The following is a 69,904-nucleotide window of genomic DNA, read 5'->3' as shown; positions in this document are numbered from 1 at the left end:
TTCTTTTCATTTTCCACTTCACATTGGCAAAGAAAAAAGAAATTAAAGCAGGGCAACTAAGTATTCAAACTTTGCCATTTTAGCAAACAACTTGAACGCTAAGCTGAATAAGGAAAACTGCAAATGAGACATCAAAACCATTAGAGCAAGAGAGAGTCGAGTAAATGAAATATAAGAAACCCATCAGAGGAAACAGTTCAACATGAGGGTCCACAAAAAGGTTCATGTTCTAGCGGACACCGAATCAAAATGGAGCAGAGCGTCATATTACCTGAGGATTGGTGATGCGAGACAGACCGTCTGATTGGAAAACTGGGTAAACGTCGAACGATTTTAACAGCAGCAACAATCTCCTCCTCGTCATATCTCTCTCTCTCTCTCTCTCTCTCTCTCTCTCTCTGTGTGTGAAGGCCGAAGGGTATGAGTATGACGGTGGTCCAGCCAGAGGTCGAGCTAGAGTCGCATACACTGGAACACGCCTCACGTAAATTTATGTTTATTATTTCTTGAGTGAGTCAGCAGACTCGAACTTAAACCAAGGTCCAACCCGAGATGCCCATAACCTAAACCAAAACGGACCCAAATTTGGGTTGGTTCGATAGGGTCCATGTACTTTTCTTCAATTGGTTTCGGTTCAATTTAATAACATTTCTAAAGCGTTGACCCATAAACCAATATGGGTATAGTCTTATCGGATCCAACCCATAAACCCATAATCTTTCAGGAGCCACATCGGGTTCAGACTCTTCAGGGTCGCTGACAATCCAACCCCAATTTGCCGGACCACCGATCGGATTCTTTGAACTTCTTTGAAGAAACCCAGTCATTACAACAATTGCTGTAAGACCCATTTCGATTTTAGTCCGAATTTTACTTGTTTTACCCTCTCATAGTGTTTTGGGTTCAGATTTTAATTGGGGTTTCTGAAATGGGGATTGGTGGATTTTGATGTGACTGTTTAGTAACTTTTGGGGAGCTGAAATATTGGAATTCTGTTGTTGAAATTTGAGATTCTGCTGTCATTTCCTTTAGAATTTTAGATTTTGTACATGCGTTTTTGGGTGTTGATGAATTTCGAAACTCATGCGGTTGAGGTTATCTCGTGATTTTGTATGATCAAGAGGAGCAAAGATTTGACATTGGTTTTATCACTTAAATTGTGATATGTGTCAATGGTACCCAACAAAGGACCAAATGTTCACTCTTAAATTGAGTTTATTGTTTTAAAGGAACTTCATCATTGTTGTTTTCCTCATGGGTAATTATGCTGGAAGATAATATTGGACTCAGTCTTCAAGTGGTGAGGTTTAATCGTTTGATTGACATTTAATATCTGCTTCTCAGATTTAATGTACTTTTCTGCTTTATCTGCGGGTTTCAATGTTGTCTTTTTGGTCACATTGTGGGTTGTGTTCTGGATATGCTTTCAGGTTTGCTTTGAGAAATCTTTGTGGCTCAAAATTGATTCAGTTTTTTGTCTTGTGCTGAAGTAGAAATGCTCACTTGTGTTTCAAGATCCCTATAGTGAAATCAGAGTACACATGCCTCTTGAATCTTTTGATGTGTGTCTTCTGTTTGATAAATTTCTCCGTGATTTTAAAATGCAAAATAATGTGGTGTTTGCTGCTTCCTGCTGTGGTTTGGTGTGCACGTGTATGTGTTATAATCTATTTTTAATTCACCGGTTTTTTGAGGATGTAACCAAAGTTTTGGCCCAAGAAAACATTCCCTTCTTGCAAGGTTGTATCAGAGTACACTTTCATATGTTAAAATTTTGATTGATGATTGTTTTTATATTTGTAGCTATAAACTGGATGGTGGTTTGATTTTCCCTTGCCCGTGGCAAGAAGCCAACCTGGGTTTTCCAGCTGGATTACAAAATGATGGGTTTTGGGCAGACTTATTTTGTGCTTAGAAAAGGTTTCCATTCACTTTTTATTGTTGTTGTGTACCATGAAATAGGACCCTAATATGTTCAAGTCTGGGATATGCATGCTCAGTAGTGCTGTAATGATGCGATCATGGTTATATTTTTTGGACTAATTTGTCGTTGTTTTTGTGACTTTATAAATTCTAATTTATTGATGTTTGAGGCTCTGCAAATTCTTCTTGTAGATTTATTTGATTTTGTTATATTGATGTTTGTTGTTCTATCTCTTATGATCTGCAGACTTTGGTTGATTTCATGCCTATGTGATGGAAATACAGAATGAGTCAGCTATCAAGAAACCAAAGAGGTTGACATCTGTTGTATGGAATCATTTTGAAAGGGTTAGAAAAGCTGACATATGTTATGCTGTTTGTGTACACTGTAACAAGAAACTCAGTGGATCAAGTAATAGTGGGACCACACATCTGAGAAATCATTTAATGCGATGTCTGAAAAGATCTAACTTTGATGTGTCTCAACTACTTGCAGCAAAGAGAAGGAAAAAAGATAATCCCGTTGGCCTAACAAATATCAATTGTGATGAAGCACATAGAAAAGATGAATATATTAAGCCAACAATCATAAAGTTCGAGCAGGATCAGAAAAAGGATGAAATTGTTACCATTGCAAGTGGAAAGTTTGATCAGGACCGTAGTAGGTTTGATCAGGACCGCAGTAGGTTTGATCTTGCTCGTATGATTATATTACATGGTTACCCATTGGCCATGGCTGATCATGTTGGATTCCAAGTTTTTGTTAAGAACCTTCAGCCATTGTTTGAGGTTGTGCCAAATAATGATGTTGAGCATTTCTGTATGGAAATTTATACGAAAGAAAAACATAAAGTGTATGAGATGATAAATAGTTTGCATGGCAGAATTAACCTTTCTGTTGAAATTTGGTCTTCTCCAGAAGATGTTGAGTACCTGTGTTTGACTGCACACTATATTGATGAGGACTGGAAGCTACAGAAGAAGATTATGAATTTCGTCACACTTGAGTCGTCTCATACTGAAGACTTGCTTTCAGAAGTAATTATCAAGTGTCTGATGGACTGGGATATTGACAGTAAGTTGTTTGCCTTGACATTTGATGATTGCTCCACTGATGATGACATTGTTATAAGAATTAAAGACCGGATCTCCCAAAGCAGGCCTCTTTTGGTTCATGGTCAGTTATTTGATGTTCGCTCTGCTGCACATGTTCTAAATTCAATCGTGCAGGATGCATTGGAAGCACTGAGAGAGGTGATCCAAAAGATTCGAGGAAGTGTCAAACATGTAAGAAGCTCACAAGTGGCACAAGGGAAGTTCAATGAAATTGCCCAGCAAGTTGGAATAAATAGTCAGAGGAGATTAATTCTTGATTGCCCAGTTCGATGGAATTCAACATACCTTATGCTTGAAACAGCCTTAGAATACAGGGGTGCATTTTCTCTCCTGCAAGAGCATGACCCTTCCTATACATCAGCTCTAACCGACACAGAATGGGAATGGACTAGTTTTGTTACTGGTTATTTGAAACTTCTTGTTGAAATCACTAATATCTTTTCAGGCAACAAATGTCCAACTGCAAGTATTTATTTTCCTGAGGTTTGTGATGTTCACATCCAGTTAATTGAATGGTGCAAGAGCCCAGACGAGTTTCTTAGTTCTATGGCGTTGAAGATGAAAGCTAAGTTCGATAAGTATTGGAGCAAGTGCAGTTTGGCTTTGGCCGTAGCAGCAATTTTGGATCCCCGATTCAAGATGAAGTTGGTGGAGTATTACTACTCTCAAATTTATGGTAGTACTGCTCTGGATAGGATCAAGGAAGTTTCTGATGGCATCAAGGAGCTTTTTGATGCATATTCAATTTGCTCCACGATGGTTGATCAAGGTTCAGCTTTGCCTGGCAGCAGCTTACCTAGTACCAGCGGTGATACTAGGGATAGATTGAAGGGCTTTGACAAATTTCTCTATGAGACTTCTCAGAGCCAAAACGTGATATCAGACTTGGACAAATATTTGGAGGAACCAGTCTTTCCTCGTAATTGTGATTTCAACATATTAAATTGGTGGAAGGTCCACACGCCAAGGTACCCTATTCTGTCCATGATGGCACGCGATGTTCTGGGAACTCCTATGTCAACTGTTGCACCAGAATCAGCATTCAGCGTTGGTGGTAGAGTGCTTGATCAAAGTCAGAGCTCACTGAATCCTGATACTCGACAGGCTTTGATATGCACACAAGATTGGTTGCGGATAGAATTAAAAGGTATGTGCATTACAGTTGAATTTTCCTTTGTTTGCAATATGACCTGTATTTAGCAGTGATCTTCTAATTACCATTTTCTTTTATGTATCAGATGTCATCAATCCATTTTCAATCCATTCTGCTAGACCACTGGCACTTATTGAATCAAGTTAATTTTCCAATGGTATATTTCTGTTACATTTGATCTGTTTCTCCATATTTATTTCGCTAATTATGTGTGTATCAAATTACTAACTTATGGTGTGATCTTGTCATGCAAGGCTGATGGATCCGCCATTGGCTTTATCCATGGTGTGCAATTGCTGTTGACACACTGGCTATATTCTTGAAGCTGGTTTGGGCAATGAACCTCCACTCTTTCTCCATGTCCAGCGGCGGAACATAGAAGGGACTAAGAGGGGCCAATGGGTTGAGCATTTGTGTCACTTGTAAAATATGTTATCTTCTATTCTATTTTCTCATGAACATTACATAGATTCTCTATATTGGAATTCTCGCTATATTAAATCAAATACCATAATTCAAACCTCACAACATCATTTGGATACTTAAATCTTTATAATTATGGGTAATATGTACAAAAAAAAATTACATAAAAGAAGTTGGATCAAAAATCAAGATACAAAATAATTGGATCCAAATAACTCCACTCTTTTGTTAATTTATTTTCTACAGAAAATTAGGCTTAAGTCCTTTTAGACAACAATTTTTACGCACAGGCCGGGGGTGTTTTAAAATTCATAAGTAAATCCTTTTCATATAGATTAAGGTCCTTTTTCTGACTCCCACATCAGAAAATTTAATACACGTCAACATTTGTAATTTAAATGATATATACACGTCAGCATTTTTAATTTAAATTATATTTTTCAGAAACCAAACAGATATTTGATATTTATCTTTACTTAATTTTGAATTAAGAAACCAAATATATATCTTTTGGAGTTTGAATTTACAAACCACATTATTGTAGGAGTTCAAGCCCACGTGTGTTCTCAAGCCCAGATTTCCTGTTTCAAGCGTTGTCCTCATCTTGGACGTCTGTTGTTTTTCTATTTCACGCGTTGTCCTCATCTTGGACTGGTTACTTCATTCGATAATTCAAGACGGCCAGCTTGTCTGTATTCCTCTGCAATTTTGTTCCACGGTAGCACAGTTTCTATTGCAGATTCTTAATTCTTTGTTATTCTTTAATCCAAGTTGGTGGTTCTTCTCATTCTTTCTCTTTTTGTTCAATTGTCACTTGCATTTGTTGTTATATATACCGATTATATATGTTTTAGGGATGAAATTTATGTGAAAACGAATATGAACTAGTTTATGGAAATTTACGTACTTTAATTAGGCTAGAAGTAGTTCCTCTATTCTATCTGACCATCAACTGCTTGTTTGGTACAACCCTGGTACAACCCTGGTACATGGTATAATTTACACATAACTATATATGGATGGTGTTTATGTTCTTGTTCACACATAAGCAGTTTCTGTTTTTCATTTCTTTCACCATGAACTGTTTTTTGTGTTTATATTGTTTTTACAGGTAACTATGGATGGTGTTGTAATTGGGAAATTCGCATATAATGGCAAATCATTGTTACACCCTATAACTGCCCATACATCCTTTATGGAACTATGTTCAGCAGTCGTCTCTCGATTTGATGAGCTAGTGATTGGGTCGTATCATCTCCAATATTCTATTAATAACCACCCACAATGTATGTTGCAGACAGACATGGATTTGAATATGCTACACATGGATGTTTTGAGCGAAAGTAAACACTCCGTCGATATACAAATAATTGAGCAACATTGTCATCGAGTTTGTGGCAATAATGGCAATAGTATAGATACGCAGTCATTTGCTGCTGAAGGCCAAGTGCACAATGATGGGGATAATTTTTTAGCTAAGTACGCAACTCCTATCACAAAAATGTACCTATCAGACCCTTGGAAAAGCTACATAGAACATGTTGACCAGAAATTCGAAGGTGGGGTCGTAGAATTCAGACAAAAATTAGTGAAGTATGCCATCGAAAAAGGGTTTGTATTCAAATACATTAAGAATGACGGCGAAAGGGTCACTGCGGAATGCAGTAAGAAGACTTCAGAAGGATGCCAATGGCGTGTGCATGCATCTGTATGTCTTACGAATAAGTACTTTTATATTAGAACGTTGGATAACGAGCACACTTGCCAAGGTCGGGTGCGTGCCCAGAAGAGTACCATGATGACTTCAAAGATCATCTCTTCCATTTTGGTTGACCAGGTAAGAACCAAACCATTACTAAAACCCATTGAAATTGTTAAGGACTTTAAAAGAAATTATGGTATGGATATTGCGTACCACCAAGCATGGTATGGTAACGAGTTGGCTAAGAATGTAGTGCTTGGTGATGATAGTTTACAATACCAGCAGCTGATATGGTATGTTGATTGTTTGAACAACACCAATCTTGGTTCTCATTGTATTCTAGAGTGTGATCAACGTACATCCCGCTTTAAGCGGTTGTTCATTGCATATGGTGCTTGTATTGATGGCTTTCGATATTGTCGGCCACTATTGTTTTTGGATGGTACATTTGTCAAGAATAAATACAAAGGCACTTTGCTTGCTGCCACCGGGAAAAATGCAAACCAAGGTTAGTGCTCACTTGTTTCCATTTCAGGATCAAATTTATGCGTCACTCAAATTACTTATAGTTATTATTCTATTTTAACATGTAGGTTTTTACCCCCTAGCATTTGCCATGGTAGATATTGAGAATGAGGCTAATTGGACATGGTTTTTGGAGAATTTGTACCACTGTTTATCCCCACAAGAACGCACTATAACTTTTATTTCGGACCGTAATAAGGGGCTATTGGAATCTGTTGGCAAGGTTTTTAAAGGCCACCATCATGCCTTTTGCTTACAACACTTGAAAGAAAATCTAAAGCTGAAGCTACCCGGTCATGCTACTAAATTCCGAGATTATATGCTTCATTTGCTCAACAATTGTGCGTATGCGTCAACCCCAGAGATATTCGAGTCTAATTATGCACTTTTGTGGAATAATGGTGGTGATAAAACAAAAGAATTTTTAAATGCTTTACCAAAAGAAAATTGGTCCAATGCCTTTTTCAAGGGATCCAGGTATGCATTAATTATGTCAATTCGTAGTATTTTGCTTGGGGTGTTAACTAATCACTTTTGTTATATGAAAGGCATTGGTCATTGGACATTTGTTATTTAATTGATTTGTTTCATTCTGTATGGTATGGATATTGCGTACAAAAATTGAAGTTTTATACACCCTGTGATGGTTAATTTCCATTAGTATTGATTTGTTTCATTCTGTGAATTTTTAATAATCTTCAGTCAATCCACAAACTTTTGATCAAATGTCTCAAACTATCTTAGCATTTTTTTTCACTACCTTCTTTGCTGTCATGCCATTGGGTCCACTATTGGTACATGAAAATATATATAATACAATAATCAACAACTTATTGTGTCAGTGTGTGATAATTATTGATATTTTCCTAACTTGCTTAGCCTACATAAATGGTGAAATTTCATTCATATTTTGACCATGATTTTTCTAGATATGAAGAAATGTGGTCCAACGTCGCCGAGTCGTTCAACAACTGGATTAACTATGAAAGAATGTTACCAATATACCAATTGGTTGATGGTATAAGAGTGAAGATGATGAAAATGATTGCAGACCGACATCACACATCTAAAAAATGGAATGGTTTATTGTGTCCTGATATTGAGGATAGGGTGGACAAGCTGATACAAGCTGGGAGGCATTGGGACATAAGCCGCTCTGAAGAAAGTGTCTTTGAAGTGCACAGTGATGCTACTGTGATGGTTAATTTACAAACCAAAGAATGTTCATGTCACAAGTGGCAGATCAATAATTTCCCTTGCGCCCATGCATTTGCTGCAGCCATAAAGAACAATGACAACCCATATGAGTATGTTGATGACTACTTCAGTGTGAAGAATTACGTCCTTACGTATTCATTTCCCATTTCACCCATCCCAGATATAGACAAACCATGTACCATCACCCCTGAAGAACCATTGCTCCTACCTCCTTCCACACGAAAGCAAGCCGGTAGGCCAAGGAACAAGAGGAAAAAATCACCAGTGGAGGAAGATAAGCGGCCGATCAAGTGTAGCCGTTGTGGAAAATTAGGCCACCATAATAGGAAAACATGCCCATCTGTACTCTAAATGCTTATGTTGTTCCTTCAATTATTTTCCATTTCCTTGCACATTTATAAATTGCATTTGTCCATTTGCCTTCAAATTGTAGTAATTTTCATAAACCTTATGCTTTATACAAGCATATTTCTTCCACCAATTTGCGAATATGCAAAGTGTTATGGTTTCTTTTCGGGGTTTAGTATTTATGATTAAGCTTTTAAATGTAGAAATAAAACACATTACCTAACGTGGAATTAATGCTTTTATTACAATTGAAGAAGCACTCCTATAACTCTATATGGTTGGGTACATTTACAATCACAATTGGTACCCTTATTAAATGAGTTGGTACATTGTCGGTACAATTAACAGTGGTAAAGGTATATAGTGGGGGGGGGGGGGGAAACAGTGTTAAGGGTACATGATTTACGGTGAAAAAGTTCGCGGTTTCAGGGTTTAGGGTCTATGGTTTGCATGGAATTAAACACATGCATGTACATTACGAGTTTATGTGTCTCGGTACATTTAAAATCACATTTGGTACATGTGGAATATAACGGTTTAAGAATAAAGGAAATTTACATGGTTTTAGAACAATGAATAGGGTAAAGGATTAAGGGTTTAGGGTTTCGTCTCGGGGTTTATTATTTAGGGTTTAGAGTTTTAAAATCGGTATATTTGGTACATGTGGAATATAACGGTTTATGAATAAAGGAAACACTGATGGTTTTAGAACAATGTATAGGGTAAAGGGTTTTGGGTATAGGGTATAGGGTTTAGGGTTCAGGGTTTCGTCTCAGGGTTTAGTATTAAGGGTATACGGTTTAGGGTTTGGGGTTTAGAGTTTTAAAATTGGTACATCTGGTACATGTGGAATATAACGGTTTATAAATAAAGGAAACACTGATGGTTTTAGAACAATGTATAAGGTAAAGGGTTTTGGTACATGTGGAATATAAAGGTTTTAATAATAAAGGAAACACTGATGGTTTTAGAATAACGTATACGGTAAAGGGTTTAGGGTTTAGGGTATAGGGTTTAGGGTATAGGATTTTTAGGGTTTAGGGTTTAGGGTTTACATGGGGTTTGGGGTTTAGGGTTTAGGGTATAGGGTTTAGGGTTTACATGGGGTTTAGGGTTTCGTCTCGGGGTTTAGGGTTTAGGGTTTAGGGTTTAGGGTTTAGGGATTTGGGTATAGGGTTTAGGGTTTAGGGTTTAGGGTTTTAGGGTTTCGGGTTTAGGATTTCGTCTCGGGGTTTAGTATTTAGGGTTTAGGGGTTTAGGGTTTAGGGTTTAGGGTTTAGGGTTTAGGGTTTAGGGTTTAGGGTTTAGGGTTTCGTCTCAGGGTTTAGGGTTTAGGGTTTAGGGTTTAGGGTTTAGGGTTTAGGGATTTAGGTATAGGGTTTAGGGTTTAGGGTTTATGGTTTTAGGGTTTCGGGTTTAGGATTTCGTCTCGGGGTTTAGTATTTAGGGTTTAGGGGTATAGGGTTTAGGTTAAAGAGTTTAGGTTTTTTTGGTTTAGGGTTTAGGGTTTTAGGGTTTATGGTTTAGGGTTTAGTGTTTTAGGGATTTGGGTATAGGGTTTAGGGTTTAGGGTTTAGGGTTTAGGGTTTTAGGGTTTCGGGTTTAGGATTTCGTCTCGGGGTTTAGTATTTAGGGTTTAGGGGTTTAGGGTTTAGGTTAAAGAGTTTAGGTTTTTTTGGTTTAGGGTTTAGGGTTTTAGGGTTTATGGTTTAGGGTTTAGGGTTTAGGGATTTGGGTATAGGGTTTAGGGTTTAGGGTTTAGGGTTTAGGGTTTTAGGGTTTCGGGTTTAGGATTTCGTCTCGGGGTTTAGTATTTAGGGTTTAGGGGTTTAGGGTTTAGGGTTTAGGGTTTAGGGTTTAGGGTTTAGGGTTTAGGGTTTAGGGTTTCGTCTCGGGGTTTAGGGTTTAGGGTTTAGGGTTTAGGGTTTAGGGTTTAGGGATTTGGGTATAGGGTTTAGGGTTTAGGGTTTATGGTTTTAGGGTTTCGGGTTTAGGATTTCGTCTCGGGGTTTAGTATTTAGGGTTTAGGGGTATAGGGTTTAGGTTAAAGAGTTTAGGTTTTTTTGGTTTAGGGTTTAGGGTTTTAGGGTTTATGGTTTAGGGTTTAGTGTTTTAGGGTTTAGGGTTTAGGGTTTATGGTATAAGGATTACAGTTTAGAGTTTATGGTCTATAACTCTACTTGGTCGAGTACATTTACAATCACAATTAGTACCCTAACTAAATGGGTTGGTACATTTTCGGTCATACAACTCTACATGGTCACATTTACAATCACAATTGGTACCCTAATTAAATGAGTTGGTACATTTTCGGTCATACAACTTTACATGGTCACATTTACAATCACAATTGGTACCCTAATTAAATGAGTTGGTACATTTTCGGTCATACAACTTTACATGGTCACATTTACAATCACAATTGGTACCCTAATTAAATGAGTTGGTACATTTTAGATACAATTAATAGTGTTGAGGATATATAGCAGCCAAAAAAAAAACAGTGTTAAGGGTATATGGTTTACGGTTAAGAAGTTCGCAGTTTATGGTTTGCATGAAATTAAACACATTCGTGTACATTACGGGTTTATATGTCCTGATACATTTATAACCACAATTGGTACATTTTGGGTTTAGGGTTTACATGGAGTTTAGGGTTTAAGGTTTAGGGTTTATGTAAAATCATTTATTACCATTGAAGAAGCACAGTTTAGAAAAAACTGTACATGGATTGGTACATTTGCAAACACAATTGGTACAATCAGATAACAAATCCTAAAACAACCTGGTATTTCCCTTCAGGTTTACACGGCTAAATATTTTAACTACAAACCTCCCTCATCATGCACATGTTCATACAATGTCCTCATCTCTGTACACAAAATATTTAAGTGCAGAATAGCACAAAGTACCATACACATTCCTTCACCTATTCACATAAGCACATATTTACAAACCACACACATTCTAGAAAATCCAAACTGAAATATCCATTTATAAATTAACTGTAATAAATTCACAAAGTCCCTAAACCCATGTTAGACCAAAATGAACTTCTCTTGCATCTTTGTACCAAAATGAATGATCTACCAAACCTACACACCATGGTTGTTTCAAAAGTATAGCAATATCTAGCCTAAATGAACCAACCAACCTAGCAATAAAAAAACACAAAATACCAACGACATGTATATCTTAAAGTCACAAGTCACTGCTGCTGCTACTCATCATTTTTGGACTGCATTTGTTTCTAAATCACCTAACATCATTGACAGACACCTCACCCTCATTTCCACCATGTCACGTGGTCGAAAGATCTGTCGTATTTCCATCTGGCGCGCATAATGCTCCATATACCACATCACAGCTACCCCACAATCCAGACTGGAAAAAAATTTAGAACCAATTTAGTGTGAACTAAATTAATAATACAAGTATTTAAAATGAGTATTCAACTTACGAATCTGCCTTTTGTTGGGGCGCCTTATCACAGTTAAGAAGCAGCCAATTAATTTCAGTTTGCTCTATTGCAGCTAAAGTCAATTTTTCAGATTCAGACAGTACATAATCCCCATGTTTGCTCCTCACAAAACCTACATCATCAACAATGTGGTTTGGCACAACTCTACTTTGGATCCCTCTTTTGGAATAGGGTTTGCACCAACACAAAAAAGAATTTACCAAATCACGCTGCATGAAACAAAATATGAATTAGTTAACTACTTAATTGTACATATACGTTACCCTCGTATTCTCAAGTTCTTACCAGCACATTTGCATCCCCGTAACATGTGCCTGGACGGTTAACAACTCGTCTAGGCTTTAATGAGTCATAATGGAACCATTTTTTCTCACTCCTATCCAGAATGAGAAGGGTAAAATGGTTTGGAGAAACATGCATCATTGGAAAGAAAATTATCTCAAACGACCCAAAGACTCTGAATAGTGTGTAATAAAGTAAACCCTGCAATTGCTTAGTCAACCCTCTTCTATGACATTCCTGCAACATATGCGGACAGTATATTGCATTAAACAATGTACCAAAACCTTAGGCTATTTTGCAGGAAATTAGCATTACGACCTTCATCAATGCAACACAGAATCACCCATGTTCATTTTGACACCTTAATTGATTTTGTAAACACATCAACTAGAAAGAAAAACAATAAAATCACACTTTGAACACAAATGGTGATTCTAAGAAACTAATCACCCGCTAATTGTGCAATTGGTACAACACAGAAATTACAAATAAATGAAATACAAACCAGAAACCCAACCTCACATTATATACTATCCCATGGTACATGAAATTCTGGAATTAAAAAAAAAAAAAAAAAAAAAGAACAAGAAACCTAATTCAGCCTTAATCCCTATCCCATGGTACATGAAATACAGAAATTTAAGTGAAATTAAATAAGAACAAGAAACCCCAATCCAACATTAAACCCAAACTCATGGTACATTAAATTCAGAAATAACAAAGAGATTAAAAAGAACCCTAACCCAAAACCACCCTCAAACTCAACCCATGGTACATGAAATACAGCAATTACAAAGTGATTACAAAAACAAGAAACCCAATCCGACATTAACCCCTTTCCCATGGTACATGACATACAGAAATTGTGCAATTGGTACAACACAGAAATTACAAATAAATGAAATACAACCCAAAAACCCAACCTGACATTATACACTATCCCATGGTACATGAAATTCTGGAATTAAAAAAAAAAAAAAAAAAACAGAACAAGAAACCTAATTCAACCTTAATCCCTATCCCATGGTACATGAAATACAGAAATTTAACTAAAATTAAATAAGAACAAGAAACCCCTATCCAACATTAAACCCAAACTCATGGTACATTAAATTCAGAAATAACAAGGAGATTAAAAAGAACCCTAACCCAAAACCACCCTCAAACTCAACCCATGGTACATGAAATACAGCAATTACAAAGTGATTACAAAAACAAGAAACCCAATCCGACATTAACCCCTTTCCCATGGTACATGACATACAGAAATTAACAAGAAATTAAATAAGAACAAGAAACCCCAATCCGACATTAAACCCAAACCCATGGTACATTAAATTCAGAAATAACCAAGAGATTAAGTAAGAACCCTAACCCCAAACCACCCTGAAACCCAAACCCATGGTACACGAAATACAGCAATTACAAAGTTATTAAACAAAAACAAGAAACTCAATCCGACTATAAACCCCTTTCCCATGGTACATGATAAACACCAATTACAGAAAACCAAAACAAACCCAAATGAAATCCGAACTTGAGAAGGAAACGTACGTACCATGGGTGGTTGAATCAGTCCGTTCGAATGTCTAGTGTCAACCATGGTCCATCAGGTAGAAGAAGGAACGATATAATTCAAGAACCACAAAACCCAAATAACCCCAGCAATATTCTCCCCTATCCAACCTGGTACAATCGAAACTAAACTAAACTAGATAAGAGATAAGATCAAATTTTCAATAGAGAGGGAGTTTCGGATGATAAGAAACCAGGCTTGAGAAAAAAAAGGAGGAAACTAGACTGGAGAAAAAAAAGGGACTTATCAGAACGTTGTTTCTAAATTAAAGGGGAAAAAAAAAAAGGTGACATGGCTGCTGAGTAATTGATGACTATGATTAAAAGGACTTCTATCTATATTCTAAATCTCTCCTGGTGTTACTCTAAGAAAAGTGTTAACATTGGACCTATCTCTAAGTTTCCCTAATATTTTTTTGCACATAAGTTAATGGATAGCCTCCTAGCTAGTCCCTACCAAATTAACAAAAAAAAACATGGTCAGATGATCATATCTAAAAGACCCCATATGTTTAGGAGATTCTGAACCAGTGAACCGGATTCCAAAACAATTAATCGTGCCTTTCTTTTCTCCAAAGTCGAATCTAATGCACCACCATGTGGTCATTTTTCCCTACAATTACAAGGTAGGCCCACTTTTGTCTCCAAATAGGCTACCCCACGTCCCATCTTCTTGTGAATTTGTATTTATTTATGATAGCGAAATAGATTGATCCCCTTTTCATATTTCATGCATGGGTAAGTCCTACACTCCTACCAATGGTAAGTCGTATATATTTCAACCTAATCTTGTATCAGTTTTTTTTCCTTTCTTCTGCATCAAATTTGTCAAGAGCTGTTGTGGATATTGAATCTTCAAAATGGTGATAATGCTATGCACATCACCAAAGGATTATGGAGGATTGTGGATTAATGGATTGAGACATTAATATTGCAGTCTCTATCAGCAGTACCCCAACTACCAAACATTGGTTGGTGGTACGTACGTTGCTGCAGCTTTTACTTTAGTTTACTGGATTACTCGGAAAAAAATTACTCTACCTACCTTATAAAGTAGCTTAGGCTTGCTTAATTAGCATATATATATATATAATTACTAAACAAGAAAACCAAAATTAATTAACAAGAGCATGAAGATGATATTGATGATCACGACGACGGAGAAGAGAAGAGAAGAAATGAATTATTAGCGTTGGCTAATGGTGGAATCGGTTCGGTAACCAACCTGAAACACTAAAGCTGACTACCGAACCAATCGAGACGGAATGCAAAAAAAAAAAAAGACCCGCCGCCAAATCGATTGTCGGTTACCGACTTTTCAGGATTGGTCGGGGTGATTTGGTGTTTCGAGAGTGGTGGTTTCCATACCGCTTCCGACCCCCCAACATAGGCAGTGCGGTTCGGTTGTGCTATCGAAACCGACGGAGAAGGAACAACCACCAAACCAATCAGTTTGGATCGAGTCGATCGGTAAAAATTGGTCAGTCGAGAAAAAATGCCAGCCCTTGCCATTGGTAGTTCTATACTTCTATGTAATGGAAACGAGAAGTAAAGTGTTCGATGTAATGCTTCAAAAATATTGAGATAGGCAACTTTGTATTTATGAAAAAAAAAAATTCTTTATAATTAATTTTTTTAAGCTATGTTTTTATATGTTTTCATATGGTCGATCGAAAAATATGTTTCCCATAATTGAGTATATAATGAGAAATATTGTCATATCCAACAATCTTTTTACATATCAATAGGATAAGATTGCGATTTTTCTTTGCATCATAGGAAAAGACACTTTGAATGATGATGTTAATACGGCCATATTATGTATATAAGTATATACGGTAAATGTCTGCATCAATTGCATGCATGCTTTCTAATTTGATACGACAAGGGAATCCAGAAAAGCTGAAGCCATCGCACCAATTCTGTCTTGCCCTGCTCTCTTAAATATTGACCGTTGATGTGAATATTTAATATTTTATGTACATTACTTTCGCTTACTATAATTTATAAATATAAAATTTAGAATCTTTGATAATTTAAGGCCCGAGACGATCGCCTTATTCACAGACTTATTATAGCACTACTAGCTTTACTGTCTCAAAATGGGTTTGATAACGTTCTGTTTTCTGTTTATTTTAGTTAATTTTTCATCTCTCTCATCACTCTTTTATTTCTCTGTTTTTGCTCATCTCTCTTATTTTTATTTCTTTTGACTATAAAATTCAATAAAAAGACAACCTTATCAAGCAGAGATGCTATTCCTAATAGACCAAAAGGAATGAGTGTGTAGGCCTCACCAAAAGTCCTAGGGCCTGAAGCCCGAAATTTGGGCTGGCCCGGTCTGGCCCGAAAATCTCTTGGATTGGGCTTGGGTCATTCCCTTGAAGCTCATGAGCCATCCGAAGTCCGGCCCGTTTAGGCCCGCCCAAAGCCCAATTTGAGAATCATAACATATTTAATAGGTTTTTCGTTTGTTTACTCTAATAAATTATTGATATACTTATTAAGTTATTATATAATACTATAATGTTAGTAAATAGTAACAGTGTAAACTATGTAATACCATAAATAATAAAGTAATTAACTTTAAAAATTATATACAACATTACAACTATAATAAAACATAAATGTATATGTGTATATACAACTTTTATAATACAATTATAATTAAAATTATTAAACCATGATCGTCAATTCATTAATTCAACGATCTGAACCGTTCATTTTCTATTTTTATAGTCAAAGATCATACTTACAAAAAATCGACAAAATCGGAATTCATCTATCCATTTGATTATCATTAGAAAAACCATGATCGTTCATTAATTCGACCACCGTTACGTCACTTTTACATCTCCGATTAAGCTAATTTTTTACAAGAATTCTCTTTGAGTGGGGAACTAAAACTTGAATGGTTCGAATCGTTGAAAACACGATCGATATGTGAGCTTCTACATATAAATACACTTGAAGAGTATAATTCTAATAACTTTCCCGTTGAAACCTTGTTGTTTTCATAATTATGAAGACCACAACGTCATTTCAACAATCTAACCCGTTCATTTTCTATGTTCATAGTCAAAGATCATCCGTACAAAAACTCGGCTAAATCAAAATTCATCTACCCATTCGATCATCATTAGAAAAATCATGATCATTCATTAATTCGACCACCATTATATCACTTTTACATCTCCGATTGAGCTAATTTTTTTCACGAATTATCTTTGAGTGAGGAACTAAAATTTGAACGGTTCGGATCGTTGACAACACAATTGCATCATTTTTTTATAAAAATATGTAATAAAATATATAATAAAACATAGGAATTAATATCATTTTGCTCCCCAGACTATTACACTTATATCAGTTTGCTCCCCAGACTTTTAATTTGAAAAATTAAGGACTCTGACTTTTTCAATTTTTCCAATTGAGGTTCTTCCGTCAATTTACACATTTTTTATCCAAATCTTTAAGGGCAAAATGGTCCCTTCCATTTAGATCTTATCATTTTTTAATCATGCATCATTTTTCCTCTTTTATTTATCGCTAAATTCTGGTTAATCATCTCGACATTTTAGATAAAAAAATGTATAAATTGACAGAATAACCTTAATTGGCAAAATTGAAAAAGTCAGGGTTCTTAATTTCCAAATTAGAAGTCTGGGGAGTAAACTGATACATGTGTAATAGTCTGGGGAGCAAAATGACATTAATCCCTAAAACATATATACATTTATGTTTTATTATAGTTGTAATGTTGTATATAATTTTAAAAGTTTATTATTTATGGTATTACACTATTACTAACATAATAGTATTATATAATAACTTAATAAGCATATTAATAATTTATTGAATTAAACAAACGAAAGAGCTATTAAATATGTTATGATTCACAGACTTGACAAATAAACTAATTAACTCAGTTAGTTGAGAGTTAGACATTGTTATGTGAGGTCTTATGTTCAAATCATAACATAGCCAAATCTTTTTTTTTTTTTAAAGATATATATTTGTCTAAACAAGCTTTGGGCCCATTTTGGGTTGTCCATTCGGGCCTAGCCCGGCCCGGCCCGGCCCGGCCCTCCAAGCCCGCAAGCCAAAGCCTGATAGGCGAGCCTTGGGCTTGTGTATTAAAGCCCAAGCCTGGCCCATTACCGACCCCTATGAATGTGTTCTCCAACAGCTAGTTAAATAAAAATATATATGGATGGATGCAACACTACAAGTCTAGAAGAGAACATTTTTTGATAGAATGTAATAGTTTTTGTGGTTGAATTGGAGCTGACTTTCCATTATAGCAAAAGGATTTTGGTAGTGAGCGCTACAAAAAGTTCACAATATAAAATCAAATACTATAAGGATTAATTTAAGAACACTACCGAAAGTTGATTTATGCTGCTTACATATGTCCAAAAAAATGCATCAGCTAGGTGATAGTGATACTAGCTTGATTTAAATTGTCGATCTCATTTAAAATAATTCAAGTTTTTTATTTAAGATGATCATAGTTTAAGTTTTAGAAGGTTTTGAGTTAAACTCTATTATTCATTTTTTATTTATTATATATCGTACTAAATTATGGGTTATAGAATGAAACTGCTTAAATTGTATATGTATGTCTTTATATATATATATATATATAATATTATAATGAAATAAAGTATTAGTTTAAAATACATAGTTAAAATTTAGAGAAAAATTTCACTACTACATAAATATGGCTCAATTCAATAACATTATGAAACTTATGTTTTTAGATTTCATCATATCAAACTTTCTCTAATTTCAAAACAAAAACTACCTATTAAAATACGAAATCAGTCATTATCTTTAATGGTAAGTTTTTTTTCAAAAGTTTGGAGTAAGAATGATTGTGTGAGAGGTGATACACCGCCAATGGTGGAAAAAAAAAAAAAACAAAAAAAAACAAAAAGGCAATCTGCAGTACAAAATTAAGCATCTCCTTTGGAATCCCAAAAGTCGGTGGAGGTCTGATGGCCAAAGTGAAGTGACTGCTTTTTCACAAAAGCACGCAGCAGGACCAATTTTGCTTAAATATATGTAGCCCTCAGAAAAAGAAGAGAAAATCAAATTGGGTCCAACAAAATGAGTAAGCTCACGTGAAAGCCAAATAATTAAACGAGGTCATAGAGAAAAATATATAAAGGCATAAAGGTAAGATTCTGTTGCATTGCATGCTGTCATCGCCATGTACACATAATAATAATATTGGTGAAGAATCAATATAGATCCTAGCATACAGAGCAGACAGTTCAACAGAATAAGTCTATTATTTATGTTGTTTATTTGGTCACCCTGCATTGTTTGTCTATTGTGGTCACAAAGTAGTGGTGAAGGGATACAAAGATCGACAAAGTAAGTGCACAAAGGTATCACTTTCTTGATTTTACTTTTCCACTCATATTTATATATGTTATTTTTTCTTCTTCTTTTCTATATAGAGTTTTAATTTCTTCCTCATCTTTTGATGCTAACGTTTGTTGAGTATTAGTACATGTCATAAATATTTATTAACGATCTCAACCTAGCTAATAGCTTGAGTTTTTAGGATGAATTTTCAATATGATATTAAATTTGCCTATATATGTGTTTTTTGGATGAAGATTTGTTTATGTGTATGATTACTTAAAAAATAGATCCTGCATAAGGAGTATTGTGCATTAGTCCCATACTTATAAGTGTCACATATGGTCATAAATACTTATCGGCATACGTCTAAAAATTACACCTATTAGATTTTAGGTTTAAATCTCATCTCAAAAGTCAAAACAAAATAAATTTTATTAAATAAGGAAAACCTAAAATGGTCGTTTATCGATCTATTTGATAGGCCCAAATTGACTTAGCCTAGTAACCTCTCTATTGACTTGAAAGTTACTAGGCCCTTGGATAGAGCCAAGACTAAGCTTATTCGGGATAGGACGAGCTAGCCAATTAAACCCTTAGGACCTAAAAAGCCTAACGGCGGGTAATAAGGCTTGGTCCGTCATTTTCAAAGGGCTTGGTTGACCTGAACCAACCCATTTCATTGACCTTCTTGAGAGATAAGTTCAAATGAGAGATTATTTCATCCTCCAAAATTATGAGAAATTATTCTATATAATTATTATATTAATACGTGGTATAACCAGTTTATTTGTTATAATATGAGTGGATGTTATTAATATTATACCCTACTAATATAAACACATCGTCTAGTAATACCCTTACACGTTAAATTGATTATACCACGTAACGGTATATCGGTTATACCCTATAATTTTTCCAAATTAGACAACTCGTTTTTTTTTAATTTCTATAATGTAATTAACTAATTATCGCACAAGCACTAGTACAATGCAATCAAAGTAAGTAACCTAAAAAAAACACATTGAAGATTTTCATTAATATAAAGGCTGTAAAGAGATTTTTAACATTTTCTAGAAAAACAATGCGTCGTGGTCTCCAATTAAAAAGGCAGCTAAAAAACTAATTAAAAAGGAAAGCATCCCTAATTTTCTTTTTTGTTCTGCCGAAAAAATAAAAAGATTCAAAAAAAACGAAAGGGGAACAAATTCCCTCCAAATGATTGGCCGCGAAGCAAAGCCCTCTTCTCTTCTCCCCCGCCATAAAGCCTTCTGACGCTACCACTGTCTGCCAATTACTCCCTATATATTCCCCTACCTTTCCCTTCCTCGCTTCTTCATCATAACACACACAAAAACACACTCTCTGTCTCTCTCTCTCTCTCGCTCTCTCTCGCGCGCTCGATCGTTCGCTCGCAATTAGATGAAGAAGGACCTTTAGTGTTCTTCAAAAACTAGAGCTGCTTCTTCAAGCTAAACGGTAAGCCCTCTCTCTCTCTCTCTGTCTAAATGCAACATAGATTCACATATCTCTCTCTCTCTCTCTCTAGATATATATATATATATGTGTGTGTGTGTGTGTTAGATATGTGTGTTAGATAGAGGATCTTGATTTATGTTTAATCTGAGTGTTTGCGAATCGCGATTGCTCCGATTGACTATCTAAACCGAATGATTATCAACTTTTATACTTTTTCTTTATTATATTTTTCAATTTTTAGTAAATGTGATAGATTATAGGAGTAACTTCACCTTAATTTCAAGAAATCTCTCAGCGATCGTAAGTTCATAACTATGACATCCAAAATAGCCAAACGCACATCCAAGAAAAGAAAAATATGCAGGAAAAATGAAAGAAAATATGAGAGAGGCTGAAAAAATCTAAGAGAGAATGGATAATTTTCTGTTTCTCATTAACTTTCTTACACACTTGCACTGAAAATTGGTCCTTACATTCTCAAGCTACAATCAGTTACACAATGAATCCCTTTACAGGCTGTTAAACGAACTTTAGTTAGATCTGTTACATTTCTGTTAGAGTGGTTAGTAACAGCTGTCAGTTCTGTCCACCTCAGCCGTGATCTTCTATACACTCGAATGAGTATCTGACTGTTTCTATGCTACTAATTACTCTGGTACTAATTAAATGTCTTGATGATGTGCTTTGTAATTCTTGCGAAGTACATAGAAATCATTAACCGATGCTACAATTGGTAAATTAACCTACTAATAAATTGATTTATAAGATATAAAATTAGTAATATAGTATATGGTAGATGATTATTGAAATTTGAAACTAGGTAGGGTCCTCTATGTGTGCATTGGTTGTTTGAATTTTACTTCGAATATGCGTGTGTATATATATTTCTACAAAATGTACCTCAATAGATGCATATTGAAGAAAATGTAGGCATTAAAGCTTATGTTATTGATGTTTTAATATAATGGTCTGCTAGAGAACATTTCTTGAATCTCGGAAAAATTGGCTTTTGTGGTTGTTGTTTCTCCTTCTCTTCTGGATTATGTACCTTGTATGGTGTCCAAGTTTAGTTTGGTCATATTACAATAGTATTCACTCTCAATTTGCTGCTTTTTTTGTGCAACTATATTGTTGAGAAGTGTTGTTAAATGTATTAGACTTGCTTTGTCCACTGAACACACTTCATTCTCAACCTGATGTAGCATTTTTTGTCTTTCTACCTGAGTTTAAGCTCTAGAATGGAGTCTAGAGGCAGATCCTTGCTTGCAGCCTTGCTTTATTAATGTTCAAACTTGTTATTGATAATTGATTATATGATGTTTTCCTGTTTGTTGTTTGATTAAAGTTTGATTGATGAGTATAGTAATCAGGCTAGAGAGTACACAGGATGAAATTGTTATTTACAAAAGGATTAGGATAAAGGAAGCTTGAAGTTTCCAGCTAGTTTTGCCCTAAGATGCATTTTCAATTGTGATGGGTTTCTCCCCCATTTACTTTTGCTGTATGAAATGCCGTATTCGTTCTGTATTATAATTTATAATCGTTAGGATAGAAGGCTTTTGTGTAACCAAAAGAAGAAAAAATCTTTTTGTGTACTTATGTTATTGCTCTATGCAAATGTGCACATTCACTGAAGTTTCGTTTCTTGGATTTTCCAAGCCTATTGTTTTTTTTTTTGGTTAGTGGAGCTCGTTTCTTGAGACAAAATATTACAGAGTTCAAATATTTTACAGCTGGTCCTGATGAGATTCCACCGGCAATTCACCATGAACTCAATTTTTTTCTTGACTGTCCAAAATAGGACCCACCCATTCCTGGGTGCCAACCCTTGCATGTGTGACAAATTTATGCGTTACAGCAAATTCCCTGGTTGGGTAGTACCGTAGTAGTAGTCTTCACGGGTTTTAACACCACTGGGAGTAGACTGAATCCTTTATCTCTGAGCACAGCAATAATACCAAGTCCACTTGCCTGTGTATGGCAGAGAAAACAACACTGCTGCTGCATGCGCATCATATGATTTTCTTGCAATTGCATTGGTCTATTCGTCCATTTGGTCACCTGTTTATGGTCCTTGGTCGTCCTTTTTCTTTTTCTTTTGCTTTTTCATAAAAGGCTAGAGAGGACCAGTGTCTTTGTCATTCAAAATATATTCAACAAGATATTTGAAAAGTTCAGTGGCATTGTTGAAAACCAAAATAAACAAGTGGATGAAGGTTAGTCTTCTTTCTCTTGGATTTCCGGTGCCTATATTTTATGCATGGTTAATTCGCACTGTGTTGCCTTTTTATGTTCTTATTTCTCATTTTCTTGATTTCAAATGCCACTTTGGTTGTGTCTCTGTCACTCTCCTTTTCATTCTCTCTCTTACCAGTTACCCCACCCTTTTTCTGTTCGTGTTTTGGACATTCTTTGCGCAACACATGCTTGAATCCATTTTCAATTTGGTCAACATTTGCATGCTTTCAGGGAACCCTTGTTAGACAAATCTGACTTTTTTTTTTTTCCACCATCATTGGTGGATTGGAATGTTAAAGTTCTTATTAGAGGTCCTTAGTTTACCCACTAACCTTGGAATTTGGAATCGAAAAATGGTGGTAAAGTCACATACAGCGTATATGGACGCTTAATTAGAGATTTGAATGTGAAAAGGTATCATATATAAATATTTAATTGATTATTGATTAGAAATAGAAAGATTAAGGGTTTTGGCCAAACTCCGAACGAACTTTAAATATACCCTAGAAGGGGACTTTAGATAGTGAATTAGTGTAATGGAGCAAAACACATTTCGAATTGAGAGATCTTGATCACTATTTGCTAGGAGACAAGGGAATCAAGAAAGCTAGGTGGTCCTTTCCATTCCTAGTGGTATAGTTTGTGCCTCTAGGATGCACTTATGATCATGAATCATGCACCTTGTCAAATCACTTGTCCATTTATTAGCCTGATAATGGTATGCTTCTGGTCCAACTCTCAGACATTTGGTGCATAGGTGAAAATAGCATGCATAGACTTCCAAAATACATTTATACAACAAGAATCACCCTTATCCTCAAAAGAAGAATAGAAATAGAAAAAGGTAGAAACATGGGTAAGATGAATTGGTACCTTTTCATTGTTTGTGCTTAGTCACAAATTAAAATGTTAACAAGTCACTTTCCATTTATCAACCGAAGGTTAGGTACCGAAAACTTTTGGTGTTTCCTTTTTAAATTTTTTGGGTATACAAAACTTATGATAGGATGATACCAAGCCTTGCCAATTTGTCCATAGCTGAAAATGATGGCCTTTTAAGAATTTCCACCTAAAGTGCTTTTAGCTTCCCTGTGATTAAAGCAGGAGGCTGAGCATTATATATTAATGCCACTGTTCTTCTGAGTCCAGTCAAAAAAGCCCTTTCCGCCAGTGTTTAGTCTTTCACTCTTTTGCTTGATGATGTTGTCGGTAACTATAAGTGCAGCGACGTTTTGGCTTTATAACATGTATGCATGTTCTAGCTTCATTAGTAATATCTTGGACTAAATTGCTCCATGTTCAAACTTAATTATGCATGGAGCATATGTGTTGGTCACATGCGAAACAACTACCTAGAGATGGACTGCGTTGTGGGTCATATTGTAGTGATGGACCATGTTTTGTCTAGAAAAATGGAAATTGCATCAATTAACACTTAAATCAACCACGTTTTTGACATTATAAATAAGTTTCTCTAGTGGTGACTGGAGTCTAAATACTTATTGCGTCAAAGTTGTCGGAGAGTTTTTTCTTTCTTTATTTTCTCTCTTTATTGGTCTTCTATAAGATGATCTTTATTGGTCTTCTATAAGATGATCTTTATGTCTGCTGTTTGTCCGTACGAGGAAAAAAAAGAAGTAATGTAGGATCACATTTTTACTATAAGCACATCTCAATTGTCATATAATGTGATTAATTTAATATTTACTAAAAGTTGATTGCTTAACTTTATAATATGTTGCTTGCTGATTTGGATGTTTCCTAATAACTTATGAGTGGATAAAAAAAATTCTCTATTAGGTGTGGCCAATTTGGCATCCAATCTCTTTTCGGTAATCTCAACTTTTGGTAGGGTATCTAGGGATTGAGCAATGGAAGGAATTTGTTTTCTTTTAAGCATGAATTATGGGAATGCAAAGATGCAGGAAACTTGTTTTTTGTTCTGCATGAAAATAAGGATTCCTTATAATTGGTATGATGTTTTTCCTTTCTTTTTAAATCTGCTTTTGAGAAGGCTTGGAAAACGATCGATATGGGTCGTACAATGTTAGACGATAAAGATTTTACAGATATTAGTATGATTTATTTATGTATATATATTTAGGTAGATGCTGTGGGATATTTAACAGATGCTTGGAAAGGTTTTTTGTCAAATGTCATAGATCAGTATATCACTAGCTCAAATGTACGTCCAGTATTTTAGGAGGTTGGTCGTGTCGCTAGCAACAATTTGTGATGTGCTTTGTCACTCATGTCAAAGTTTGTCGTTGTGGTATAAAATAAAAAAAGTTCACAATCATGATGAATAGTGCCTTAGGACTCGGACTAGACGAGCTGCACGAACTATTATAATTTAAACAGGTGACTGTTGCATTTGCCATGCATGATGTTCAGAAGTGTTACACAAATTATTTTAAAAAATTTATCAATATATTAATTAATGCCTGGGGAGGAGTCCATATGATGTTCTTTGCTTTACTTTATTTGTTGGTCAACAAAAAATGTCACAGGGCTAAAATGCCAAATGACCACCACAACTAAGCACCAAAGTACCTGTACTGACTTTCAAGTCCCCTTCATTTCTTTATTATTTTGGTTCCACAGATTAAGCCTCGTATTGATTATGACAGCAGTTACACAAACACAATTGGTTATTTTGCTATTGACTTTACACAATTGTTTTGGAATAACTTAACTAGAGTATCCGTTTACATAGAATCCAAAAACTTTGGAAATTTATGTGGACTACTATATACAAGAATTACATTTTCATCTTCTGAAGAATAGGATGCCGAAATCGAATGTGATATTGCTTGTTTGGAAAATACTGAAGGTGAAAAATGCTGGAGCAAAAAACAAAAAAGGAAATGGAATAAAGTGGTTTCCAGTTGTCTTTGGTTGGTCTCCACATGAATTGCAAGTCACCTACGAGTCTACGACATTAATGTCCTGGGTGACTTGCAATTTATAACTGAGGGATTTTGCTTTCAAATTCCAAAGATCTTCTAAAAGGAAAAAGACAATTGACACAGAAGTGTTGATTCAAAGTAGAGCCATTTAAGCGGCAGAAATTATCTTTATCCTTCAGGCCAAATGAAAGAAAATTAAAAGAACCGAAATTATCTTTAAAATGAACTTAACTATAATAGAATATTGTGTGCTATTCAGTGGAGGAAGTTCTCTATTGTACGCTTAAACGAACCTTAACAATCTCTATTCTTGGTTAATGATTTGTGTGTAATTTTATATTTACAAGTCTTGCACTCTATATTAATGACTTTATATAGAAAATTACAGATATAGCAATTAAAAATGATATAAACAGTGTAGATAGATGCTGTGCACCCAAAACATTACTACTCTGCTAATTAATTTAGTTGTTAATACAGCAAAGAGTAGTTATGTACTCTATATTTTCCTTTTCTGTTTTTTTGGGTAAGACGTTTTTCTCTGCTTTCAACATAATCATTGATATCCCCTGCATGGCTGTAAGCGTTTCTGCACCTTATAAAGCTTACACGAGGATTGTTTTGCTCCCTCTTTTTTTTTGTCTCACTTCGTTAATTCTCTACCATTCAGATTTTGGAGATTGTCATCTCCCTCCCTTCCCTCTCCTCTTTCTCTCTAACCCAGTGACTGGGTTTTAGATGACACCCATCTCCCAAGATTGACATATTGGATCAAAATTCAGAAGTAGGTGAGACCCTTGTTTCTTATTGAACTTCGTTTTTTCATGAGTTTGGTGTTGTGTCTAGAATGTTTTTTTTTTTTTTGGGTCGAAGTCTAGAATCATTTAGGAAGTGGGTTTTTTTTTTTTTTCTCGTTTATGCTGGTTCTGAGCTTTTTCTTTGGACGAATGCTATTTCTGAATTGCTGAAGATGATGAAAGATACTAACAGTTTATGGTATTGCTTTCTCAGTTCAGCTAACTAAAGCTTTCAGCATATTTGTTCCCGTGTTTGTTGTTTCATCTGAGTGATGTTCTAACATTTAGGCTGAAGGAACCAGAGAATCCTGTCATTAGCTGCGCCTTAGATTTTATTCTTGTCATCTCCTGTCTGCGTACTGTCATTTTTGCTCTTTGCCTTAATGCTTTTAATTTCTTTCCATGTTGATTTTCTGAATGTAAGTTTTCAAATTGCTAGTTTTAATAAACCAGAGATAGTGGTAGACCCCATTTCTTGCTGTGGATCCCGTTCTTTTAATGTTCTTTTTCACTTGGCCAGCTTGTCATTTTATGTGATGTTTATGCTCTAGATGCTTATCCTTTTCTTTTTACTGACAAGAGGTATATGTTCTGCTTTAGAAATGTTATTACCATAATCAGAATTAAGTGTGTTACAATTTTCTGCTCTTACCCAAAATGTGGAAGATTCAAGGCTTTTGTTTGGCCTTTGATGCCGATTGATGATTTCATTTGCTTTAAACAAAATGCAGGACACAGTTGCTCCAGGTTCACTAGTGCTAATAAAATTAGAACTGAAGGCTCATTACTAGATTGAGCGTATGCCTGGGAACCAGTACAACAGTAATCCACCCCACATTCCAAATCGAGTTGAACGGCTCTTGAGAGACAGGGAGCTAAGGAAGAACAGCAGGACCTCACACTCGAATGAAACAAATGATACTAATAGGGTGACTCAACTATCTGAGCATGACTTGCACTTAAGAGATGATGAAAATTCAAGAAATTCCAATGTCGAACAATTCTTGGAAGGGGCTGCAGCTGCAAGGGCTCATACTGAGGGATGTGAAAAGCAAGAGGGGAGGCCTTTCAGACAACGACTGTTGGTTGTGGCTAACAGGTTACCCGTATCGGCTGTTAGGAGAGGTGAAGATTCATGGTCTCTGGAAATAAGTGCTGGGGGTCTGGTCACTGCCCTTTTGGGTATGTATGTCTTAACTCTTCTTTAGAATACTGTCTGTTCAGTTTAAAATCTTCAATCATTCATTGAAGTTTCTGTATCTTGTGTTTATTATTTTCTTAAAGGGGACAGAATTTCTATTAGTCTTTTTCTAATCATTTTTAATTCTGATTTGGTATTTTCACCTGCAAAGAGAAACTAACTCGTACTGGATGGTTTTATTCAAAGGTGTAAAGGAGTTTGAGGCAAGGTGGATTGGTTGGGCAGGGGTAAATGTGCCAGATGAAATTGGGCAGAAGGCACTTACTAAAGCTCTGGCTGACAAGGTTCAAATTTCTGCATACGGATTCTTTTTGGATTTGAAATTTTCTGTCATTCATAGACATAGGTCCAGCTCCTTTTCACTGATTGTGGGTTAAATGTGCATGATGCTTATTCTGTACATTGCAGAGATGTATCCCAGTTTTTCTTGATGAAGAGATTGTCCATCAATATTACAATGGCTATTGCAACAATATTTTGTGGCCCCTTTTCCATTACCTTGGGCTTCCACAAGAAGATCGACTTGCCACTACCCGTAGTTTCCAGTCGCAGTTTGCTGCATATAAGAAGGCAAATAAAATGTTTGCTGAAGTGGTTAATAAGCACTATGAAGAAGGTGATGTGGTTTGGTGCCATGATTACCATCTTATGTATCTTCCAAAATGCTTGAAGGAATACAATAGCAAAATGAAAGTTGGTTGGTTTCTCCACACCCCCTTTCCTTCTTCTGAAATTCATAGGACACTGCCATCACGATCAGAGCTGCTGCGTTCCGTTCTTGCAGCTGATTTAGTTGGGTAAGTACTGGTTACATTCTGCGCCAATAATGAATATGCCATGTGATTTACTTTGCTCAAGATGATAAAATGTTGTCTTTTCCAAAAAAAAAAAAAACATAGTTCATAAAATGCTGTCACTAGACATTCAGCTTATGTTTTAAATTTCTCGAAGTTGGTAATCTTTGCATCTATCGTTGTGAAAGTATTTCATGTATGATGTATCCACTTACATATTATTTGTGTAATATCTATATTAACTCTCAAAGGCACTCTCTATGCTGCACATTATACCATCCATCAAGAATATCAACAAATAACTAATGAAATCTTGTTCTATGGCTCCACTCCTCAAATCCATAAATTATCTGGCCTCCATTCTTGACGCATAATGTTAATTTCCAGCCATGATAATCTGTCTTTATTGTGCTCAAGATATGTTCAGCTATAACATACGTATGCTATTTCTGACCATGATTTGTGGGCATGACATGGTTGCCATGTTTCAGAAATAGAATCCCCCAATTATGTAGATACAACGTGTAATGTGTTTTTGTTGATTTATTGCATTAAACATTTACTATTGTTTCTCTTTTGAATTATGTTACAAACATCTGGAATAATCATAGAAGAGTGGTAATATTCATTAGGTTCTGTGATATTAAACACGATCCAATTTTTGTTTCATCACATTGTATGAGCATTCAAGGTATATTTATTTAAGCCAATTTCAATGACCAGAATGGGGAAGCAATAATGGGTAGCCTATTACTAATAAAGGAATTCCTAGTGACTGCTTAAGTTAACTATAAATTCATTGGACTTTTGTTTGGTACTTTTCAGATGTTTTGTGATATATTTCTTGTTCAACAGTTAATTGGCTCCCTTTCATTTTATATTTTGTATCAGTACCATGATAAATTATTTAATCCCACTTATATCACAAAAAGTTAAATATGCTTAACAATTGTAAGTGTAATTTTGTTTTTCAGTTTTCACACTTATGACTATGCACGGCACTTTGTTAGTGCTTGTACTCGCATTCTTGGACTTGAGGGTACACCTGAAGGAGTTGAGGATCAAGGGAGGCTTACTCGAGTGGCTGCGGTCTGTATCTATCTAACTGTTATCTCTACTTTTTTTTGGTATTTTATCCTTTGAGGTTGCTTGTTACTTTTATCAGGGTATAAAATTTAGTTTTAAACATTTTATATGATATATCTAATTGTTCTTATTATGGTTTTCTGTGTGCTTGAAATTTCAGTTTCCTATTGGAATAGATTCAGATCGCTTCATACGTGCACTCGAGGTTCCTCAAGTCCAAGAACACATTAAGGAATTAAAAGAAAGATTTGCAGGGAGAAAGGTAGATGTTATTTTGTTGCAATGATCCTAGACACATACACAAACACACATTTTAATTCTGTCAGTGGTACCTGCCAAACATACGTGTCATTGTAGAGAATAGTAGCATGATCAATCTTTCTCACTACTGAAACAAATAACTTTAATTCTGCTAACATTCAGGCTGCATCATCACTCCAAGGTGCTTCATAAGAGATTCCCTTTTCAAAAAGGATGTTGGGATAGAAGCCTTTAAAAATTTCTTTTGTTTAGGGTCTCCATTGTGTCAAAAACTGTCAAATTCATGCGTTCTCTTGCTGTTTTGTACTTTTTGAATTATTTTTTCAAGTTGTATATGTATGAAAATTGGTGGAGGGAATGTGGGGCTGACAGGCTTTGCATACCTGTAAAGATATGTACATATGATTGTTTCTAATACTGAGTGTTGGTAGTTACATAACTTGATATATATTTTACGCGGTTTTGTCTAAAGTACAATTGTTTCTAATAATGGGTGTTGGTAACATTGAAAAGACTGATCACTGGCCCTTGTTCCTCCTTCATTAAGAATGAGGTCTTGGGTTCAAATTCTAATGAATTATGTAGTCAAACCTTTAAAGGATGACGAGGGGTTTGGGGGAAGGGAAGCTTATCCCTTGTGTAGCTCAGCAATTGGAATTAAAAAAAAAATATTGTGAAGCTTGTATTTGCGCTTAAAAGTTCCATTATGCTTTATATAGGAGTTTGTTTTCTCTTACGTTTGTATTCCTTGGTCAAGTAAGTCTGCATATATGAAGTTAATGGTTCTGTAGATCAACTTTCACATCTTTTTGGTGTTTTCTTAGTGGGTTATATAAGATCCTTTAAAGTATAATTGATTCATGTACATAATCTATTAAAAGAAAAAGAATGACCAAGTCAAAAGCAGGGAAGAAAAAGGTAAAAGCATCACTGGATTAGTTAATGCACGAAGAGTTGTCTAATACACAAGATGGTTCTTTCTTTTTTCTCTTTTTTTTTATTGAATATATATGGCAATTTCCAGGTCCAATGTATTCTAATCTGCTAGTTATGACTGTTTCAACATGACAGGTAATGCTTGGTGTTGATCGCCTTGATATGATTAAAGGAATTCCTCAAAAGATACTGGCATTTGAAAAGTTTCTTGAGGAAAACCCAGGTTGGCGTGACAAGGTAGTGTTGCTACAAATTGCGGTGCCAACAAGAACAGATGTTCCAGAGTGTATGCCCCTTCCTTGAAATGCGTTGTATACCCCAAAAAAGTTAGTTGTGTGTAGAATAGGCTAGCCTCTAGATTCCACCCTTCCGACCACTTTGTGCTGGATGATTGAATCTGACTAAGCTACTATTTGTATCAACTATAGAAACCTCCTAAAGAATGACAGTTAGCAAACATACCAAATTTGTTTTGCTAATGGATTTTTTCTTTAATTTTATACTTTTTTTGGTCTCATAAACAAAAACTTTTTTTGGGGTTTTATCATGCAACTGTTCATATAATGCAGGACATGGGGTGTGCTTGCCTTTTGTTTGGCTAAGTGGTGTCCTCTTTCTGTTAGCTTGTATAAGTTGACTCATTTTATTTCTTGTTTCATTATGTCTTAAGTATGATGTATAAACTAGTTATTTTGGATTTCCACAGATCAAAAACTTACAAGCCAGGTTCATGAAATTGTTGGGCGAATTAATGGCAGATTTGGAACTTTGACTGCTGTCCCAATACATCACCTGGTATGCCCTTGACTTTTTAAGTAATTATGCCACGATGTATTATTTAAAGTTCAAATTTGACACTCAGTGTATAATTTAATATGAAAGGTGTTCATGTGCTGCTTATATATGATGTTATTAATTATTTGATTATAATTTTAAAGTCATATTTCATAAAGCAATTATTTTTTTGTCTACAGGATCGTTCTCTTGACTTTCATGCCTTGTGTGCACTATACGCTGTTACTGGTACATACTCTGATGGATTTCCCTATTTCTTTTGACCCAGATTTTGCAATAAAGTTTTCAATATACTTCTTGCAAGGCTATATATCTGAATTCATCTTCTTCCCTTTTTTTTGGATAAGGATCACAGAATTCACATTCTTAGTCTGCCTTTCCCAGTTTTAATTCATCTTCTCTGCTATTTTTTTCATTTCTCTTTATTTTATTTTATTCAAAATTTTAAACATTCTTAGCTGTAAGTGGTGCAAAGTGCAATTCATGGTTTGTGTCTAATAAACAAGTATCTAAGATAATGCATATGTAATTTTTCAACTAACAATTACACAATCCCTACTGTTTTTTTTTTTCAATTGTTCAGATGTAGCACTTGTCACATCCCTTAGGGACGGAATGAATCTCGTCAGTTATGAGTTTGTGGCATGCCAAGATGCAAAGAAAGGGGTCCTTATTCTTAGTGAGGTAATAACTGGATAAACTTGCATGTTTCCTTATGCTGTATCTTCATAGATTTGTGCATAATTTGTGTTGGTGTTGAATGCTAATTTTTTGATGTTGAGAATAGAAAAAAAAAAAAAAGAAAGAAGATAGAGATCATGGCTCAAATAAGCTTGAGATGCTGAAATTATGTTAATTGGTTCTAATAAATGCCTCTCTTAATTGTATTTAGCATATTTCTTGAGTTAGATTGTATCAGATGTTATGGTTCAATTGACATTCAAGCAAATGAGAAGTCTTTAAATGTTATTACTTAGTAATCAGTCATAATTGTTAGTTAACAACTTAACATGAGGTTTGAACTCTCCTTTTTACCAAGACTGTACTATGTTCGTACAACTTGGAAGCCTACCAATTTACCACTTCTGTGCCCATTTGGTGAACTGCAATTTATCCTCTCTTTTTTTTCTCTTTTTTTTTTTTTAATGGTTATCACTTTTCATGGCTTGAATCTGATATCTGAGGATTAACGGCTTGAACTGAACGATTTTCAGTACAGGAAAGGTTTTTCTGATTTTAAAAAGAATAAAGAGTCATCTTTAAAAGAAATCTAGATTTTGTATTTAGAAATGTCAAATGGTGTGGAACTTTAATATGAAAAATTTGTTGCAATACATTGACCCGGCATTTAGAACCCCATCGGTATTATCTCTATTGCTACTTTTAAATACCTTTAGAAGATGCAATTCTGAACTTATATCATGTACAAGACAAACGTAGAGGGAGTGCAAACAATAATCATGTACATGATTATCTTTTTTTCTGTCTCCTTGTATTGCTTCTAGCTTTTGACACTTCAAATGCATTTTGTAGTTTGCTGGTGCTGCACAGTCTCTAGGTGCGGGAGCAATTCTAGTGAACCCATGGAACATCACAGAAGTTGCCAATTCAATTGGCCAAGCATTGAATATGCCCGCTGAAGAAAGAGAGAAGCGACATAAGCATAATTTTGTACATGTGACGACCCACACTGCCCAGGAATGGGCTGAAACTTTTGTAAGGTATAAATCTATTGTTGTGCTACGTCTTTAACAGCTTAAGCTTTTGGAAACAATGGTAAACCAACAAAATTTGGCATGGTCTCAGAGTATAGATCCCAAGTTCGAACCCTTGCAATCTCAACCTCCCAATTTATACTGAATTTCACATGTTGAGTTCTTGGTAATGGGGAGAGGCGCACACATGAGATGGAGTGTTAGAATATAAAAAGGATTTTGTTTCACATCCTAACAGGATAGTAGAAACCCAACAAAAGTTTTATCATTAATTATGTTTTTCTCAAACTGGACACATATTTGTATGCAGTGTTTGCTACCTTGATGCTTGCTTAAATACTTTTTTCATTTTTTGACAAAGGAATTATAAAAGACAGGGTTTTAAGGGTTTTACGTCCTTCATAGATTCACACATTTAATGATATAACTTAAAAATTGTATTGTGAAGCTATCTAGAGGACATAGAATATATATGTAGAGAGGCAAATTATTTTAGGCATCAGGATATTTCAGAGAGAAATTAACATGAGCTGGCAAAGTTTAAATGCCAATAAGCCTGATTTGCAATGCTTGCTCAGACTAGCTACCTTAAGCTAACTTTTTTACTGTGAATATATTCATTGCATGGGGAAATGTTGTGGTTACATTTTTTCATGCTTGCCTTTCACAAAGTAATAGATGGACTGCATACTGAGATCTTGATATTATTGTTTTCCAGTGAACTGAACGATACTGTTGTAGAGGCACAATTAAGGACAAGACAGGTGCCACCCTCACTTCCAAACCTGGAGGCCATTCAACGTTTTTTGCAATCAAATAATCGATTGCTCATACTGGTATGTTTTTGGGAATGTCCCAGTTAATAACTGATGTTCATGTACCTCAATCGAATTCTTCCTCAAATATCAAATTTCTGCATGGTATTCATCATCATTTGTAGGAAGCCTGATGGCCGTAATGGTCAGTTGTCCTAGAAAATGTCTAATGGTTCTTCATTGTTTATTTTGTTCTGGAGAGAAAACAGATTGAAAATTTCCAACTGTCAATAACATTTCATGGGTTTAACATGTGATTGACATTTTCTTCTTTCTCTTGATCTTTCTGGTGATTTGAACTCAGGGATTCAATGCGACATTAACTGAACCAGTGGACACACCTGAGAGACGAGGCGATCAAATAAAAGAAATGGAACTTAAACTGCACCCAGAGTTGAAAGAACCCTTGGCAGCACTCTGCAATGATCCAGAAACAACGATTGTTGTCCTCAGTGGGAGTGACAGAAGTGTCTTAGATGAAGTAATTCATCCATCTCCATATCTAAATTCTTTACCACCCTTACTTTATTTTCTTCGTAAATAACTGTTTTTACAGAACTTTGGGGAGCTTGACATGTGGTTGGCAGCTGAAAATGGGATGTTTTTACGCCTTACAAAGGGAGAATGGATGACAACAATGCCTGAACATTTGAATATGGAATGGGTTGAGAGTGTGAAGGTACTCTTGAATTAAAGTTATGTTCTGTTTAATTGTATCCTGATTCCTCCAGAATGACAATGCTGAGGTTATGCTTTCAGCATGTTTTTGAGTATTTCACAGAGAGAACACCCCGGTCACATCTTGAACTCCGTGAAACTTCCCTTGTGTGGAATTACAAATATGCAGGTACTACCTTTGTTTGAACCCATTTTCACCGTAAGCTGGTCTTTTGAACAAGTTCACTTTTGTCTATTCCATTTTTTTGTTTCTTATCACCATAGTGTAATTGTAGATGTTGATTTTGGAAGACTTCAAGCGAGAGATATGTTACAGCATCTCTGGACGGGCCCAATTTCTAATGCATCTGTTGATGTTGTTCAAGGTAGCCGGTCTGTTGAGGTTCGGGCAGTTGGTGTCACAAAGGTGATTGCTTCATTGTCTATAAAAAATATTAAATTATCATCTTTATATTTTAAATACAAGCAGTTTTACTTGTTTGTTTCCGTTTTTGAAATTTTTCTTATCAATTCAGGGTGCAGCAATCGACCGTATATTGGGAGAGATAGTTCACAGTAAATCCATGACATCCCCCATTGATTATGTACTGTGTATTGGGCATTTTCTTGGGAAGGTAACATTCCCTTCTCTTTTCAATTGTCTGATTCTTCATAAACAGTGATAAGCATGGGATTATTGTTCATTTAATGTGCTTGAACATTGATTCAAGTGTTCACTTATCTTTTATTTCAGGATGAAGATGTGTACACCTTTTTTGAGCCAGACCTTCCATCTGAGCCAGTTCTTCCAAGAACCAAGATAACTGATGGACTAAAGTTACCTGGTGAGAGAAGATCTTCTTTGAAGCTTCCAGCAAATAAAAGCGGGTCAAAATCATCTCAGAGCAAGACGCAACGATCTTTACCACCAAACCCTGAGAAGAAAACTGCCAATCACCATAACTGTGGGAATGCACGATGGCCATCTCCAGAAAAGGTCACATGGAATGTACTTGATCTTAAGAAGGAGAACTACTACTCCTGTGCTGTCGGGAGGACGCGTACAAATGCTCGGTATCTTCTCCAGTCATCGGATGATGTTGTCTCATTTCTGAAGGAATTGGCCGATGCAACCTTGGCAAGCTGTTCATCTTCAGATAGAGAGATATGATGCTCTCACGTTTCTCAAAAGTGTACCTCCCATTGGTAGCTTTAGGTACACTTTTCAATACTACTGCATTGTAGATATTCTTCCCCCCTCCCCTCTCTCATTTCAACCTTCCTTCTCCTAGAGCTGGACTAGTAGCAGTTTCTAAATTCCTCAATTGAAATACTAGATGTACTCTTTAGATTAGGGACTGAAAGCATCTAAACCACAGCGATGATTAAAGATTTTTACCGAGGAAAAAAAAAACCCGGGTTATCTTCTTGAAATATGCAGTCTGAAGTTCTCAGCAGCTATTGTTTCATTTGTCTGCAATTATTTGCATGTGTGATTTACATATCAGGAGCTATATATTTCAACTATCAGATATTGGGCACGTACTGAATGGTGTTAACAAAGAACACCCATTCACCGATTGGGAAAGAAAATGAAGAGAGAGGAATATATTTGCAGTTCCATTCATCGATCCTGAATCTTGAGATGACTGGAAATTTCAGGAAAATTTCTTTCATTTTCAATGAAATCTTTCGGCTTTTCTCTTTGGCAAATATATACTCACACGTCTACCGAAAGGCCATTCGCAGAGAGCACTATTTAAATGCTTAAAAAGGCTGATTACCGACAAATTTTTGCAAATGTGATCACAGATTCACAATGAAAGTTAAAACAAAAATAATATAATAATAATTATAACAAGAGAAATGGTCTATTTATTTTATACCTAGTTCAATTTTAATCCATGATTTCTTTTAAGTTTAATTTTAATCCACGATATTTTTTAAGTTATGATTTTAAATCTTTTTAGTTGTGTTTTCTTCAATTATAATCGAAGTATAAGTTATATTTCATCCTTATTCATAAAAACCAATTTAGAGTATTAAAATTAAAGAAAATTAAAATTTGGTGAAATTTGAAAAATCTAAAAATTTTATAGGAAAAATTAATAGTTTCAAATACCTTATTTTAAGGCTAATTATCTTGAGTTTTAGACCTCTGATTTAAATGATCTTTATATAGTTGTAAATAAGAGATACATAGTTTTAAAACAAATATATGTTTGCTGAATTTGATTAAGATTTGATATGGTAAAAAGCGAGACAAATTTGAGAAAATAAATCTGGACCTTTATTGAACAAGTAGAACAATTAATAAACCAAAACATGACTTAAAAAAGATCGTAAACCAAAATTGAACTAGATATAAAATAAGTAAACTAAATCTGTAATTTCCTCGATAATAAAGAAACATGAATTTCAAAGATCATAATCTTTAGTTATCTTGACACTGCCAAAACACTTTCATATACATGCGTATGGAAGTTAAAACCCATGCATAAATAATATACTCAAAGAGATACTACCAAAACTCAACACATACACCATTTCAGCATTTCTCCCGCGATTTTCTTTTGGCTCTTGAATCCAAAGGGACACCAATGCATTCATTCAATGAGGGGACAAATAAGCTGATGACAAGAGAATTAAACAACACATCTTCATTGAACAGAAAGCAAAAGTTACAGAACCGCAAACTGGCGGATGACAATATCTATAGGGAACCTGTTGAAAGTTTCTTGTAAAATGGAACACAAAGGTAACTGAGATAAGATACATCCAAGAAAACAAAAATGAAAGAAGCACATCTAGTAGAATTATACCCCCCACCCTCTAGCACAGTAGAAATATTGAGACAAGGCTAAGAATGAATAATGAGTGTATCTGATTAAACTAAATTGAGGTAATCTAAAGCATATCACCTAATGCACAAAGGCAGAGCTCATCCTGAGGTCTATCACTGAAAATTGCTTATTGTGCAGATGTTTTTTTGTTTGGTTCAAAGACATACTTAATCAGTGACTCCTTGATTGGTAGCAACTCAGGGAACTCTTTCTTCAACTTGGATGCATCCATTTCATTGTTGCTTCGAGCGGCAACTATAACCTTGGCTTGCTCTTCAAGTGTAAAGTTAGCCCATGTGAACTTTGGGTCAATGTATTGCTTGTACATCTCCAGAATCTCATTATGGCTCACCACCCCAGGGTTTGTGAAGTTCCATATACCCCTCAAGTTCCGCTTCGCCATCTCAATTGAAATTGGTAGTAGTTCATCCAAGATGGTCATGCTGTTAGGAATGTTAACCACTTTGTTATAACGAGAAATCTTAGTGATGAAGTTACGAGGGTTGTTTAGGTCAGACGAGATGGGCATTCGAACTCTAAGAGTGCAAACATTGTCATATTCTTTCAAGAGCTCCTCAACCTGATTTCAAAAAAATAAAAAAATAAAAAAGAAATGTAAGATTTGAGGATATAAAAAAAAAAAAGAACAAAACCAGGAATTCTGAGTAAATTTACCATGGCCTTGGTTTTTGAATAGAAAGAACCATGGAAATTTGGTTTGTCTTCCTCAATGAACCCAATGCCAGAACCCTCTGGATGTTTAGCATCATACTCAAATATACACCCAGTTGCGAAATTCATCATCAGGAGTCCATGCTCTCTGCAAACATCTGCTAGGGTCAAGGTTCCAGCAACATTGGTACGAATTGTCTCTGTTTTATGAGATTCACACCAATCAACATTTGGTCTACCAGTCACACCAGCAGCATTGAACACATGGGTTGGCCTGACATTCTGAATATCAGCAGAGAGTGATGACCGATCCTCTAGGCGCCCTTTTCCATATTCAAAAGGAATCCCTTGTTTTTCACATAGCTTCCCAAGTACACCCCCAATCCACCCAGTCTTACCAAAGATCAAGAACTTATAGGGAGGTTTACGAGGCGAGCCGCTGCATTTGGCCGGTGGAACCAACATTCGGGGATTACTTGTGGCATAAGATTCGGAATTTTCCTCTTCAGACCCATCAAAATGTCTCTCAAGCCCACCAGGCATCATCAGCATTCGCGGATGAGGAAGCAGTGCCCCAGATACATCACCCCACCAATCAGGATTCTTAGTGTACCATTCAATAGTCTTCTTCAACCCCTCTTGCCACATAGTCCGCTCTGACCACCCCAAGTTTGTCAGCTTCTGATCATCTAGGAAGTACCTTTGGTCATTGAAAGGTCTGTTTTCAACAAACTTGATGCTTGTTTTTGGGTCCATTGAGAAAAGTCTGCATATATCTTCAGCCACATCAATAACTCTCCTTTCCTTCTTTGTCCCAATATTGTAAACATGGCCAACCTCTCCTTTGTGAAGAATGACTTCGAAAGCCTCAGCAACATCCTCACAATATAAATAGCTCCTCACGTTAGAACCATCCCCATGAATTGGAAGAGGCTTCCCTTGCATGGCCAAGAGAATGAACTTCGGAATCAATTTTTCAGGAAATTGATTTGGTCCATAAACATTGTTTCCACGGGTCGTTATAACAGGCAACCCATATGACCTGCCATACGCCATAACAAGCATTTCTGCACCTGCTTTTGTTGCAGAGTATGGATTTGTTGGGAGGAGTTGAGATGCCTCATGGTTTCCTACAACAGCATCTTCATCAGTCTCACCATAAACCTCATCTGTGCTCACATGGATGAACCTCCTAATTTGACCAGTGACTTTGCATGCTTCTAGGAGAACATGGGTGCCATAGATGTTGTTCTTTGTGAACTCAAAGCTGTTACCAAAGGAGTTGTCGACATGGGTCTGGGCTGCAAAATGCATTATTGTATCTATCGACTCAGTGATGAGGAGATAGTTGACAAGGTCAGCACTGCCAATATCCCCCTTAACAAACTTGAAATTGGGTGATGGTTTAGAGGGAAGCAAGTTTTTAAGATTTGAACAATAGTCAAGCTTGTCAAGCACAACAATATTGTAGTCAGGGTAACTACGAATGAGCCGGTTGGCAACATGGGATGCAATGAAGCCAGCCGCCCCAGTTATAAGGATGTTCTTGGGGGTATATGTGGCCATGTCAAGGTAACTTCTACAGAAGTATATTAGGAGACTAAAATCAGAACCACAAAGTTAAACAATAGAAAGATATCCCCCAAAACATAAACACGGAAAATATTCTTTATTAAAATATAGACAAGTGAAAATCAATCACAGAATTTGACAAACATGTAAGCAAAGTTTAAAAAGTCCCATAATTCCAAGTAAATGGCACTTTAAGGACATTGTCAAAGCAAAGGTAACAGATCAGTTAATGACAGACCCACTTGGTTTCTGTAAAACAAATCAAAGTTAAAGTAAACTCAAGCACTACATCTCCATTAATTTGGTTCAGTAAAAGCTAAAAGTATCAATTAATTGCTTAAAAACGACTCTTCAATATCCTAGAAAGTTGCCAGTATTATATGCTAAGCTTTAATTTTCCATACGTTTGTTTTCACCTACAAGCAACTACACAGACCCAAATCAATATCAAACAGCAGACAACAAGCAAGACCAAAATTCAGCACAACATTCACCAAATCTAACACATCTAACAGACCCAAAATACCAATTATCAGATCATGCATATTCAGGAACAGATGATAATATTAAATGATTATACCCTTTTCAATTAAACACATGGAAGATCTGATCCCATCACGAGAACCCATTTCATGTTTCACAGCACGCTACAGATCCGGATCAAAAATAAGTAATGCCATGTTAGCAAATCAAAGCTAATAGCATGCATAACATTGAAAAATCCACATATTTATCACAGATCTAGGAATCGACAAATAACCAGATCAATAGCTTTAACAAATGCAAAAATCATATAGTTAGTCTACATAAAATGACACACACAATTTGCGGAAAACAGAGTAGTATGCTTACTTACAAATTTGACTTGGATCAAGATCGACCAATCCAGAGAGAAAGCCTCAAGAGGCTGGAGAAGAAAGAGAGAGAGAGAAAGAGAGAGAGAGAGAGAGAGAGAGAGAGAGAGAGAGAGAGAGAGAGAGAGAGAGAGAGAGAGAGAGAAATTCAGACAGAAATGAGAGAGAGATAGCCACAGAGTAATTTGTGAAGGAAAGGAGAAGGTGCAGAGGCTCTGTGTATATACGCCTCTGTAAATCGTAGAAACAGTTAAGGAGAGCCGTAGAAGAGCGTGAATGACCGAAATACCCTTCATTGATTGATCAATTTACAATGGCACACGTTTTGTGGGCCCGCCTCTTTTGTAGGGTTAAGTTTTTCTTTTTGGGAAATATTTATAGGGGTAGGTTGGGCGCAAAATTTGGTTTACAAGTCAAAGTTTGTGATCTTATGAGGTCAAGATCATTTGAAATTGTGGTATGACAAGTGTACTTCTCGAGAGAGCAAATAAAATTGAGTGCTGTCATGTACACACTCTTTTTCTCTCATTACACACACCTCTTATTTATCATGTACAATTATAATTTCAACTCAATATTAAATTACTATAAAAGACAAATTTTATTTTAAAAAAATACTCAAACCCCAGCCCACCTATCCCGGCCACCCGCCCCAGTCTCACCAGCCACCACCCTAACCCCACTGGCTACCGCCTCCGCATCTACCCTACCCGGACACTACTAACAACCCCCTTGGTCAGCCTGCCGGCTACCTCCCTGTATTTATCTATCATATTTCTCTCTTTCTTTCCCTCTTTTAATTTCTCCTTTAGCCACCCTTGTCGGACTTAAGGGATGCCGGCAACCCTGTCCTAGCCCGCCCCGCCCCACCTAGACCTAGCTTGGCCCACCCCCACCCAGCCCCTCCCCAAACCCCCCACCTATCCCCACCAATGTTTGCAACGAAGTCCACCGATCTGGTGGCCGACAAGCTTGCCGGCCCTTGCATCTAATCGAAGAGAAAGAGAGAGAGAGAGAGTGGTAGTGAGCAAAGAGAAATGGAGAGAGAAGAAAGAGGGAGAGAGAGAGAGAGAGAGAGGGGAGGGAATGAAGGAAAGGAATGGAAGCCGGTCGGCGACAGTGGCCAAAGTCGATGTCGGGGATGGGGTCGACATCGGGGTAGGGGTGGGCTGGCTAGGTTTTGGTTGTGTGTGTGTGTGTGTAAATGAGGGTATTTTGAATATTTTGAGGGTATATTTTGAGAAATTTAAAAAATTGAAAAAAAAAAATGTGTGAGGTAGAAAAGAGGTGTGTAATGAAAAAAAAAAGAGTGTGCAAATAGCAACACTCATAAAATTTCTACACATTTGTTGACAGCTTGAAGAGCTTGCTAGATTTACCCAAATATGGTGATGAGCCATTTTATATTTGTGAATTCGAATTTTTGTTTCAATTTAAAGTACATGAAGGCTAGTGGCCCAAAAAAAAAAGTACATGAAGGCTAGCGTCAATTGTCAAAAAAAGTCAGTAGATAAATGCTAGGGTGAATTGTCTGAGCGAGTCTTGAATAATTTTTTTTGTCAAAAAGGTTGAATTATTTTACTTATTTTTTATTTAAAAATAATTAAACACCAACATGTATGTGAACAATCAAAATCGATACCATATAGTCAATATTGAAAATAAATAAATAATTCTCTAGTGAAATATTGAAATTATAGACTTAAATGATAAAATCATTTTATTATTTCTTTTTTTGTTACAAAATCATTTTATTATTTCGAATTTACTTCTTAAAATCGTACACATGTTATAATTTAAAAGAATTTATAACACCACGTCATCATGTCATGTAATATTACAGTCACATATAATAATTTTCTAGATATTTGAGTTGTTTGGCAAGTATTACATTTTTTTAAAATAATCCAATCCTTTTTATAAGTTAATATTGATATGATTGATTCATAAGAAAAACGATTACTAACAAATTAAAAGCCAAACACTTTTAGACCGAATAGTTGAAACAAATTTGAATATGCTTCACGATTTTTTTTCCCTTATTTACTTTATTCAGTCCAAGTGTTAATGACTGAAAGCTAAGAATTAAGATCGTTGACATGGGACATGCTACATTAATGAATCGTCTCTTTCTAGCAGAGCTTCTCTCTCTAGCAATGGGGTTTTTTCGCGCCAAAATGGTGTTTGCTCGTGAGCTTGTCTCATTGCTTCTTTACGCTTCAATTTCATCGTCTCCACTCCTCGATCTTCTTTCTCTTCTTCTCCCTTGATCTAGTTTGCTCGGATCTTCTTGTTGTTGCTCTTTGTCTCTGCTCTCCTCCATCTATTTCTCTTTCTCGGCAATTTTGCTCGTCGCGCACGGTTTCGCTTGCGATTTCAGATCGAGTATCTCCTGTTGGTTTTTCCTTGATCTGTTGTTGGTTTGCTGGTTTTTCTGGCCTGTTTGGTTTTGTTTTTCATGGCTCTTTGACTTGATTTAGTTTTTTGGTGGTGTTTGGCTATTTGGGTGGCTTGATCTGTTTGTGTTTTTTTGCTACAATGGCTGATCTGGGGGATGATGTTGAAGGATTCCACCGTAGCGCTGGGACTGTGAATCTCGCTGCTGCTATTATAGCGGAGAAGATGCCGCCGAGAGGTACGGTCATCGGAATTTTATTAAGTGCATGGAAAGATTTTGGCGAAATTACTATGGTTTGTGTTAAGGATAGAATTTTCTCAATTACTTGTGGGGATAATGATGTTGCTAGTAAGATTTTGGATTATGGACCTTGGTCAGTTAAAGGCTATTGCATGAGTATCATTCCGTGGCCAGATCATTATGCTATTGGTGATTTGTGCTTCTCTGACGTCCCATTTTGGGTCCAAATTGCTGATTTACCTAGAGGAATGATGACTATGGAGGTTGCACATAAATTTGGTAAGAAACTCGGGATTGTGTTAGAAGTTGAAGATCCTAAGAAGTTCCCTAGGGGTTTGCTAAGGTTCAGAGTCAGTGTGGATGTATCTAAGCCTTTTGTTGATGGTCTCTGGATTCCTCAAGATGATGGGGAGCAAATTTGGATCCCTGTTAAGTATGAAAGACTGTCTGATTTTTGTTACAATTGTGGCAAGTTAGGCCACAGTCATTCTGAGTGTGCTGAAGAAATTTGGAATGATGTGCAGGGTAATATGCGTTTTGATTCCCAATTAAGGACTAGTACTGCTGTTAGTTTGAAGTTCTTGTTCAGAAAGAAATCTACAAAGAATGGTTCTGACTTATGGAGTAGTCTAGGCCCTAAAAGGGTTGTGGAAACCCCTGTTGTGTCTGATAAGTTTTTGGATTTAAGTGAAGAATGGCATAAGGTGAAACCTAAAGATTGTGCTGCCAAGTTGGCTCATAAGAGTTGTGTTGTACAGGGTGCCATATCTGGTGAGAATCAGACTTTAACTATTTTTCAAGAAACTCACAATGTGGTTACTACCACTACTCAATCTGTGAGAATGGAATCTGTGGTGCAAGTACATGACTCTTCACCATCTACTCTGCCAGTTATTAATGTTGAGGCTCCGTCTTATGGCCTGGGCTCTGGTACTTCTAATGTGGAGGTTTCTCAAAACTATATTATGGTTGCTAATGAGGTCGACCCTGTTTTGGTGCCTAATAAATCCAGTCTGAGGTTTGATGATGATATGCAAGAGACTCTTGGTACTGTGGTAGGTCTCACCAGGGTTTTTCAGACTTTGGGCTTAAAAAGGCTTTCTGAAGAGGATAACTCTCATCATTTCCCTAAAAGGGTGAGATATGATCATGGTCTTCTTAAGCTGCCTGCTCCTTCTAGTCCTAAGAAAGCTAAAATGGTTAAGAAAAGAGGGAGGCCAAGGAAGGTTAGCAAGGTTGGCTTGCTTGAAGGTCCAAGCAGTGATGTTTGCTTGGATTTGGTGGATGTAGTTGTAAAGGAAAATAATGATTTATCTGAATTACTGCTGAATGGTTGTGGTGGCTGGCCAGAATCAGCCACAATTTCGCCATGAGGCTATTAAGTTGGAACTGTCAGGGTATTGGGACTGACCTGACAGTCCAATCTTTGAGGAAAGTCTCAAGAAAATATAGTCCTTCTCTAGTCTTTTTGATGGAGACTAGAGCTAAATCTAATAGATTAGAAGATCTGAGATTAACTATGAAGTTTACTGATAGTTTCTATGTAGATCCTATTGGCTTGTCTGGTGGGCTCGCTCTTTGGTGGAATAACGATGTTACTGTGACAGTTTTAAGCTCTTCAAGGAATTTAATTGATGCAAAAGTTTCTCTAAAGGGACAACCAGATTCCTGGCGGATTTCTTGTGTTTATGGCCCTCCAGTTGATGTGGATAAAGCTCCATTTTGGGAAAATTTTCTAGATTCAGTTAAGAACTTCCATGAGAATTGGCTTTGCATGGGGGATTTGAATGTTATGGCATGGTCTTACGAGAAAGAAGGAGGGAATTTTCTTACTGCAAGGGAGTTGAGTTACTTGCAGAACTTTATAAGGGAGTCGAATGCCATGGACCTTGGTTACCATGGTCTGAGCTTTACTTGGGTAAACAACAGAGAGGGATCTTGGGTAAAGGAGAGACTGGATAGAGCTCTTGCTAATCCAGGTTGGTTATGCTCTCACCCTAGAGCTCAAGTCTTTATTTTGCCTTATGTTGGTTCAGATCATTCTCCTTTGTTGGTTGACACTGAGTATGAAGAGATCAAATCCCCTAAATTGTTCAAATTTGAGGCTATGTGGCTTTCCGAGGATGATTGCAAGAAAGTAGTTGCTGATTCTTGGCAATCTGAAGGTTTTTCTTCAACAGCTATTCTTTGGAAGAAAAATTTGGATAAATGTGCAGGGAATTTGTCTAAATGGAGTAAAGAGGTTTTTCAGAATAATAATAAGCTAATAAATGAGCTTATGTGTGCGCTTACAGTGGAGCAAGGTAAATCTGTTAGTGAAATGAGTAAAGCTAGAATTTATGATATTACTTGTCAAATTAAGAAGCTATGGGATAGGGAAGAAGTTTATTGGAAGCAAAGGTCTATAGTCAATTGGTTGCAGCTTGGTGATAAGAATACTAAATTCTTCCATCTTTCAACAATTCAACGAAGGCAATTTAACAAGGTATTGAGTTTAAAAGATGAGAAAGGGAATTGGTTAAATGATGAAGCGGATATACATGAAGGGTTCTTGAATTATTATAAGACTCTTTTTACAAGTGATGGTCCTAGGAGCTGGGAGTCTGCATTGGCTAGTGTCAAGACTGTGGTGACTGATGAAATGAATTCTTCCCTTTTGGCTCCAGTATTTTTGGAAGAAGTCAAGGATGCTGTCTTTGGCTTAGGGGCTTTAAAGGCTCCTGGGCCAGATGGTTTTTCTGGCATTTTTTATCAAAAATGTTGGTCTATTGTCAATGATGTGATTTCCAAAGCTGCTATGTCTTTTCATAGTAATGGTCAGATGTTAAGGGATTTGAATCACACCAGAGTTGTAATTATTCCCAAAGTGCCAGCTCCTGAGACTTTTACTCAGTTCAGGCCTATTGGATGTTGCAATTTTTCCTATAAGATTCTCTCTAAGATTCTGGCTAATAGGTTGAAGCCCCTTCTCCCTTCTCTTATTACCCCTTTTCAAGGTGCTTTTGTCTCTCATAGACAGATTCAAGATAATATCATTATCGCTCATGAGGCATTCCATCATATTAGGCTTAAAAGGCAAGGTGTTTCGGGAAAATTGGGCTTGAAGGTGGATATGAACAAGGCTTATGATAGGGTGGAATGGGATTTTCTTGAGGTAGTGTTGCTAAAAATGGGATTTGCACCAAGGTGGGTTGCTTTGATCATGGAGTGTGTACGGACAGTTTCTTTATCAATTCATATTAATGGGAAGCCAGGCCCATCTTTTCTTCCTTCTAGAGGTTTGAGACAAGGAGACCCCCTTTTTCCTTATCTCTTTCTTTTTGTTGGGGATGTTCTTTCCAATATGATCATTGATGCTAGTAGCAATGGATCTCTTAAGGGTATCAAGCTAAGTAGAAGTGGTCCTTTTTTGACTCACTTATTTTTTGCAGATGATTCTTTATTCTTTCTTAAAGCTTCATCTGCAAATTGTTTGGCTATGAAGCATATCTTGGAGGATTTTTGTCAAGCTTCTGGTCAAAGGGTGAATTTTGATAAATCCTCTTTGTTTTTTAGTCCAAATACTGCTGCTGAGGTTATTGGAGATATATGTTCTATTTTGGGAATGTCCCCAGCCTCTAATCCGGGTAAATATCTTGGTTTACCAACAATGTGGGGTAGATCCAAGAAAGCAGCTGTGGCTTATGTTAGAGATTCCGTTCTTAAGAAGATTAAGGGATGGAAAAATTCTCATCTCTCAAATGCAGGCAAGGAAGTGTTGCTTAAAGCTGTGGCAAGCTCTATACCTGCTTATCCAATGGCTGTTTTTAAATTTCCAAAGTGTGTTTGTGATGCTATTTCAGCTGCTATGGCAAGTTTTTGGTGGGGTCAAAAGCATGGTGAGAAGAAAATACATTGGGTGAATTGGGATAGATTAGGGAAGTCTAAGAGTGATGGTGGCTTGGGTTTCAGGAATTTAGAAGATTTCAATGTGGCTCTTTTGGCAAAACAAGCTTGGAGACTTGTAAATGAACCTGATTCATTATGGAGTAAGGTTCTTAAAGGTCTTTATTTTCCAAATTCTGATTTTTGGCATGCTCATAAGGGAGGGAAAGCTTCTTGGGCTTGGTCCAGTCTCTTGGAAGGTAGAGAGCTTTTGGCTTCTGGTACTAGATGGCAAGTGATGAATGGTCAATCTGTGAATATCTGGTTGGATACTTGGATCCCTGGTTTGTCCTCTCCTCTTTTGAACGAGTCTATTAAAGGAGCTTCTGATATCCCAACTGTGGTTTCTGAATTAATTCATTGGGAGACTAGAACTTGGGACTTCTCAAATGCTGCTTATTATCTTGATCAATCTATGATGCAGAAGATTGAGGAGTTACAGATTGGTTCTGGGAGACTTAGTGACAGATTGGTATGGCCTTTTCATAAATCTGGCATTTATTCTGTTAAATCTGGCTACCATTTTGGTCACTCTAACAGGTTAATTCATAATTTAGTCCCACAATTTAATTCTCATCAAACTAGTTCTGTTGTTTGGAAGTTGATTTGAAGAGCTACTACTTTGCCTAAAATCAAACACTTTATGTGGAGAGCTATCTCCAATGCTCTTGCCACTAATTGGTGCTTGTTTAAAAGGAAGATTGTTAATCAATCTCTCTGTCCAATATGTGGTGAACATCCAGAGACCATTGAACATATTTTTCTTTTATGTCCTTGGGTCGATCCAGTGTGGTCTGAATGTTTGGGGTACAGAGTTGAGAAATCTCAAGTTTCTTTCTTTGATAGCTGGCTTCTTCAAGTGCTCAAGTCTGCAGGGCCAGATTCAAATTACCTTTTATCTTGTATTTGTTTTATTTGCTGGACCATTTGGAAGAGTAGATGTAAAGCTGTTTTCCAAGGCATTAGTCCAGATCCTTTTCTTGTCTGCAGACAAGCTAAAAAGGCTATTGGGAATTTCTACAGTCTCAATCTACTTCTGGTGTGGTTAATCCTTCTAGACCTTCCTCTCTTGTTGATATCTCTGTATGGAACCCTCATGTTGCTCCCAAAGTTAAGGTTAATGTGGATGGTGCTTGGGATCAGAAATCTCATGAGGGAGGTATTGGGGTGGTGATTAGAGACAATAATGGTAATCTACTTGCTGGAGAAGCTAAAAGGTGTGTTGCTTCATCAGTGGATTTGGTTGAGGCTATGGCTTTTAATGCAGGTCTTCTTTGTGCCAAGGAAAATGGTTTTAATGAGATTGAGGTTGAATCTGATTCTCAAGTTGTGGTTTCAGCTGTTCAGAAGCTCTCAAAGCAGGTTCCTTGGGAGTTGTACCCTTTGCTTAATGAAATTTGGAGCCACTCTGCAGATTTTTCATCTGTGACTTGGAATTGGGTGGGTCGAGAAGCCAACAAAGCCGCAGATGTGGTCTCTAGGCTTGCTTTACGGAGGATGTGCCCTTTGGACTGGGTCTCTGTACCCCCATCCTCTCTTTTGGGTGTGTTGGTAGCTGATGGGCTTCCTTTTGATTAGTTTTTTGGTTGATCTTTGTTTCACTGCAGATTTGTTAGTATGTTGGTGTTGTCTTTTTTTCTGTTGCTTTGTTTGTGTAATAGCCGCTGGTGTTTTTTTTCGTTGTAAACTTGTTCTTTGCCTTTGGGTTTGTTTAATGAATTGATGTTTTCTTGGCCAAAAAAAAGAAAAAAAAAAAGATCGTTGACATGGTGACGAGGTTAACATTAATGTCATTAATTAAAGTTACCATAAATTGATTGATTATGAATCTATGATTATAAAATAGAGAATAGATAAGGTGGAAACATTATATTACCATATTAGCCCTCTCAGCTGTAGGCAAAGGGCTCCATTTCGTAATCTTATGCCATTACGAAAAGAAGAAAACTGTGATGTAAACTTATATATACATGAATAATCAGCTAAATATCTTTTATCATAATAGCTGTAAACATAATTCTTATTTATTACATCAAAGAGAATCGAATCAGATTTAATTTAATTTTATTCCTTACTTTACCTATTTTCATGACTTGAGCTAATTTTAAATATTTAACTGTAAACATAATTTTTATTCCAAAAAAAAAAAAAAGAGAGAGAAAATAGATGTGCATATAAAATTATAAACATATTTATGGAGATCAGACAATCTAGAAAGTAATGCGTTCGCACTTAGCACGTATTGATAATATTCAATTATTAAAAATATTGTTACCGTAAAAAAAAAATATAAAATGTGTTCCACTCATTATTCTGAATTTCTGATCAGCTATCAAAATGCATGTGAAGGGCATCCAAATCTGATCAATACACCTGGCATCCGAAAAATATATATAAACTTTCCAATTTTTTCGCCTCTCATTATTTAGTTTTATTTTAACTAAAAAATCAAAAAGTCAATGAGAAGGGTATAATTGAAATGTTCAGTACCTTTTGGGTGTTGGGTGAAGTAATCAAATCTTTTAGTATGAATAGCAAGTAGCAACACACCATCCACTTCCTTTTTTCTTTTGGATCGGACATATAAATTCTCTTCTTGTTGTATTTTATTACTTTAGATTTGTATAGTAGGCAGTTGTTGGGCCACTGAAAGCCTGTTATGGTTTGTGTTTGGGCTACGTTAAAGTCTGCATTGGCCTTTTTTGAGCCTCACAAGAGGCCCATGCCTCGAAGGAAAGATGTTCCAAAATGAATAAAAAATATTTGGGCCTCTTTGCTTAATTGAAGAAAAATATTGGGACAAAAACATTTTTAGTTTTTATGTTTCACCTCGAAAAAAGATTTAGTCTTTGTGATATCAAAACTCCACATTTGCTCCTTGTGTTTTCTGTTTTTTGCAAAATAATGACAATTTTAACAAACTCAAAATTTCAATGTTTCGTAAAAAATCAAATTGAATGTTACATACATGATTTTTTATTATTTTTTAGTAAAACTTTCGAATTTATTAGTTTTAATTGAGTAAAAATTTCATATTAGTTATAAAATGTCCTTAAATTGCAAATAATATAAAACACAAAGACCAAATGCGGATTTTTAAAACCACATGAATCAAATTTGTTTTTCGAGTAAAATATAAGGACCAAAATTGTTATTTTCCCAAAAATATTTTAGAATTCTTCCAAAGCTAGTGATAACACGGTAATTCTCATCAAAATTGAATTACAAAATTGGTAGCTATTGAGAGGGATTCTTCTAATAGTGCCCTTGAAGGAAAATGATTCCCTCTATCATAAATTATTACTCCTTACAAATTTAGGTGAGATATTACAATTTTACACATGTTTACTTCTTATTTTTAAGAAGTCGTTCATTTTTATCACAGGTGTCAAATTGTGAGTTTACCAACCCAATATATTTCCCCATTTGAAGCTCATATTTGGGGTGTTTCCCATGCAGTGGTAAAGGTAAAGTTTCATTGATCTAGGAGCAATTAACATAATTGTACGAAGAAAATTTAAACTACTTCATACACTTCAAAAAAAATAAAAATAAAAATTAAGACAAGCTACTTTGGGTTTGGGGGTCATGGCCATTTTAGCCTCTACTTGATTTCATCCTTGCTCGGTTGCTCCCATGGTCTTTGGTTGGATAGCGAGTCTAGTGGCAATAGCGATAACATCACCCTTTCAAAATGCTTCCCAGCTCCCATGTAATTCTCTTTTCTTATTTTGACTAGTAATCCTAGTTAGTGCTTAAGACGGTTTTATAGGATTCAAAATTAATGAGGATTTAGGAAAGATATTGGAGTACTGTAACGATTCTCCAAGATTACGACAAGTGTCAAGATCTTAAGGGTGAAGTATTTTTTATTGTCAATGATTTAATCCTTTAAATAGGGGTTTCCTCTACACCCTTATTATTTTTTTTTTTTTGGCAAGAGAAATTTCATTAGATTAAAGTGAAAAATTACAAAGGATTGGCCTAATAAGTTAGGTTTGAAGAAAACTGGACAGTATACCATTTGAAGAGATAAATAGTACACGGTTTCACAAGCCACTTAGTAGACCCATTCTTTCACAAGTTACAAAAATAAAAATAAAAACCCCAAAGAAAAAGACAACAAATACCAAATACATCAAAGGCCCAACAAACACAAGAAAGACTCAACTAAAAGAAAAACAAAAGACAAAAACAACAGAAAAACCCTAGCCATAAAGGCTACCACCCTCATTCATTCCTTATAATTAGGGGTTTCCTCCAAAAACACAACAAGACTCTCCATTTCACTCTGATTTTTGCAACAACCTTGGGATCATACTTGGGAATTCATAGTTGCATGGATCATGATCATGAAGTATGAAGGAAGATGATGTAGATGCATCAATGAGCTGTGTCACAAGTTTGAATAAGGGTGAGAGGTAGAGAGACTTCTTGTATTTTTAGCAAGGGTGAGAGACTTCTTGTATTTCTGGTTTCTTGATTTTTTTTTTTTTTTGTGTGGCTTCAATGATGAATGAGGGTGTGGAAGAGGCCTTTGTTTTTAGGGATTAAAGCCTTGACCAACAAGGAATACTCCCCCCTGTAAAATCTTGACAAGTGTCACAATCATGGAAAATTGTTAAACTCCAAGATCTTCTAATTCTATTCTAAATCCTTATTAATCTTGAATTCCCAAATACCTAAGAGCCTGTTTGGTATCCTATTCATAAACAATTTTTTTTTTACCAAAAACAAAAAAACATATTTTAGTTAAGAAAACATGTTTGGTAGACCATTTTCAAAAACATACTTTTAAAAAAATGCGATAAAACATCGTTTTTTTTATAAATTTCCTTCTTCCTTAATTAGCTGCCATCATTTTTAAAAGTTAAAAATTATTTTCAAATTTTATACCAAACAAGTTTTCAAATTTTTAAAAATGATTTTGAAAACTCACATTAAAAAAAACCTAATTTTTGAAAAAAATAAAATTTGAGTGGGATACCAAACGGGCCCTAAATGATTTAGAAGAATTTTAATAATACTTGAGTTAGGAGATAAATGATATGAAAAAGTGTTTTTTTATCCTCTTGATTTTTGTGGGGTTGAAAGAGTATATGGGTGGGAATGCAGCACCACTCTTTTTTGTTCTGTTTGTTTGTTTGTTTTGTTTGTTTTTTTTTTTTTTTTTTGTAGCATCACTCTTTATTTATTATGGTTGGAATAATACAGCTTCCATTTTATTTATTTAAAATAAACTTCTCTAAAATTTTGGTGGAAATAAATTTCTTTATTCGTAATACAACTAAAAACTCAATCAATGAATCAAGACTCAATTCATTTTTACCTGAAAAACAGTTTGTAAATTTTCAATCTCGTGGAGTAACTAATTAATTAGAATTTTATTGATAGTAACAAAGACTCAAAAGAATGTACCCTTTCTTTGCAGTAGATTCCTTGTTAGTTCAACCATCCTTATTAATCTAAACACATCTAAATCACAAATCACTTTCATCGAAGTGGAATGCAAAGATAACTAAACACCAAAGCATGCATGCATTGTATACAATACTTGTCAAGACTATTCCTCAAGTGATGTAACAATACACATAAGTTTGAGAACAACTTTAAATTTTAAAGAATAAATTTAGTAAATTTAACATTATTGTGTATATTTGTCATAAAACTAGCAAGTCACAAGACTCACAACGCGATGAACACGAAGGGTGATGGAACTAGTGAATTACAGCCCCCACGACATCTTATCAACTACAAGGATCGATGTTGACTTCCACAGAGCAGTCCTTGTTTATAATATATACTTGCTAGTTGCTACTAATGGTATGTTTTAGTTTTTTGGTCAATGCTACTAATTAATGGTATTAGCCTATTAGGTATTATAAAAAACATTAAATAAATATTAAAGAAAACAAATAAGTAATTGTCCACAAAAAACAATGAGCAAGGCTAGCTAGGCATGCAAAGTCATGGTCCTCATGGACAACTCTACCCTATCACATGTTTTTTATTTTTAAGCCATAATTTAATATTTTTATCAGATTTATTAGAAAACCATAATTTAATAGCTGCAAGGAAGTTATGGAACTTTTTTACTCCAAAAAAGAAGTCTAAGTAAACTATAAGGGGGGGTTAGTAGTGGGCGTTGCCTTTTATTCTTTATATCAATATTACTCAATTATTATTGGCTTGTTGAAGTAGTAATATTATTGTTTTCCTTTTTTTTTTTTTGGCAATAACTAGTAGTTACAGTTTACACCAAGGCCGGCTAATCACAAATTAATTTTTTAGTTACAACCAATCGCAAATCAGGGTGTGAATCAAGTGAATTGTCTTTTCCTTCTAACTTTTATTTGTATGTTAATAAATATATGAAAGTTTGTTAAGGTTGCTCACCTGCTCACCTTTGCTATATTTTTAAGACATGAGCTGATCTAAGCAATCAAAATAAAATATAAAATAGTATGCTAGCAAAAATAATATAGAATATTTCGTACATTGTAAGAAATATACTTTTTGTTTGAGAGTTCATTAGCTTTGACTCTTTGAGTGACTGAGCACATACTCCTTCATCCACGCTTACAATTTGACTTAATTGTATGGTTCTCCTCTTTATGTCTTAAGTCGCTTTTGTGTTGAAAAAAATTTCAAGTGTGGTTAATCACAAGTGAATATGTAAAAATTATATTCAGCAATTTAAAAGTTCGTAATAAAATATTTAATGTTATTTAATGTATTCACATTGTAGTTAACCACACGACAAAAAAAACTGTTTGTTATCATTTCATCGCTAAGTAAGATTATGCAATTTATGCTTAGTAATTTACTATTGGAGATATAGTTTTTTTTTTTTTTTTGGACGAATTGGGAATATAGTGTTGCTTAAGGATGTTTTGGAGTTCTTGGAGCTGCTTGGAAACATTTTTTGCTCACTCACCAGGTACTACAAGGTCTTGAAGATAAATTTTAAATATACACAAATTAACGAAATTACTCACAAACTACATTATTGTATAAACTAGGGTGTTGGCCATAGAGTCTTTGATTATTGAGAACAAGGGGTACCTAGGAAGCCATACATTACTAATACTTCTTACATAACTTCATAAATATCACTATATCAGATTTAAAATGTGTTCCATAATTAAGTCATGTATCACAAGTTTTTTTATCTAAATTTCTCATCCAATATTGCAATCCTTCAATATCACTTTCATTGTGTGCTGTCCATGGATATTAATTAGTGATGATAATTCATTATCCACTTTTACTTCATCAATATGTGACTAGCTCACAGGATTTGTTTTGGCCCACCAACCTAATTCCTGTGCTAGCTGGACGTCCATAATTGCTTTTAGATCGACCCAAATCAAGCATGCTTTTTGAATTAATTTAAATGGTGTCACGACAAATAAATAAATAAATAAATTTTTTAAAAATATCAACCACAATTATAATTGATCCGCCCAATTGCTTCAATAAGTGACATTAAAAGATGGATAAAGGCTTAGGTGTTGAATTCAAATCTCGTTGTAATTAAAAAAAAAAAAACAAACACGATTATAACAAGTCATAATTGAAAAAATAACGGAGGTCTTCTCTTTTCGTATTCTACTTATGCATTTTGCATACACCTTTCGATACATACACAATTTATAATTATTAAGTTAAGAGAACAGTTTATTCCCACATATATGTTTACAACTTATAATAAGGACATGATATATTTTTCCAACCACAATTTGTGAAATAAGATCACACATTTATATCATTTAAAGAGTTTGACTAATATGAGTGACAAAATATGAGAATAAGTAAAGCACAAAATATCCAAGGATTCGATTTAACACGATTGTAAACTGATACTTCATTGAAATAAATTCAACCTTTAGATGTGTTGTCCTTCATATTTTGTCTCTCATATTAGCTGGACTAATCATTTAAGTATGATTATACCTAATTAATAATTTAATTAACTTTAAGGTGTTTGAGGAGTTGGTTCGGAGATGTAGCTGTAAATCTAGACACCCGAGTTCGAGTCTCCAGTTCGACCTTTGGAGCCAGGTAGCAAGGGAGGTAAAATCTCTGTGAATCTCCTACGCTCGACGTGGATTGCCTATCTTTAACCGACCCAAAAAATTAGTCTGGTGCGCAAAAACTGGCTAGGACACCCTCAGTTACCTTTAATTGAAAATATAACAATGTTATATTTGTCTAATAAAATAACAACAATTACATGAGACATACGTAAAGTCTTCTTATTAGTAAACTATATCTGTCAATTTTCATATTATAGTGTAAAGGATTTTCATAATCCGCCAATGACTGGTATGGTGGATAGTACATAATCTCTCTTTGTCGGAGAAAGTCATGAATTTAAAACCCATGTACGATAGTTGTTAATAAAAAAAAAAAATCTTCATAATCCCACTACTAAAATGTTGGCTACTATAGGTGGTCAAAGTTGGATTGAAAAGTTTGATTTTGATTCTAATTGCAACCGTTCCAAATTTTCGGCTTTGGCATCATATATAATTGAATAAACTCGAAATTTTGAATTGTAAAAGTTTTGAAATATAGACAGGAATTGAAAAACATATAGTCATATATGAATCTCTAGATTCTCTACTAAGGAAAAGGATTACAACAAAAGCAAGAAATCACAATAATTCTGGATCAGAATGGATCAGTTTACCTGAGAATACAATTAGGAATAATTAGCTAGAAGAATTTGATGAGGAGTCTATTTTTATGGATAATATAAGAGAAAATTAAAAAAGAAAATCCATGTCTAGGTAGGACTTAGAGTAGTTCTCTCTGGGGTGAGCGAATAGACCAAAGAGGAGTAGAGAGGAGACATGTTTGGCCGCACCTAATTGGCATATTCTTGCTTGGTCTTAAATATGATTCAAATATAACATTATAAATATTAGAGAGACAGAGACTATAAGATTAGATTTTTTTTTTTCTTTGAACGTAATAGTTATATAGTGTTATTAATATCATAACATATATATATTTAATAATAATATACTTAACATATAAACTCGTAAACTCATATTATAACTCATAAATTAATAATAAACGGCCACACTTACAAACCCTTTTTCTATTGGGCTGAGACCCAAAGAAAAACAAAATTTATTCCAAAAAACTTGGTGTCACTATCCTGCCAGCTCAGCAGGCCTTGTCCAAACAAACAAACAAACACCCTCCATTCAATAATTCTCACACGTGGGAAAAAAACAAACACGAGTTCTTGAGACTTGAGGAGAGAGACCCCACATGCCCAAAACAAAACCTCTGTGTATCTCTCTTCCAAGTTGAAGTCCCAGCCTTGTACTTCTAGCCTTCTAGGCTTGTCTAAATAATAAATAACCAAAAGGTTTATACATGGAGTGATAAATTGATAATAAGGACCTGTACTCCGGTACTTCCTTACTCAAAGTCTCGCAGAGCTGGGTTTGCCAGTTTTAGACCCCTTTTTATTTCTTTCTATTTTAACGTGTCCAAGAACAGCCTTGTTTGAGAAACAGAGGAAGGTTACAACCCTTTTGAGAAAGAGACCAGATTTTGGAGGGAGAAAGCTTTGGTTTTCACTTTTCAGAGAGAGGGAGAGGTTTTATTTGAAAGGTGATTTGGGTTTGTTTGGTGTGGTTTTTTTTTTTGTGAACAGTTGGTGTTGAAGGGATTGATGGTTTATTCTACTTCACATTCCGTGTTTATAATTTGCAAAGATGCAGCTGGAATTGCAGGTATTATTCTTCTGATCTCCTTCTGAATTATGGGTTTTTGTTGTGATCATTGTCTGAATTATTCTGGTTTCTGTGTTCAGTTTTGCTCAAGCAAAGAAATAATACCCATGAGAGTATGAGACCATTATTGTTGATGAATTTGTTGGTTTTGCTCTACATGCTTCAATTCTCTATTGTTCTTGCACTTCCTGCAAAAGCTAAGGAACCCCATTTGTTTTTTGTTAGGTTCTTTATGTTCCACTGGGTCCATTTTGTGGGAAACAGATTGGTTCTGTTGAAAGATGAATGAGGAGATTGTTGATTTCTCGTGAATCGGTCAAAAGTCTTCCATATTGGTTCAGCAGTCCACATTACAAATTGTTTTAGGATTGTTAGCTCAAAATCGTTATCATTGATATTTTTAAAACTGGAAAAGACATTGATCGTATTTTGTAGTGACTGGAAAGAACTATAAATCCTCAAAACCAAATGTTTGTGCGTCTTCAAAATACTCTTTTTTTGGGTACCCCCAATTTCACGGAGAAAGTTAAGGCTGTCACAGAAATTAGGGAGTAATTTGACTGTATTATCATGCATATTTGACTGTTGTCTATTTAAAATGTCTTTCTTTCCCCCTATTTATTAAGAAATTCTATTACTGGAATGAGACATCTCCTGAGATCAAATATTGACATGACTTTCTACTGTCTAAGAAGGACTTTGCAAAATATTTTTCTTAGCTTTTGAGATCCAAAATTTAAGGATTGTGGCTTCCAAAAACAATATGTAATTTTTTTGGTGAAAAAACAATATGTACTTTTACTGTACAACAATGCATTAAGCTCTTTAAGCAAGTAAGTATATTCAAATGTTGGTTTAACCGAAAGCTTTTAATTTCTGTTCCTTACTCGAAACTACAGTGTTGAACTCGGAAATGTGGGATTAGTCCATCTCAGTAGCTACTGCACCTTACTAAAATAGCTTATGTATTATAACATTTGAGTTTTTGAATCAGACTTCTGCATTGGAGATGCTTTCATTTGTGTGCTTTAGTAGGTTCTGAGGCAAACTGGGCTCAATGACGAATTTAGGCATCACCAGTTGGTGTCAGACTAAAATAGAATATTGGAATCAGACTAAAACTCTTTTAGTAAGGACGTTTAAGGAATTATTTAATGAAATGAATAAGAACTTTAAAATGAAAAACATCCAGATATTACAACATTCCAAATAAGTACTCTTTCCCAACATTCCAAATTGTGATGAAACATTGTCTAGTACTAGGATACACACATATACTGATATACACACAAAATATATTACATTATATTACAAGGTGCTTCACCTGCATGACGCCTCCTCAACGCTTTTACAAGATGTTTCACCTATGCCATGCCTCTCAGTCTCTCACTGCTGTTGATCCTGTTGACTTGGTTGTGCGGTCAATGTGATCAGCAACCTGTGATGCTCTGCAATGTCTTGCAATTGAAAATCCGCATATTTTATATAAATATATATTTTTTCATATATAAGGATTACTCAATTGATGATTTTTTAATTTGTGCAGGGAACGTCTTTGCCTTTGGGCTGTTTGTTTCCCCTATGTAAGTTTCACTCATGATTATTTCATTCTGTTTGGTAATAATTCAATGTCAGAAAACAGGAGAATATGTAAGGATTTGTGTTTCATTTACTCACCAGTTTCTGTTTTTAATTTCTTATAACTTTCAGGCACACATTTAGGAGAATTATCAGAAACCATTCAACTGAAGAGTTCTCAGGGCTGCCATACATATATGCCCTTTTGAACTGCTTGATCTGCATGTGGTATGGCACGCCTCTTATATCTTCTGATAACATATTGGTTTTGACGGTCAATTCAGCTGGTGCAGTGTTTCAATTAGTCTACATAACCCTCTTCATAGTATATGCTGAGAAATCAAAAAAGGTTATACATTCCTTCAAAATTACTAACATTTGTTACTTTGATGAAATTTCTGAAAGCCTTTATATGTTCTAACTTCCAAATGATCATTAGTCCCTCCTTAATGTCGCTGGCAGGTGACGATGCTGGGATTGCTGGTGGCAGTTTTTGGTCTATTCGGAATCATAGTAGCTGGGAGCTTGCAAATTGCTGACATTTTTACTCGGCGGATGGTTGTTGGTTTGCTTAGTTGTGTTTCTCTCATATCAATGTTTGCTTCCCCATTGTTTATTATTGTAAGTTGATCCAAGGCATATGCGGTTTTAGTTTTTTATTATTTTGTTTTACTTTATTTACTTTGATATATTTTTGCAGAACTTGGTGATCCGGACAAAGAGTGTCGAATTTATGCCATTTTATCTCTCCCTTTCCACATTCCTAATGAGCACGTCATTCCTTCTTTATGGAATTTTTAATTATGATCCCTTTATTTATGTAAGATTCCTTGAGCCCATATTTTCCCTTTTAAATTTTTTATTTATTTGGATCTGTCAATTCAGAATAAATATTCATAGTTTCCCATGTCTAACTGTATCTTTCTTTATGAATTTCAGGTCCCAAATGGGATAGGAACCGTTTTGGGGATTGTACAATTAGCGTTGTACTTTTATTATAAGGATTCATCTAAAGAAGAGTCCAGAGAACCCTTAATAGTTTCATATGCATAAATAAGTTTGCCAACAAGAAAAGTGCATATGTGTTTTGTCTTTGAAGTAAGTGTTATCTTCTTTTTATTTTGTGATGCGAGGCAATTCTCTATTCTTTGTTGTGGTTTTATAGCAAAGGGAAACCATCTTCTGCACATTTCTTGCATGTACAAGTCTGATCTTTCCAAGTATCAAATTTATTGCAAATATATGTTATGTTTCATTTTTCCCATACAAAGAAAGCGGTGGCCTGGCTTTCTCTGCATTTATGTGTAACGTAAAGTCAATTTCATAGCAATGTGTTATGGATTCATCCATGGCTGCCCCTTTTTTTGTTATTTTGACATGGGAAGGCATTATGGTATGGAAAGGGTGGTGCTGATTACCAACTTGAAACCTAAAGTTATGTTCTTCAGCCTTTCAAGCTCCTCCTCTATGCCTCAGTCGTTCGGTTCCCCCTCTCCCCGCCCTCTCCTCTCTCCCTCCATCGTCCTTTTGTCCGTGGAAGTGCACTCACATGTATCATGAATCGGTATGAGTTGAACGACGTAATTGTCTGAGATCATCAAATCAACAACTTCTCATCTTTCCTACACCAAGTTGAAACTTGTAAAGCCCCTTTTATATGGCTTTAGCAGCTTTTTGCTATTGATATAGATCAAGGAATTGAACCATGAGAGGTCACGGTCCGGATATGAAACATACCCTGCCTTATGTTCACTTTACAATCAATAAAGTGCCGTGGTTTATTTTGCACTTTCCTTTCTTAGGTTATTTGTATATGTAGTTTGTGGTTGTACCTACATGCTTCAGAATTAATCATGCAATAAATTGAATCTTCCCTTGTGTTTCTATTTCATATTATTTTGAGGAATCTAGAAAGTTACATTGTCTTCTTAGTTCTTAACTTTCTTGTATGATAGCGTATTTAACATGGTAAATTGTTCATTTTATTGCCATGTAATGATTCATATGCCTCCCATTCACGTTGAAAACATCCTACCAAACCATCAGAACATATCAGAAATAAAAGAATAGAAATTGCTTAATAAGTTATTGGTATTGGGGACCGTGACTTCTGAATGTAGGCACCTCTGTGCATCATTATATCTATTCAAATGGCAACTGAAATGAGCATGAAAATAACATTTCCAAAGAGCCCATTATGTGAACCAAACGGAGCCTTAGATGCATATTGACTATATTTCCGGCTTCAATCCCTAAACCCTAGTCTCTCATATAGGCACCTTCCCCTTATAATTTCTCTTTTTTTTTTTTTTTTTTTTTTGGCCAGGGATAATTTGTCTGTCATTCCACACAAAACGTTCATGATGTACATCACTGGTAGATGAATGATCACATGGTTGAATTCAAGGTCATGTCTTCCTTTCTCAAAATTTTGGGTTGTCCCAGTTAGGTGCGCCTAATTAAAAAGTACAGTATTCATTGGGATAAATTGCTCTAGAAATAATGAAGGCAAAAGCATGTTCATAAATTGTTACAGCTGTGCACATAAAGGGTTATTATTGCAGAAGATGACTGGTCCACGATACTATACTCAAACTTCCTACTACTCTCTTTTGGTAAAACTATTTAGAACATTTCTGTAAAGAAATATCATAGCAAGTCCCTCAAAGTTGTTCTAGCAACAGCAGTCGTTTTTTCCTGCACATAAAAAACAAAAACAAAGTTACTTGAGACAGAAGCAACAAATGCTCAAAAACAGGGATATTGCTGGATCTAAATTTACAGAAAGCATTAGCCATATATGCCATGTTTTGACCTAACCTGACAACTTAAATACAGTAAACACTCAAATCATATTGTGGTTTTCTGGCTTTATATAACTTCTTGAACTGGATTTTGTGCATCTAGAACATGTTGATTGGGTGGATAAGATCATAAAACAGCAAAAATGGTCATTCTCTTCTAAACTCATATACGAAACAGAATCCAATTCCTCACCTAAATCTTAATTATCAACTAGAAATCTATGTTCCCCAGAAAAAGAAAAAAATTATAAGTTACCTGGTTTCTAGTTTCCTTGTGGGAGTCACAAACAGGCTGCCCCCTTTCATCATATAGAATAAGCCCACTGAACCTTGGAAGCTCACACTTCTCCCCCATGAGTATAGGCCTTTGCCACACTGGGGACTCTGAGTTATGGCTATGCCACCTCACATCAACCTCAATCCCCTTGTCCAGCAGCGGGCGGGGTGTCTCCCGCCAGCTCCCGCCCTGTCTCTCCTCCCACTTGCTCGCTCTGCTCCACCGCACGGAGCCCACCAATGCCCTCTTTATCGAACCCCAACCGCAACTTGGCTCAGACCATTTGGGACATGCTGTGTCTTCTTGGCTCAAACCAAGTTGCTGCTGCAGCTGCTGCTGCTGTTGGTTGTTTCTTTGAGCCTTCTTTCTTAAAACCGTTGTGGCCATGCAAAGACCAATGAGAGCAAAAGCAGCAGAGAATAGTAGGAGAAAAGCTTGTTGGGTTGACAGCTTCCACTTGTCTTCTACATCCCACAAAGCTTCCATGCCTAATTTCCTTGTGTGTGTTACATGAGCAAAGGCAAAGACAATTCTTGTTGATGATGTGAGATGAGTAACATATTTGTATGGAGTATATTTGGAAAAGTAGAATGGAATAAGTGCTTTTTGGGTACGTATAGGATGGTGCTACAGACCAAGAGCGCAATAATTTTTGCATTGATATCGTGGGGTTAGTCCAGGCAAGTGTAGTTCACGTGAGGTCCACCGCTAGCTGGGGGGCTTGGTCCTTGGGCTATTGATCTGCTCAGAAGTGCTCGTGCTCTTGTTTGAGTCTTAACAACCGTTGGAGAAAATGGGAATAGTTCACCGTTATGCCTCATAAAGACACTCACGGGGTCTTCAAGGTCCTTATTAAACACTAAAACATGCATATATATATATATCTCTCTCTCTCTTTTATTTATTAAACTCTGCTAATGCAGAGTTTCACCAATTGTTAAGATGAGTTATTGACTGTACAACAATGGTCTGCAAGAAATTGTTGAGAAAGGGAAAAATTTACAAATAGGACACATACTTTGATGGTTGTTTCATTTCAGGACATTAATTTTGATTTGTGTTAATGAATAACACATACTTTTATTTTGTGTTAATTACAGACCATTTTTTTTTTTTCAGTTTTTATCTCAATTTTGGCCCGACGTTGGACTCACAAAACTCTACCAAATCTAGCAAACTTATACTTGGTTTAAAGTTATGCATATCCTGTTTACAACTACATAAAGATCACTCAAATCGAACATCTATAACTCCAAATAATTGGCCCAAATGTAGAACACCCGAAACTATCATATCGGACCTCTAAGAAAAAAATTGAAAAATCGGACAGTTTTGGGTACCCTACTTTGGGGCCGATTATCTGGAGTTGTAGAGATCCGATTTGGGTGATTTTTATATGGTTGTAAAGAGAAGATGCATATCTTTAAACCAAGTATAAGTTTGCTAAATTTGGTGAAGTTTTGATGGATCCAACGTCGGGCCAAAATTGAGATAAAAACTAAAAAAAATAAAAATATGGTCTTTAATTGACACAAAATGAAAATATGTGTCTTTCATTAACACAAAGCAAAATTAATGTCTTGAAATGAAACAACTATCAAAATATGTGTTCTGTTTGTAAAATTTTTCCTTTCTCAATGATATAGCTCAGAACACAAAGATTTTCCACAAATAATTAAGTAGAGAAATTCTCTTATATATAAGCATGATAAAAAGTAAGCATAACATAACCACTGATATTAGATCTATTCATTGGATTATCACACACCCATCGTATTTAATTTAAGAGCTCCTTGGTTCATGCTACACTTATTTTCGATGTTTATAAGAGAATTTCTCTAAGTTAGAAATTAGAGAACTGAGCAAATCGGTACAATTAATAGTTTTCTCTAGTAGAGAAGTATTAATGAGATTAATTAGTACCTAGCATTTCAGTCTTTAGTTTATTGGGTTGCATGAAGGATATACCTTTGCTGCTTAATTTCCTGCTATGTATCTGCAGACCTAAAAGTTGGCATTAATTTCTTGGTAATCGGATGTGACATGATCGCTAACACAATCCAGTAGTCTACAGGGACCAAGGTATTGATGAACATACCTAGCTAGCTCTCAATGAAGGGTATTATTACACTACATGCATGCAGCAACACGTACACACTGAGAATTAATGTCAAACCTCTAACGTGTATTGTTCAATTAACTCAACAAATGTGGTGGTTCATCAACCTTGCACATGCAATTCATAAGAGAGAGAGAGAGAGAGAGAGAGAGAGAGAGAGAGAGAGAGAGAGAGAGTTGGATTTGTAGTGTGTGTGTGTGTGTTTGTTTGCATGTTTACAAGTGGTGGGAGAATAATTGAGTTGGTTTGCATGTCAATTTTCTTTATGAACTCGTAAACACCATCAATTGCTGACATGATAGTTCAATGTCACCAAATAAAAGATTTTGTGTGCAAGTTCAAATGTACATGTATCCAAAGAACAGCATATATAATACATATACACAATACATATATACAATTTCCATTCAGAGTTTCACGAGTATTACTGTGTAAAATAATGGAGCTAAGAGCAATGACTGCAGGGTTAAAGTTGGCTACAGCCTACAGAGCTTTAGTTTCACCCTATGCTCCATGAATTGATTCGGAGGAGTGCTTGGCTTGAAACTTGGAAGGTAATGCTGTTGAAGATTTCTGAGGTATTACGTAGCAACATCCGAAATCAAGGATTTTTCTTTGAAGAGGGACAAAACAAAAAATATGATAGATGAAATATTTTCTTACATAAAATTATACGGTAAGGTTCAAGGCACATGAATTGTATGTAACATGGTAGTTCACATATTAGCTAAGTTAGTAGCTCTTTGATGGAATGAGAGTACTATATATGGTGTGAAATTGAGAAAACCTCCAATTGCAAATTTTTAAGTGTTTCTAACAAAAAAAAAAAAAGTTCATTAAAATTGAATAAACGCGTTTCCAAAGTAAATATTCTCACAGAGTTGCTTATTTATGAAAATTTTGATTTGGTCCACATTTAGTAAGTATGTCTTTGAAAGATATATTAGTTGTTCATGATTGATATTTGATAGAGTGATTATATTCTCATCTCTGTCTTATTTTTTCACCCATATTTTAATGAAAAAAATAATGTCAAATTTATCCTTTTGTAAAATGACCTTTGAGGACTTGACTTAAAAAAAAAAAAATTTACTCTACTCACCCAGCCTCTTTACAATGACCTAAACTCTATAAACTCTATAAAGCTTAAAATCTTTTTCTCTTCTTTTCTCATATCATTATTCCTTTGATTATGGGTAAAGTTGTTTTTTTTTTTTGACTGGTGAAAGCATTGCTTATCAATTCTTGGATGCATTTAGAAGCCTGCTTATATTTTAATACATGTTCTCATACTGTACCCCACTCATTGCTTAAAATTGTAGGAAAAAAGGTCTTTTGTTTAGTTTGGCCCAATTCCTAGTGTGGTGATCTTTGACATGGAATGGATGAGCGAGGCTTTAACCAAGTATATATAGGGTGTTTGAGAAGCCACATACAAACCCACTCATCTCATTGCTTGTGACTGGCCTCCTAAGCTACGATGGTGATAAATAGGTTAAACATAGAAGGACCTTTGGCCGGCACCACTGACTCCTTGAATGCATGTATGATACTGATTTTCCCTTGAATGCATGGTACTTGATATGGGTAGGGTCGGATGTCCGATGGCCCGGGTGCCCGTACACACAATTAACGCTTTGAATGAAAAGATGTCCGTGGTAGGACTTTCATTGATTAAAGCGATAAGGTAGTGCGCGGGGCGGAAGCTCGGAGGGAGCTGGTGTCGGCGGCGCGGAAGCCTGGGTGGGTGTGCGGGGCGGAAGCCTGAGTGGTGCGCGGGGCGGAAGCTCGGAGGGAGCTGGTGTCGGCGGCGCGGAAGCCTGGGTGGGTGCGCGGCGCGGAAGCCTGGGTGGGTGCGCGGCGCGGAAGCCTGGGTAGTGCGCGGCACGGAAGCCTGAGTGGGTGCGCGGCGCGGAAGCCTGAGTGGGTGCGCGGCGCAGAAGCCTGGGTAGTGCGCGGGGCGGAAGCCTCAGTGGGTGCGCGGCGCGGAAGCCTGGGTGGGTGCGCGGCGCGGAAGCCTAGGTAGTGCGCAGCGCGGAAGCCTGGGTGGGTGCGCGGCGCGGAAGCCTGGGTGGGTGCGCGGCGCGGAAGCCTGGGTAGTGCGCGGCACGGAAGCCTGAGTGGGTGCGCGGCGCGGAAGCCTGGGTGGGTGCGCGGCGCGGAAGCCTGGGTGGGTGCGCGGCGCGGAAGCTTGAGTGGGTGCGCGGCGCAGAAGCCTGGGTAGTGCGCGGCGCGGAAGCCTCAGTGGGTGCGCGGCGCGAAAGCCAGGGTGGGTGCGCGGCGCGGAAGCCTAGGTAGTGCGCGGCGCGGAAGCCTGGGTGGGTGCGCGGCGCGGAAGCCTAGGTAGTGCGCAGCGCGGAAGCCTGGGTAGTGCGCGGCGCGGAAGCCTCAGTGGGTGCGCGGCGCGAAAGCCAGGGTGGGTGCGCGGCGCGGAAGCCTAGGTAGTGCGCGGCGCGGAAGCCTGGGTGGGTGCGCGGCGCGGAAGCCTAGGTAGTGCGCAGCGCGGAAGCCTGGGCTCGAGCTGGGGCTGGCGGTGCGCGGGGCGGAAGCTCGGAGGGGGCTCGGAAGCTTGGAAGCTCGGAAGTTAGGAAGCTCGGAAGCTCGGAAGCTCGGGAGCTCGGAAGCTCGGAAGCTAGGAAGCTCGGAAGCTCGGAAGCTCGGAAGCTAGGAAGCTCGGAAGCTAGGAAGCTCGGAAGCTCGGAAGCTCGGAAGCTAGGAAGCTCGGAAGCTCGGGAGCTCGGGAGCTCGGAAGCTCGGAAGCTAGGAAGCTCGGAAGCTCGGAAGCTCGGAAGCTAGGAAGCTCGGAAGCTAGGAAGCTCGGAAGCTCGGAAGCTCGGAAGCTAGGAAGCTCGGAAGCTCGGGAGCTCGGGAGCTCGGAAGCTCGGAAGCTAGGAAGCTCGGAAGCATAATTCCAAATTCCAAGAGAACTCTATTTGATAATTCCAAATTCTTTGTAAAGCATGTATTTTCAGGTTCTAAGTTCAAATCCTTCATTTTCATATATAAAAACAAATTATTTGTAAAGTAAAAAAGAAAAGCCCTTTCTAAAACCCCCGGGGATGTTTTTTGGCCCAATGACTACAGTCACAGATGTGTGTTTCCGGCCCTGTTTCACTTCAACGTCCAGAGTCTTCACACTAAAAAGTCTAAAAAAGCAAAAAAAAAAAAAAAAAAACTGAATTTCTATTTCCAAATTCCATTTCCAAATTCCAATTCCTTCCCTTCTCTTCTGCTACACAACACACAACCCCTGCGAGAAAAATCCTTAGCTAGGGTTTCTGAACCACTCCGAGCTCGTCTCGAGCCGGACTCCATGACCAGAAGCTCCTCCCTATGAGTTTTGCAGTCCAATCACTTCGCGAAGGTCAATAATTTCTATCACTCATGCCCCTTTCTACGCTTTCATAAACAGTCATCGAGTATCACTTACTTTACCATAATATAATTTTAACTTCTCGTTTGCCTGACGAGAAAACGAAAACATAATGCAAAATTTTGGGATGCAGTTAGTCGAGTTTGTTTCACTCTTGCTGGGTTGTAATTATTGGAAACTTTGATTTGATTATATTTTCTTGCGTTTTCTTGGCAACCAAACACAGGGTTAGGTAGAGGGAAGTCATTTTTGCATTAGAAGTTATTTTTTTGTATAATTGAATTCTGTTGCATGAGAATTATGCCTCCAAATGCTTAAAATTAAGATTTATAGGCAAGATTTGGTTGTTCAGCTAAATTTTTATAAGGTGTGATGAGTTATTTTGATGCTGGTCTTGAGATATACGTGAGTAGATAATTGAGATTAGATTTCATGTCATTCAGGTTTGATTGTTAGGACGCGCTTGATTGATATTTTTGAGAAGGGGGTATTTTGAGTGCCTAATCTTTGAGTAAAAGAAAATCATGTCTGGGAGAAATCGTGGACCACCTCATACTGGCCTACCCCCACTGGTCCATGAATCCCCATATGGAAGAGGACTTGGGCCGATGCCACATCCAGCATTACTTGAGGAAATGAGAGAATCCCAGCTTGGCATGGGTCCCAGACCGCTCCCTCCTCACCCTGCCATAATTGAGGAGCATCTTGCGGCTCAACATCAAGATATCCAAGGTCTTCTAGTAGATAACCAGAGGCTGGCTGCAACCCATGTTGCACTTAAGCAGGAATTGGAAGCTGCCCAATATGAGTTGCAACGGATGGCTTACCATGTTGATTCATTGCGGGCAGACAAGGATGTTCAAATGAGAGATTTGTATGAGAAGTCTGTTCGTTTGGAAGTGGACCTTCGTGGAGTGGAGGCTATGCGGTCTGAGCTTCTTAAGGTTCGTGCTGATATCAAGGAGCTCAGTGCTGCAAGGCAGGAGCTCACAGGCCAGGCACAAGCGATGACACAAGATTTGGCTAGAATCACCGCTGATTTGCAACAGGCGCCAGCTATAAGAGCAGAAATTGAAGCTATGAAACAGGAACTCCAACGTGCTAGGTAGCTTTTCTGTGATTTGTTTTTATGCTTGAATATAATGCTTATGTTTTGGTTATTGTCTGTTTATTTGTTTTAATTTTTTGAGATTTTTTTTTTTGGCATGTAGAGCTGCCATTGAGTATGAAAAGAAAGGATATGCAGAGAATTATGAGCATGGTCAGGTGATGGAGAAGAAATTGATCTCAATGGCTAGGGAGCTGGAGAAACTTCGTGCAGAAATTGCTAATACTGAGAAGAGAGCACGAGCTGCAGCTGCTGTTGGAAATCCAGGTATACAATCTGTTTTATATTGGTAATTATTTTGAATTAAGATTTTACTCTTGAAACCATTATTTTAATGAGGAGAAAAGATTAAGAAAACATACTATTCTCAAAAACATGGATAAAATATCACTTCTAGGAAAAACACCTTAACAAAATTTTGAGGTGTAGTGAAAGTTTCACCTTCCTCCAGCTGCGTTTCAAACTGTCCCAGTGGAAGCTCAAGGGAAATCTAAACGGTCATGTGTTCCTTGGACCTTGATTGAGATTTTAATTTTATTTCTTTTATTTTAATTTTGTCTGCAGGTGTAGGTTACAATGCAAATTATGGCAATCCTGAAGCAGGATATGCAGGAAATCCTTATCCTGCCAGCTATGGCATGAACCCTGTAAGTTTTTCTCTCTTTCATGATTTCATAATCGGCGTGTGTGCACATGCTTGCTTAAACATGAAGTGTATTTTTGTATACATGCATGTGCTTTATTGCATTGCAATTGCTACGTAAGCTGCAACTGCTGGCTGCTATTCTTCTAAATGTCTGGATATGTTAATCAATTTTCAGGTACAGAGTGGTGCTGAAAGTTTTCCTCAGTATGGACCTATGCCTGGTTCATGGGGTGCATATGACATGCAGCGAGCTCAAGGGCACAGATAAACTAGTTCATCCAGGACGCCGAGCTGTATTCTGACCGGTATCTTGGCTGCACCATACAAGATACTTAGGTCTGTTATTGAAGTGTTATCTCATATTAGACATTTTGGAAAATTTTCTTGTCTATTTGGTCTTTAGAAACTGTACCTAAACATATCATAAATCCATATTACCTTGAAGGTGCAGTGCACTATTGATAGTTTGGTGTTCTTTGATGAAAATATTTGCTCCAACTTCTCTAAGTGCATTTCATTATGATATTAATTGTTTTTGTTCTATTTATATATACTTTGCTGCATGTCATATTTAAATGGCAGATCATGTTTTTCATAATTTGTATATTTTTGTTGTGCTCTTCATATGTGAGATGTTTGGTTTGTAAGATCAATTTGTTGAATTCTAGTCATCTAAAGCAAGCACATTGCTAGTGCTTTTCACAACTCTAAGTTTGTTATTGGGATAAATGCAAAGTTATGCTAGCTGTCCCTTGGTCATGTGAATTTTTGTCGTTTACCTGTCAACCCCTTTTTATAGCCAACGCCATAAATTAATAATCTTCCCGTAGGATCCTTATATATTAATTCATTTTCTCCATTATTGTTTGTTGTTTGAGATTCTTATTAAGAATAGTTTTTTGTTTAAGGTTAGTTTCTTTCTGCATTTTGTTTGCTAAT

General features: G+C 36.3%; 8 protein-coding genes across 16 annotated transcripts in view; 5 read left to right on the top strand and 3 right to left on the bottom strand.

Moving 5' to 3' along the window:
- The window catches only part of NADK3 (NAD(H) kinase 3), a 2,945-nt gene extending 2,387 nt beyond the window's left edge, over positions 1-558 (bottom strand). Inside the window, exon 1 of one of the 3 annotated variants that reach the window (XM_086257311.1) lies at positions 272-558. In XM_086257311.1, the coding sequence (XP_086113437.1) occupies positions 272-364 (93 nt within the window). In that variant the 5' untranslated portion in view covers positions 365-558. The remainder of the gene's footprint in view (positions 1-271) is intronic. The other 2 variants (XM_086257303.1, XM_086257294.1) reach the window with 2 other exon arrangements.
- Positions 559-607: 49 nt separating this feature from the next.
- Positions 608-4,720, top strand: LOC147297863 (zinc finger BED domain-containing protein RICESLEEPER 1-like). Its single transcript, XM_086257284.1, has 4 exons — positions 608-840; positions 2,171-4,186; positions 4,278-4,349; positions 4,447-4,720. Exons 2-3 carry the CDS (start codon positions 2,197-2,199, stop codon positions 4,337-4,339), a joined length of 2,052 nt encoding a protein of 683 aa, XP_086113410.1. The 5' UTR covers positions 608-840; positions 2,171-2,196; the 3' UTR covers positions 4,340-4,349; positions 4,447-4,720.
- A 1,030-nt stretch (positions 4,721-5,750) lies between these two features.
- Positions 5,751-8,411, top strand: LOC147297862 (protein FAR1-RELATED SEQUENCE 6-like). Its single transcript, XM_086229900.1, has 3 exons — positions 5,751-6,825; positions 6,911-7,319; positions 7,772-8,411. Exons 1-3 carry the CDS (start codon positions 5,811-5,813, stop codon positions 8,409-8,411), a joined length of 2,064 nt encoding a protein of 687 aa, XP_086086026.1. The 5' UTR covers positions 5,751-5,810.
- Positions 8,412-20,447: 12,036 nt separating this feature from the next.
- TPS1 (trehalose-6-phosphate synthase) lies at positions 20,448-36,260 on the top strand. Of its 4 annotated transcripts, XM_086236927.1 has the most exons (19): positions 20,452-20,598; positions 26,416-26,533; positions 27,274-27,724; positions 27,930-28,027; positions 28,152-28,540; positions 29,512-29,626; positions 29,784-29,885; positions 30,956-31,106; positions 31,527-31,615; positions 31,795-31,843; positions 32,199-32,299; positions 33,149-33,336; positions 34,049-34,166; positions 34,450-34,626; positions 34,702-34,824; positions 34,905-34,992; positions 35,099-35,229; positions 35,339-35,437; positions 35,557-36,260. In XM_086236927.1, the coding sequence occupies exons 3-19, from the start codon at positions 27,343-27,345 to the stop codon at positions 35,971-35,973; spliced, it is 2,817 nt and encodes a 938-aa protein (XP_086093053.1). In that variant the 5' UTR covers positions 20,452-20,598; positions 26,416-26,533; positions 27,274-27,342; the 3' UTR covers positions 35,974-36,260. The 4 variants fall into 4 exon arrangements, with proteins under 4 accessions (XP_086093060.1, XP_086093053.1, XP_086093068.1 ...); XM_086236934.1 differs by lacking the exon at positions 26,416-26,533 and having other exon boundaries at positions 20,448-20,598; XM_086236942.1 differs by lacking the exon at positions 20,452-20,598 and having other exon boundaries at positions 26,353-26,529.
- Positions 36,261-37,436: 1,176 nt separating this feature from the next.
- Positions 37,437-40,947, bottom strand: RHM1 (rhamnose biosynthesis 1). 3 transcript variants are annotated; one of them, XM_086246535.1, is made up of 4 exons: positions 40,869-40,947; positions 40,746-40,806; positions 38,321-39,896; positions 37,437-38,225 (listed from the first exon to the last, which is right to left on the bottom strand). In XM_086246535.1, exons 3-4 carry the CDS (start codon positions 39,881-39,883, stop codon positions 37,773-37,775), a joined length of 2,016 nt encoding a protein of 671 aa, XP_086102661.1. In that variant the 5' UTR covers positions 39,884-39,896; positions 40,746-40,806; positions 40,869-40,947; the 3' UTR covers positions 37,437-37,772. The 3 variants fall into 3 exon arrangements, with proteins under 3 accessions (XP_086102661.1, XP_086102666.1, XP_086102674.1); XM_086246540.1 differs by lacking the exon at positions 40,869-40,947 and having other exon boundaries at positions 40,742-40,806; XM_086246548.1 differs by lacking the exon at positions 40,869-40,947 and having other exon boundaries at positions 38,321-39,893.
- A 15,713-nt stretch (positions 40,948-56,660) lies between these two features.
- On the top strand, positions 56,661-59,912 carry SWEET2 (Nodulin MtN3 family protein). The gene is made up of 6 exons (XM_086238052.1): positions 56,661-57,060; positions 58,607-58,643; positions 58,771-58,987; positions 59,101-59,259; positions 59,339-59,458; positions 59,578-59,912. The coding sequence occupies exons 1-6, from the start codon at positions 57,000-57,002 to the stop codon at positions 59,689-59,691; spliced, it is 708 nt and encodes a 235-aa protein (XP_086094178.1). The 5' UTR covers positions 56,661-56,999; the 3' UTR covers positions 59,692-59,912.
- A 1,071-nt stretch (positions 59,913-60,983) lies between these two features.
- On the bottom strand, positions 60,984-62,205 carry LOC147297858 (uncharacterized). The gene is made up of 2 exons (XM_086229892.1): positions 61,699-62,205; positions 60,984-61,335 (listed from the first exon to the last, which is right to left on the bottom strand). The coding sequence occupies exons 1-2, from the start codon at positions 62,203-62,205 to the stop codon at positions 61,288-61,290; spliced, it is 555 nt and encodes a 184-aa protein (XP_086086018.1). The 3' UTR covers positions 60,984-61,287.
- Positions 62,206-67,023: 4,818 nt separating this feature from the next.
- Positions 67,024-69,904, top strand: part of LOC147297857 (structural maintenance of chromosomes domain protein) — a 6,360-nt gene continuing 3,479 nt past the window's right edge. Inside the window, exons 1-5 of one of the 2 annotated variants that reach the window (XR_015123981.1) lie at positions 67,024-67,202; positions 67,655-68,316; positions 68,423-68,586; positions 68,884-68,966; positions 69,141-69,301. Coding sequence is in view for 1 of the 2 variants with exons in the window: in XM_086255162.1 (XP_086111288.1) it covers positions 67,736-68,316; positions 68,423-68,586; positions 68,884-68,966; positions 69,141-69,233 (921 nt within the window). In the remaining variant the exon portion in view is untranslated. Of the gene's footprint in view, positions 67,203-67,654; positions 68,317-68,422; positions 68,587-68,883; positions 68,967-69,140; positions 69,464-69,904 lie in introns of those variants that run through there. The other variant, XM_086255162.1, reaches the window with a different exon arrangement.

This window comes from Dryas octopetala, chromosome 1 (assembly GCF_963921425.1).
Source record: "Dryas octopetala chromosome 1, drDryOcto1.1, whole genome shotgun sequence".
Lineage (NCBI taxonomy): Eukaryota > Viridiplantae > Streptophyta > Magnoliopsida > Rosales > Rosaceae > Dryas > Dryas octopetala.
The sequence above is the reverse complement of the archived record's forward strand: the minus strand, read 5'-3'. Positions and strand labels throughout refer to the sequence as shown.

Bases quoted from the DNA above. Each gene is read 5' to 3' on its own strand.
- LOC147297863 (XM_086257284.1), top strand. From the start codon at position 2,197: ATGGAAATACAGAATGAGTCAGCTATCAAGAAACCAAAGAGGTTGACA. The intron at 4,187-4,277 runs GTATGTGCATTA...TTTATGTATCAG, and splicing joins GTTGCGGATAGAATTAAAAG to ATGTCATCAATCCATTTTCA.
- LOC147297862 (XM_086229900.1), top strand. From the start codon at position 5,811: ATGGAACTATGTTCAGCAGTCGTCTCTCGATTTGATGAGCTAGTGATT. The intron at 6,826-6,910 runs GTTAGTGCTCAC...TTTAACATGTAG, and splicing joins CGGGAAAAATGCAAACCAAG to GTTTTTACCCCCTAGCATTT. The intron at 7,320-7,771 runs GTATGCATTAAT...TGATTTTTCTAG, and splicing joins GCCTTTTTCAAGGGATCCAG to ATATGAAGAAATGTGGTCCA.
- TPS1 (XM_086236934.1), top strand. From the start codon at position 27,343: ATGCCTGGGAACCAGTACAACAGTAATCCACCCCACATTCCAAATCGA. The intron at 28,028-28,151 runs GTTCAAATTTCT...TGTACATTGCAG, and splicing joins CTAAAGCTCTGGCTGACAAG to AGATGTATCCCAGTTTTTCT. The intron at 29,627-29,783 runs GTCTGTATCTAT...TTGAAATTTCAG, and splicing joins GGCTTACTCGAGTGGCTGCG to TTTCCTATTGGAATAGATTC.
- RHM1 (XM_086246535.1), bottom strand. From the start codon at position 39,883: ATGGCCACATATACCCCCAAGAACATCCTTATAACTGGGGCGGCTGGC. The intron at 38,226-38,320 runs GTAAATTTACTC...TTTTGAAATCAG, and splicing joins ATTCAAAAACCAAGGCCATG to GTTGAGGAGCTCTTGAAAGA.
- SWEET2 (XM_086238052.1), top strand. From the start codon at position 57,000: ATGGTTTATTCTACTTCACATTCCGTGTTTATAATTTGCAAAGATGCA. The intron at 58,644-58,770 runs GTAAGTTTCACT...TATAACTTTCAG, and splicing joins GGGCTGTTTGTTTCCCCTAT to GCACACATTTAGGAGAATTA. The intron at 59,260-59,338 runs GTAAGTTGATCC...ATATTTTTGCAG, and splicing joins CTTCCCCATTGTTTATTATT to AACTTGGTGATCCGGACAAA.
- LOC147297858 (XM_086229892.1), bottom strand. From the start codon at position 62,205: ATGGAAGCTTTGTGGGATGTAGAAGACAAGTGGAAGCTGTCAACCCAA. The intron at 61,336-61,698 runs GTAACTTATAAT...TTTTATGTGCAG, and splicing joins ACAAGGAAACTAGAAACCAG to GAAAAAACGACTGCTGTTGC.